This window comes from Hyperolius riggenbachi, chromosome 10 (genome assembly GCF_040937935.1).
Source record: "Hyperolius riggenbachi isolate aHypRig1 chromosome 10, aHypRig1.pri, whole genome shotgun sequence".
NCBI classification, from domain to species: Eukaryota; Metazoa; Chordata; class Amphibia; order Anura; family Hyperoliidae; genus Hyperolius; species Hyperolius riggenbachi.
In genome coordinates this window covers 48,948,015-49,007,984 of record NC_090655.1, presented here as the reverse complement: position 1 = coordinate 49,007,984, position 59,970 = coordinate 48,948,015, and the positions used below count along the sequence as shown (strand labels likewise).

At 46.7% G+C, this 59,970-nt stretch overlaps 3 protein-coding genes across 4 annotated transcripts in view; 1 reads left to right on the top strand and 2 right to left on the bottom strand.

Moving 5' to 3' along the window:
- Positions 1 to 2,046: 2,046 nt before the first annotated feature.
- Positions 2,047 to 24,715, bottom strand: VAMP1 (vesicle associated membrane protein 1). The gene is made up of 5 exons (XM_068255125.1): positions 24,690 to 24,715; positions 12,116 to 12,227; positions 7,097 to 7,255; positions 4,804 to 4,855; positions 2,047 to 2,954 (listed from the first exon to the last, which is right to left on the bottom strand). Coding segments are annotated over exons 1-5 (342 nt in total). The 5' UTR covers positions 24,692 to 24,715; the 3' UTR covers positions 2,047 to 2,937.
- Positions 24,716 to 36,875: 12,160 nt separating this feature from the next.
- MRPL51 (mitochondrial ribosomal protein L51) lies at positions 36,876 to 48,584 on the bottom strand. Its single transcript, XM_068258504.1, has 4 exons — positions 48,563 to 48,584; positions 46,696 to 46,777; positions 42,366 to 42,470; positions 36,876 to 37,139 (listed from the first exon to the last, which is right to left on the bottom strand). Exons 2-4 carry the CDS (start codon positions 46,775 to 46,777, stop codon positions 36,943 to 36,945), a joined length of 384 nt encoding a protein of 127 aa, XP_068114605.1. The 5' UTR covers positions 48,563 to 48,584; the 3' UTR covers positions 36,876 to 36,942.
- Positions 48,585 to 49,026: 442 nt separating this feature from the next.
- Positions 49,027 to 59,970, top strand: part of LTBR (lymphotoxin beta receptor) — a 390,915-nt gene continuing 379,971 nt past the window's right edge. For both annotated transcript variants that reach the window (XM_068258500.1, XM_068258499.1), the window contains exon 1: positions 49,027 to 49,181. The gene's annotated coding sequence lies outside the window, so the exon portion shown is untranslated. The remainder of the gene's footprint in view (positions 49,182 to 59,970) is intronic.

Genomic DNA, 59,970 nt, shown 5'->3' with positions numbered 1-59,970 from the left:
TAGGTGTCCCCAGTATACGTAGCCAGGAGTATAGGTATTCCCAGTATATGTAGCCAGGTCTGTAGATGTCCCCAGTAAAGCCAGGTCTATAGGTGTCCCCAGTATATGTAGCCAGGTGTATAGGTATTCCCAGTATAGGTCTTAGGTGTCCCCAGTATGTAGCTAGTTCTATAGGTGTCAACCAAGAAGGGAGGAGCGCAGTGAAAGGGAGCGGTGTGCACAGCGTGGGACAGGAGGGAAGTCTCCCCCCCCCCCTTCCCTCACCTTGGGGCCCCCCTTCCTAGCTCTCCCCTCCAGTAACTTGGCGGCTAACAGCAGGCAGCGGGCGGAGACTTACGGCCGTTTCTGCCTCCAGCCGCAAGGGACACTCTGCTTTGTGCGCGGCTAGTCTGGTCTACTGAAGACCAGACCAGCCGCGCACAGAGCAGAGTTTCCCTTGCGGCTGGAGGCAGGAACGGCGGAAAGTCTCCGCCCGCTGCCCGAGTTACCAGAGGGGAGAGCCAGGAAGGGGGCCCCAAGGTGATGGAAGGGGGGTAGGGAACGTCCCCCCTTCTCCGCCACTGTACATACCGCTCCCTTTCACTGCGCTCCTCCCCTCCTGCATAGGGTGCTCTGGCGCCCCCCCCCTGACCACGGGCCCTCGGTCCGTGCCCGAATGGTCAGTCCGCCCCTGCAAACCACATTAAACATGTGATGGATTCCTTTTCCTCAGGGAAGCTGTCATGACAGTGGATGGAACGAAGGCCCTTAAAAGTGGCTATAGTGGTTTCAACGCGCCTTTGCCCAGATGGATTGTGCAGCCCCATATTTCTGTCAAAACAGGTTCAGTTTAAGCCAAGGGTGTCAAACTCAATTACAAAGTGAGCCGAAATTGTACACTGGGACCTATTGGCGGGCCAACCTCAATGTCTACTGTCCACCTTCCTCCCTTATAAAGTTCTCTCGTGTCAAATGGCCCCCTCCAACTCTTATGTTCTAGGGCTTCACCTCCAGTACAGCTTCCCTGGTGGTCTAGAGTGGGCCAAACATAATGCAAAGTGGGAAAACCACTCGAGGGCCAAATTTAATGGCTCTAAGGGACAGATTTGACATGTATGCTTTATGCTCATGTTTCTTCATCAATTTCCTGCAGCTGATGACAAATACCAGTTGGAGAGAAGCCGGTGCAGAATGATGTCAACAACCAAGGCCCAAAACTACAGAACATTCTTTCTGTCAAACAATGAAATTAAAACAAACACAAAAATGATCTGTTTCTTGCTACCACTTTACTTATTAATTCTGTGTTATGCTGAAAGGTTTAAAAATATACAGTACAGACTCTCCAAAATGTAGAAAAGGCAGCACAGCTAAACAGTGATTTGTGAAAAACCAAAGATTGTTCCAAGTGGCTTCACCCATAATTGGGACATCACAGTGATGGGTGAAGCCAAGCCGCATCTGCAGTGATGAAAAAAACCTGGGCGAAACTATAGTAGAGGATGGAGACTGTGTTATTACACAGAGAGTCATGCCTGAGTGGCAAGGTAATAGCCAGAACCTGGATAGCGGGCACAAAGACAGTAACAGTCAGTACAATGGACTTGCAGAAAATATGCCTTACATAGGAAAAGATTCATATGCTGTAAGATTTGTTCCAGCACCAATGTAGTAAGTAGACGTGCAGAGATCCACTTTGGAGCAACAAGCAGTACCTGATGAAACGTCAAGATCCGCATCGTCAAAGGTATTATCTTTTATTAAAGTGCAAAATTTAAAACATGATAAAAAGAGTGGGTCAAAGGTGACGCACAGGCGTTTCGGACTTCCACAGTCCTTTCTCAAACCTTCATGGACCCATGGGTCCATGAAGGTTTGAGAAAGGACTGTGGAAGTCCGAAACGCCTGTGCGTCACCTTTGACCCACTCTTTTTATCATGTTTTAAATTTTGCACTTTAATAAAAGATAATACCTTTGACGGTGCGGATCTTGACGTTTCATAAGAAAAGAATCAGTAAGTGGGGGGAGGGGGGGACATTTGGCACTATATAATGAAGGCAGCATCAGTGGATGAGGTTGGTGGAGGAGTGGAGGCTGAGACAATTGGTTATGGTTAATGAAAGGTGGGTAATATTGGAATAAAGGTAAAGACAGTGAGTAGGGTTACTTAGAGGGGTGATATACTAATAATGAGACTATTCAACAAGAGTGGAGATGGTGGCATTACATGTGAGGCTGTGTGCCATGTGACAGTGATGATACTGACCAATGGAGACAGAGTCAGTGGGCCAGGTTTGCGGAGAGGAAGAATATAATTTATGGACCTATCCAGTGAAAGTTCAGGCAGTGACGTGAGGTTGGCGGAGATACAGGATATCAAAAGGGTAGGAATACCAAAGAAAGGTTAAATGGGGTCATTACGGAAGGATGGGGGCAATACCTCTCTGATGGGACAGCCCAATGAAAGCGGGAAGACAATGAGGAAAGACGGTCGGGAATATCGGAGTGATTAGACTGCACAATGGAGGTAGCAGCAGTTGGGAAGATTGATGGAGGTTTGGAATTGTACATTGAAGGGAATATCGAATGAAGGTTGTGACAGTGGGGGAGGTTGTCTGAAATATCAGAGTGATGAGATTTCCAGTGAAGGTGCAGACTAAGTGGAAGAATGAGTAAGGATTTGACTATCACACTGATGGAGCTATCCAATGAAAGTGAAGGCCACGGGAGAGGTCATTGAAAGGGTGGAATATCACAGAGATGGAAGATGGAGACAGCAGGGAAAATTGAGGGGGAAGTGGAATATCACAGTGATAATTATATAAATGAAGACAAGAAACATTTTGATAGAGCGACATGACTTCACATTGGTATGAACATCCAGTGACTTTAGAAGGGGGAGAACCTGGCTGCAGGACCACTCCAAATGGCAGGAATGACTCTGGTTACCCTGGGCCTCACGTCAAGCAAACAACTGGAACACAAGAAAAGAATTTGTGTTTAATAGTATCAATGTATATTGTTCAGAAAAGGACAAAACAGAGGTAATTGTACTTTGATAACTTAAAGAAGAACTTTAACCAAAGATTGAACTTCATCATACCAGTCAGTAGCTGATACACCCTTTCCCAGGAGAAATCTTTACCTTATCTCTCTTATGAATCTTTTTTTTGGGGGGGGGGGGGGGGGGGGAGTTTGTATGGCTGATATTGTGGGGAAACCCCTCCCACAGTGTGATGTCATAACCATGGTCCTGACAGTTTCCTCTCTGAACTTTTTTGATTGTGGAAAAATAACTGCTTTTCCCAACTGCCAAGCAAGCAATATCTCCCTCTGTGCATAGAACTCTCAGTAACGAATGGAATGTTCTATACTGATCACCTAGCAGAACTAAAGGTGTCACTAGTGAAACATTTCAGAACGTAAATCAGGGGGTGGAAAGACTTTACAATGGGCAAACGAAACAATTTTATTCATTAGGTTATTTTCACTACATTTCATCTTTAAGTTTTATCTATATATTTAATCTATATGTATTTATCTATATATTTAATATTTTTGATAGAGTGGTGAGGCGGTAAAATCCGTTGTCAGATCACCTCTCACTTCCGTCCCTTTGAAGTAAAAACAGGAAACGTGTGGGTTGGTGGTGGGGAGTTATTAAACTAGTTTAATTAAAGTGTAAGCCTGATATAAAAGGTTATCTATTAAGATTGCAGAGAGGATGCAGTGGTACTTTACTTTCTGCCCCAGACACAGCATCTGCCCTGATGTGGGCACAGTGTTCCAATAAGAAAGAATGGAAGTTGTGATGATGCCATCAGTGCAGGGATCACAGATGAGGCAGGAATTTCTAGATTCACAGACAGCATATTTTGTGAAATATCACAATTCCATCACTAGGGCACATCAGAGATGTCATCCTACATACTAATCAGGGGCATAACAATGGACCCTGCAAGGGATGCAGCCACAGGGGGGCCTAGAAGCCACAGGGGGCCCTGTCCTGAGAGTCGACAACTAAGGGCAAGTAGAGAAAAATCTTTCTGCTCTCTGCGCAGTTGTTCTAATGACTGCATCTGCTCAGCCACTGATAAGGAATCATACAATATTTGCAGACAAAGATTTGTAGATAGGCCCTATTCAGTGTTCAGCAGACTTTTTCTGTACAGCACCCTTCCCTCTATCCCTCCCCAAGTGCTGTGTACTGTAGTGATGCTGGATGAGTCTGCAGAGCCCCGCCGCCAGCCTCTTCACCCCTTCCCAAGTGCTGTGTACTGTAGTGATGCTGAGGGAGTCTGCAGAGCCCAGCTCCCAGCCTCTTCACCCCTCCCCAAGTGCTGTGTACTGTAGTGATGCTGAGGGAGTCTGCAGAGACAGTTCTGCTCTTCAGAGGTGGACAGAGTGAGTGTAACAAGCTGAGGCTGGGAGCACACTCGTCTGTCTGTTTTCTGTATGTGTAAAAACATGCACGTTTTAGCACAGAAGCTAATGTAATTGATAGAGAAAATGCCTGCAGTACTTAACTGCTGTCAGTTTTTATGTGCATGGGGAAAACACATTTAAGTGTGCACTGAATAACATTGGTTCTCAGTTTACCTGTGCAAAAAGCGCGGGGGAAGGGGGGAATGGGCATCCAAAATTTGGCAGGGGGGCCCAGTGATTTCTAGTTACTCCCCTGATACTAATCGAAGGATGCAAGTATGCATCACTGCTGTGCTCATGCGGTGGGCAGGCTTTGGGCGGTGGGGGCTCTGTGAAGGTTGTAGAGGGCAATTTCTTGGAGAATCGCAGGTTTACTTGTAACTTCTTAAAACACTCACCAACCATGAGAATTGCCATCGTAATGCAGACCAGAAGAACGATAACCAGCATCTGAGAAGAGAGTTAAAGGAAAAAGTAACAGTCCTATTTTCCAATGCATACAATAATAAGTTTGCTAAATTATGGTGAAATTAAAATGGCGATATTTGCTCATCACTACAAGACAGTCCTGCTACACTTGGGAGTACATAATTGTCCATCTATGGCAACACATCCACCGTATGACAAAGTTATGCAAGTCGGGTTTGCACATTGTGGAAACGAGGGATGGTCAGAAATGCCAGTTTCCGATTCTGCGGAAATTCTGATTTCCTCGAATGCCGATTACTGGTTCCTTGGAATTCTGATTTCCTAGTAGTCCTTTTTTTTAGGTTTTTTTTTTTTTGTATTCTTTGGTTGACCAAATATTTCCAAGTTGTCTTTGCATTCTGCGATTGGTCCAATGTTTTAGAGTTCTGTGATTGGGATAAAATTTGCAGTAATGCAGTTTTTCCGTAGAAATCAGATTTGCATTTTCGGATTTCCGAGGAGTCTTTTTTTGGTCATATTTTGCTTTCCCTGATTGGCCAAATACTTCCTTGTTGACTCTGCATTCTCTGATTGGTCCAATGCTTCTGAGTTCTGTGATTGGGCTACAATTAACGAGTTGCAGTAATGCGGTATTTCCAGAGAAATCCAATTTACGTTTTCCAAGTTCTGATCTGAAATGTGGATTTCCCATCGGACCTACCATTTACCTGAAATAAAGTTTGGGGCCAGACACACACCGCACAGAGATCCTCAGGCCGCAAAGAGGGTCTCCACCAGCCGCAGCCTCCAGCCTGCTCAGGCCAGACACACCACACAGAGATCCTCAGGCCGCTGAGAGGGTCTCCACCAGCCGCAGCCTCCAGCCTGCTCGGCCACCCACGTTGAGGAGCTCCTCTCCTCCGAGCTCTCCAGTTCGCCGCAACCTCAGAGCGCCTCACAGCCTACCCCCATCTGAAACACCCCAGAGCCCCCCTGGCATCACCCCAGGGCCTCCCTGAAACACCCCTGGCTGGCATCACCCCAGGCCCCCTGGAACATCCCTGGCTGGCATCAACCCCGGGGTCACCCCCAGGGCCACCCCTGGAACACCCCTGGCTGGCATCAACCCTAGGGTCACCCCCAGGGCCCCCTGGCCACCCATGCTGCGAAAGACCACTGGGGATCCAGTTCACACTACTGCTGCTCCAGACGGGACAGTTACCACAGCGGTCCGAGCTGACTCCAGATCCTCCACCGCCAAGGGGGCAATGATCACAAAAGATAAGGACTTTTTGCCACCTGCGTGGGGTAAGTCTCACCGGCTTCCCTGCCCTCGACTGGAGGTCCGCTCCTCCTGGGCCACATCGACCCCAGCCACCTCGACGCCTGATCCATCGGACCTGTGTCACTTCCTCACCGGATTCATCTAACGACTGCCCTGCATAAGGGGACTCACTTCTCACTGTCCTTCTCACTTCATCTTTGTTTTCCTTCCTTTCTCTCTCGCATCTCTCTCTCTCCCCCAGGGTTGGACTGAGGGGCATCTGATTCAAGTATCGCTGCAGAAGCGTTTGAGTGCCACATACGGCAGCGGATTACCCCCTCTAGTCCTACTCCTGGGTCCATCTGTAATTTCTTCCATCTAGGCATCTCTCTGCGCTTCTTTTCCTCTGCATTCTGGGGGGCATCCAAACGGCTGCAGAGCTGTTGAGCGCTGCAGAGAAGGTAGCGCTCCACTCACATAGCACTTGGATGTCTCCTCAGGGCCTTCCACTATTTAACTATGTAACTAAGTATTGTCCCATGCACTGTGTACTCACTACTAAATGTAATGTACATTACTGCTTGTGTTTTGCTGTACCATCACCGACCCTGTATGTGCCAAAAATAATTCCGGGTACAACCCCCGTTGTACTTGGCGAAATAAATTATTCTGATTCTGAAATCCGTGGAACCCAAATGAGGATCCCTAGTGGAAATGCAACTGAGACAGCTGGATTGGTGAAATCGTGTGAACAAGTATGGGGTCTGTTCTGCATGTCCATTGGTCTGCTGCTGGGAAGCAGTCTGGAGGAGAACCTTGTATGAACAATCCCTAAGTCGTTGCTGCTGAGATGGACATTCCCCAGCATGCAGCTGTCTACCTGTGCAGTGAAACCAAAGTGGAAGATGCTATATTAGATACCCAGTATTGCCTCACATGGTCATCAGGAAAAAACGATCTGTATTGTTTGTAACCCCAGGACATCTATATCAGGTGGTACATGCTGCTATCACACACACCTTGCTGTTCTTCCACCAGTGCTTCTTATTCAGTTCGGAAGTGTTGGTCTGGAACTGCTTGGCTCCTTCATGAAGCTCCTCTGCTGTGGCTTCAAGCTGTGCAATTTTCCCATTTCTGTCCAAAACTTTATCCACATTGGTGTTCATGATGCTGAGCACCTGTTAGACAGAGCAGGAGGAAATCAGGTAGTCAAAGTTGATGATGGATGATAGATGAAGCTCTTACACAGTGAGGAGAATACTAGAGCTGTAGCGGACTCAAAGCATCAGAGCTGCAGCCACTAGGGCCCACTCAGTAGGCAGTAGCAGTGCTAGGGAGTCTTGCCCAAGCTCTCCTTACTGAATAGGTACTGGCTTACTGAACAGGAAGAGCCGTAATTTGAGGAGTGGGATGAGCAGGTGGTATGGTGAAGAAATGGATTGAGATGGATACAGTGAGGATAGAGATGGTATTGTGGTACAGTGAGGAGAAGGATAGAACTGTAGGAATGGAGATGTGGTTCAGTGAGGAGAGGGAAAGATCTCTGATATACTTGGAAGAGGGATATTGCGAGGAGAGGGATAGAGTGAGAAGAGCTGGGGATGTGTTACAGAAACATGAGAGACATAATTACATTACAGTGAGGAGATGAATGGAGATGTAGTACGGTAGTACGGTCAGGAGAGGGTAAGAGCTATGATACACTAAAGGTGGCCACACACCATACAATTTTTTAAATATCTGTTCAATTTAAGAATTGCAATCAATTTTTCTGACTGATTGTAACATTTCAAAAATCTGACCAATGTACCACACACATATGTTCAATTTTTCCCCAATCATGATAAAAATGATTGGAAACGGACAAAATTGCTAGGGTGTGTATATTAATAAATTGACAATCTAACACACACACCATACAATCTTTAGAAAGATTGAAGAAAAATATCTGGCATTCCGGATCGATAAAAATCGAAGAAACCGGGAAATCCGATCGGATTTTCCAGACGAATGAAAAAAAAGCTTTCGAATTTTTCGGGAGATCCGATCATTTTTATCGAATTGATGTAAAATCGGATCATTTTATTGTATCGTGTGTGGCCACTTCAAAGGAGTTATCAGGCAAAAAAAAATAAATTGTTTCACTTACCTGGGGCTTCTACCAGCCCCATGCAGCCATCCTGTGCCCTCGTAGTCACTCACTGCTGCTCTGGTCCCCCTCCGTCAGCTAGTTTAGTTTTTGCTGACCTCAGGGTCGGCGGGCCACATTGCGTACATTTTTACGCATTCCCGCTGGTGCAGGAACATTAACACCTACATTTTTACGCGTTAGTGGTTCAACGTGTAAATTTTTACGCGTTGAACCACTAACGAGTAAAAATGTATGTGTTAATGTTCCTGCACCAGCGGGAATGCGTAAAAATGTACGCAATGTGGCCCGCCGACCCTGAGGTCAGCAAAAACTAAACTAGCTGACGGAGGGGGACCAGAGCAGCAGTGAGTGACTACGAGGGCACAGGATGGCTGCATGGGGCTGGTAGAAGCCCCAGGTAAGTGAAACATTTTTTTTGTCTGATAACTCCTTTAAGAGGAATGGAACTGTAATACAGTAAGGATAGAAATGGAACAGCAGTATGGCATACCTCCCAACATTTTCAGATACGAAAGAGGGGTACTTAAGCCATGCCCCAGGCACACCCCTAACCACACCTCCAACACACCCCTAGTCGGACATACCATAAATATTTCAGAAGAAAAATGTTATTTTATAATTCAAACCACACTGGTCCTTTCTATCCTGGTTCATTTTCCTTCATATTAACATTTGAAAATAAGACATACCGTATATACTCACACATAGGCTGACCAGTGTAAGCCGAGGTACCCACTTTTCCCTCAGAAACCAGGAAAAGGTGATTGACTCATGTATGAGCCCCCTCCCCAGTATCCAGATCTGCCCCCAGGTACAGTCATTTCTTCTCCCCATAGCCAGATGTGCTCCAAGCATGATACAACTGTGTCTCAAGACGCCACTAAGTGGCATAATAGATATGAGACACAGCGATTGCCACACAGGAAGAACACTCAATGATTGCACCGCTGACATGTTACTTGCACGCTACGCTCCACAAGCCAGGGGACACAGGTAGTCTTGAGCAGTACACTCTGCACACCGTGTTGCAGGGGATGGGGGCAGTGGCGGCGCCACACTGGGGCTTACCCAGGCTTCAGCCCCAGCTGGCGGCTCATTAGCCCCCCTTAAAGCCCCCCCGCCGGCCGCTGCAAGTTCCGAGAACCTCCGACCTTACTGGCTGCACACAAGGAAGGTGCCGAGCCTGGGAGGAGGGCCTGGGCTGGCGCTAGCTGTGTCACTCACCCACCCACCAGAAATCAGTCACCGCCCCCCAGCCCGGGTGCTGGCTCAGCCACGCAGAGCGGTCCGCCCTGCAAGGGTACGTTGTGTGTTGCCATATAAATGTGTGTCACGTGACGACGTCCGGCGTCACGTGACACGTGCAGCGCACTCTCCTCGCCTGCCCGCGCAGCTAGTTGCCGCCATCCGCCGACAGGAGACGGCCAGTCTCCACTCTCCAGCACTCAGTCACACCCAGTGACCCAGGCACCCGCGATGGCCAGCACTGCGCACAGCTAGGACTGGAGGCTGGAGCCGAGCCACTGCCAGTAGCCAGCCCAAAGCTCAGCACAGCAGCCAGCAGGACTCGGAACTCTGACAAGGCAGCTCAAGGTGGGTCATGGGTGGGTGTCCTGTCCTGTCCACTCCAGCCAGCCAACTGCCAAATTTTTTTTTGCACCAGGCAGCCACCCAGGCCTGAGCTGCCCTCCTGAGTCTAAGCTGAGCCCAGCACGGCACCACCCCCATCCACCACGCCTGACCCTGAGCACCCATTTGGGGGGCCCCATCCCACCCACCACCAGCCAGACCTGAGGCCTTCCCACCACCAGCCAGTCCTGAGCTGCCCTGGGGCCCCCAGCCCACCACCTGCCAGGCTTGAGCTGCCCTGAGGTGCCCCAGCCACCACCACCAGCCAGCCCTGAGCTGCCCTGGGGCCCCCAGCCCACCACCACCACCTGCCAGGCCTGAGGTGCCCCAGTCCACCACCACCAGCCAGGCCTGAGCTGCCCTGGGGCCCCCAGCGCACCAGCCAGGTCTGAGCTGCCCAGAGGTGCCCCAGCCCACCACCACCTGTCAGGCCTGAGGTGCCCCAGCCCACCACCACCAGCCAGGCCTGAGGCCTTCCCACCACCAGCCAGGCCTGAGCTGCCCTGGGGCCCCCAGCCCACCACCACCACCTGCCAGGCCTGAGGTGCCCCAGCCCACCACCACCAGCCAGGCCTGAGCTGCCCTGGGGCCTCCAGCCCACCACCACCACCACCTGCCAGGCCTAAGGTGCCCCAGCCCACCACCACCAGTCAGGCCTGAGCTGCCCTGGGGCCCTCAGCCCACCAGCCATGTCTGAGCTGCCCAGAGGTGCCCCAGCCCACCACCACCTGCCAGGCCTGAGCTTCCCTGAGGTGCCCCAGCCCACCACCACCAGCCAGGCCTGAGGTCTCCAGCCCACCACCAGCCAGGCTTAAGCGGCCCTTGGGCCCCCAGCCCACCACCACCAGCCTGACTACATACTGGGGACATCTATACACCTGGCTACCTATACTGGGGACACTGGCTGTCTGTCATTATGTGCATTAACTGGTGAAACGCTGTCTCTCATTACATGCATTTACTGGGGGAACGCTGTCTGTCATTATGTGCATTTACTGGTGAAAGGCTGTCTGTCATTACAAGCATTTTACTGGTGAAAAGCTGTCTCTTATGTGCATTTACTGGTGAAAGGCTGTCTTTAATGTGCATTTACGGGTGAAATGCTGTCTGTCATTATGTGCATTTACTGGTGAAAGGCTGTCTCTCATTACATGCATTTTACTGGTGAAAAGCTGTCTCTTATGTGCATTTACTGGTGAAAGGCTGTCTGTCATTACCTGCATTTACTGTTGAAAAGCTGTCTCTTATGTGCATTTGCTGGTGAAAAGCTGTCTGTCATTATGTGCGTTTACTGGTGAAAGGCTGTCTCTCATTATGTGCATTTACTGGTGAAGGGCTGTCTCTCATTACATGCAATTACTGGGGAAACGCTGTCTGTCATTATGTGGTCTGTCATTATGTGCATTTACTTCATTTTTTTTTTATGTAACATTACATTAGCTGGTACAACTACATTAGTTAGCCCCGCCCACACAATGTTATGACCACGCCCATTCTTTCCAATTCCCCTCCATGAGCCCCGCCTGCCAACCCTTGTGCCCCCTTTGAGCCCCCCCAAAAATCTGAAGCTGGAGCCGCCACTGGATGGGGGGCCGGGACACAGCAGGGAGCCAGCTGGCAACAGCAAGAACACTAGTGAATGATGCTTACACTCCCCTGCCAGTAACAAAAGCTGCTCCACCATCTGTTCTGCTCCACTGACTAACATATAAGATGAGGGGGTAACTTTTCAGCATATTTTTTGTGCTGAAAAATTAGGCTTATATGCAAGTATATAAGGTATATCAATTTAAAGTATGGGTATAAAGTTTAGAGTCAAGTAGACCCATTTTTTCAGTAGAAAAATACATATTTACATAGATCTGTACATGAATTCTGAAAGAGGGACACATGAGGAAGAAAGAGGGACTGGGTACTGGGTTCCAAAAGAGGGACAGTTGGGGGCTATGGAGAGGAGAAAAAAGGAATGGCAGTATGGGGAGGAGAGACATTGAACAGTGGTATGGTGAGGAGAGTCATGGAATGGCGGAATAGTAAGGTGGGAGGTGGAATGGAGGTATGGTGAGGAGAGAAATGGAATTGCAGTATGGTGAGGAGAGAGGTGGAATGACAGTATGGTGAGGAGAAATATTCAGCAGAGTTGCAGTATAATCTAGAAAGCATTCATGTTGCCCTGATGCTTCTATTCCTGCAATCAGAGTTCCTCCTTGCACTGCCAAAAGTCTATCTACATAACAAAATACTGACAAGCAATCACCTCATCGATCTGAGCCTGAGTGCGTTGCAGTCGCCGGTAGCTGGTGGCATCGGGGCCAGCCTCCTTGGGGTCGCTGCCTGCCCCATTGCGGGGAGCAGCTGAGGAAGAGGACCTGTCATGAAGGAAGGGACTGATATCTTTAAGAAAAATAGACAACTCAGATTTAAAGTTACAAGACAAGGCACACCCAGGGATTATAGCACAATACATAAAAAGAACCCATATAAACGTTATACATACATTACAATAATCAGTCAGAAATCAGTTTCTGTTGCTAACCTTCCATGAACAGTTTTTAGGGTGGTAACCCACAGCATTTAAACTCCCTCTAAAACTGCCAGTATATTAAACATGGGGTCCATACACATGGATGCAGGTCTTATTATTATTTAGTATTTATATTGCACCAACATCTTCTGCAGCGCTGTACAGAGTATATTGTCTTGTCACTTCACTGTCCCTCAGAGGCGTTTACAATCCAATTCCTACCATAGCCATATGTCCATAGGGACAATTTATGGGGAAGCCAGTTAACTTATCTGTATGTTTGTGGCATGTGGGAGGAAACTGGAGCGCCCAAATGAAACCCACACACGGGGAGAACATACAAACTCCAAGAAGATAGCGCCTTGGCTGGGATTCGAACCACGGACCCAGTGTTGCAAGGCAAAAGTGCTATCCACTGGACCACTGTGTTGTCCACACACAGCAGTGGGCGGTGTGTGGTTGGCAACAGTTAAGACAAAGGTTTTTTTTTTTTTTTTTTTTTAAAGATTCTTTATTTAACAATTTTTTTAAAGGGATACTGTAGCGGGGTCGGGGGAAAATGAGTTGAACTTACCCGTGGCTTGTAATGGTCCGCCGCAGGCATCCTGTGCCCGCGCAGCCACTCACTGATGCTCCGGCCCCGCCTCCGGTTCACTTCTGTAATTTCTGACTTTAACGTCAGAAAACCCCTGCGCCTGCGTTGCCGTGTCCTTGCTTCCCCTGATGTCACCAGGAGCGTACTGCGCAGGCACAGACCATACTGGGCTTGTGCTATACACTCCTGGTGACATCAGCGGGAACGAGGACACGGCAACGCAGGCGCAGGGGTTTTCTGACTTTAAAGTCGGAAATTCCAGAAGTGAGCCAGAGGCGGGGCCGGAGCATCGGTGAGTGGCTGTGCGGGCACAGGATGTCTGTGGGGGACCATTGCAAGCCACGGGTAAGGTCAACTCATTTTCCCCCGACCCCCCTACAGTATTCCTTTAACCTCCCTGGCGGTAAGCCCGTGCTGAGCACGGTCTATGCCGCCGGGAGGCACCGCTCAGGCATAATTTTTTTTTTGCTGCACGCAGCTAGCACTTTGCTAGCTGCATGCAGTGCCCGATCGCCGCCGCTACCCGCCGATCCGCCGCAATCCGTCGCGCCGCAGACCCCCCCAGACCCCGTGCGCTGCCTGGCCAATCAGTGCCAGGCAGCGCTGTGGGGTGGATCGGAGTCCCCCTTGACGTCACGACGTCGGTGACGTCATCCCGCCCCATCGCCATGTATCCTGCCTCCTGGCTCCTAGAGGATATAGAAGATTTATGGGAGAAGACCAGTATCTTGTGCCATTGCTTATCAGAGAAGGTCAGGTTTAGGTCCCTTTCCCATTTAGCTTTAAGAGTTAAACAGGGTTCTTCACTATCATTCAGTAAGGAGTATACCAAAGAGAGAACACCTCTTATTAGGCCCTCACCCAAGCATGTTTTTTCAAATGTGGAGAGGGGCCTAGAGAACTCCGCCTTTGACCCCTGGGATAAGAGGAAATGTTTAAATTGGAGCAGGCTCCAAAAGTCGAGATTGGTTGTACCGAGGGAAGTCTGGAGCTCCCCGAGACCCACCCACTCTCCACTCGAGATCAAATGCATAGCCCGTAAGGGGGGGGGTCCGTCCTCCAGTCCGGATAGCTGTTCCTGCCCTGTCCTAGAGAGAAGCTAGGGTTGCCTAGTATAGGCAGTAAGGGGGATGGCCAAGGGGAAATAGATGATTTTTCCCTCATCTTGGAGAAGACCCTAAGTGTTTGGATTATCAATGTTGTGGCAGGTGAAGAGATAGGTAAAGAGCGTGTGGACCAAACTAGAAGAGGTAGTTTCCCTCCCATTAACTCCTCCTCAATGCCTACCCATCGTTTATATGATGCATGTCTATGCCAATCTATGACCCTGATAAGGGTCGCTGCCAGGTAATATAATCTGGGGTTTGGAACTGCCATGCCTCCCAGGTCTTTGGGGGCGGTCTGGATAGAATATTTCAACCTAGGCTTACGGCCATTCCAAATAAATTGAGAAAAAACCTGGGTAACTTGTTTAAAGTAAGAGGAGGGGATGAAAATGGGCATTGTCTGGAAGAGATAGAGGAGTCATGGCATAATTGTCATCTTAATAATACAACTCCTGCCAAACCAGGAAACCTGAGGTTTATCCCAGTTCTGCAGGTCTTGCTTGATACGCACTAACGCTGAAGGAAAATTACAGGAGAACACATCTCTGGGATTTGGGGTAATGTGAATGCCAAGGTACTTGAGGGACCTGCTGAGCCATTTAAAAGGGAAGTTGCTCTGCAGAGAAGATCTAAGAGGGCCTGGGAGAAGGACTCCGAAGGGCCTTACCCTCATCGTAGTTGATTGACATTTTAGAAATTTCTCCATATATTTTAAACTCGGCAAGGAGAATGGGCAGTGATATAAGCGGGTTGGGTAGATAAAACTGAAGATCATCCGCATATGCGCCAACTTTAGTAGATGACTTAGGGAGGGATACCCCTTGGATATCTGGATTCGCTCTAATCATGCACAGGAAGGGCTCCCGGGAAAGTGCGAAAATCAGGGGGGACAGGGGGCAACCCTGACGCGTTCCGTTTTGAATAGAGAAGGGATCTGATAAGACCCCATTCGCCTTAACTCTTGCTGAGGGACATGAGTATAACGCCAGGATACGCTGCATCATCTCATCCTCTAAACCGATATACCTAAGAGTTCCTGCAATGAGGTCCCAATCCACCTTATCAAAAGCCTTTTTTCGGCATCAGTAGAAAGTAGTAGAGTTGGTGTGGACTGAGACCTCACCCAGTGTTGGATATTCAGGGTTTTTATGGTATTATCTCTGGCCTCTTGGCCAGGTACGAATCCTACCTGATCCAAGTGGATCAACTTTGGCAGAAGAGGGGCCAACCTATTCGCTAGCATTTTTGAAAAGAGCTTCAAATCAACATTAATTAAAGATATCGGTCTGAAGCTCTTACTGAGGGCGGGATCTTTCCCCTCTTTCAGCAATACCGAGATATGTGATTCGAGCATGTAGGGGGAGAATAGGCTCCTTCCCGAGGATTCCTCAGTGGTAGAATTGAAGGCTTTAAGCATATGAAATGAGACGATAGAGCTATACCTTTTGTAGTACTCTGAGGTGAACCCGTCAGGCCCCCAGGCTTTCCGGATGGAGTCTGGGAGAGGGCTATATGGAGCTCATCCTCCGAGAGGGGCTCCTCTAGTAATTTGATGTCTTCCGGGGTGAGTCTAGGCATCTTAGAGCGGATCAGATATTCAGTGATTTTAGTTTTCCTGTCTTCCCTAGATAATGGGGGTGAGTTGGGATGTAAGTTGTATAATTCAGCATAGAATTCCCTGAAAACCTTGGCGATTTCCTCATATTTATGGTGTAAATTTGAGTGCTTGTCTTTAATTTGTGGGATGTAGTTAGCAGTCTGTTGGGCCTTTCGGGCTATAGCTAGAATGGAGCTACACTTATTGCCAAACTCATAAAAAGTGCGGCGACAGCGTAGAGCTGCGTATTTAGCATTGAAGAACAATAAAGATTTGAGTCGTTCCTCTCCTTGGTTAATGAAGCCAAGGTTGAAGGAGAACCTGTACCTTTATGACTTCGCTCCAGTTCAACAATGTTAGCCAAGACTTCCCCAATTTCCTTATCCCATTCTCTTTTCCGCCTAGCCCCCTCTCTGATAAGCAGTCCCCTGACAAAGCATTTATGAGTTTCCCACACAACCATGGGGGAAGAGTCCTGGGTTGTATTTATCTGAAAAAATTCTTCCATCTCCGATTTAATTTTAGCAAAAACATTTTTGTCCTCAATGAGAGAGTTGTTTAGGCGCCAGGAAGCAGGACCTCGTCTATTCTCCCCCAGATTGAAGCTAACCGTGACAGGGGCATGATCTGAGAGGTGTAAATTGCCAATGGTGGATGCACTAGAAACCGAGAGCAGATTATGTGACACAAATATATAGATTCTTGTATAAGAGTTGTGAGGAAAGGAGTAAAAAGTGTAGTCAATAACCGACGGGTTAGGTAGCCTCCAAGCATCCACCAATTGCATAGATCGAAGTAGTGATTTACACTTACGTAGCAATTTGTAGGAAATCGGGGACTTTTTAGACGAGGAGTTAATCTCCGGGTCCAGAGTGAGGTTAAGGTCGCCACCTAGCATAATGCTGCCCTCTGCAAATGAGCTTACTTTAGCCAAAAAGGATTGCAAGAACTGCACCTGCTGCACATTAGGTGCATAAAACGAGCCAATAGTGACTTTCTGGGTATAAATTGTGCCTTTAACAATGTTAAACCGGTCCTTCGGGTCTTGATATTGATCGATCAATGAGAAGGGGGTATCCCTTGAAAAGAGGATTGCTGTCCCTTTTGTTTTAGAGTCCTGAGGGGAGCTAAAGTCGGAGGTATTATAGTATCTGTTAAATAGTTTTGGAATTGATGGACCCTTAAAATGTGTCGCCTGTAAGCATACTATATTGGCACGTTCTTTATGACATAAGTGCAACAGGGCAAACCTTTTTTTCTGGGACACTTAACCCCTTGGCGTTGAGAGAGAACAATTTAAGTGATTGTTGGAATGGTTGCAAAAAGGGGTGGGCGCCCAGGAAGCAGACACACAATCCTCAGAGAAGTAGTGGGAGATAGAACTATAGTGTGGGATAAGAAAAAGAGAAAGGAGACATACAGAGAGCGTGTAAGAAACCACGCACAGTCCGACAAAAATACATAAACCATAATCATATTACCTAGACAGACCAGTCAGACTCCAGTCTGTAAATGAGATGAAACACTTGACCGAGGGGTTTAGAGATAAACCCTCGTCTCTACTTGGCAAATCACCCAGGGGTAAGGAAGCCCGCAACTGAACAGCAAAAAGGCTCCCCCGCACCCGGGTGACCGCATATCATCTAAATCAGAACCTAAATGAAGACATCAACTTATATTAAGCATTGTGACGTGAGCAACCTTATGACTTTTCAGCAGTTACCCTTTGAAATTATAACATTTAGTAATCCCCATTTACTACCCCCATGTATCCTTTAGTGTCCTAATGAATCTGCAACCCTGGAGACCCCTGTGCATCCATTCAGATCTCGTTGTTCGAGGCGGAGGCCCAAGGCCAGAGCAGATCCAGGAGTGCAAGCCGGTTATTATTACTGGCTTGTGCTTCCACCTCGCAAGGAAACCAGAATGAGAGGAAAAAGAAAGCCAGTCTGATAAGCCAATCCCGCCACATCCAGGACGTCACTTTCATGCCCACCAGCCGCCAACCCGCGCCCCCACGTGTGGAACAAAAGGGGGACACAATACCTTATAGATGCTATCCCCCGCCTCCCCCACCCCCTAAGTCCTCTGCCCGTACCTCCCAAACCAAAGAATTAATCCCCATAGGGGATACAGCAATAATTTATGACATTAAATAAAACATGCAGCAGTCTTAAAGGGATACTGTAGGGGGGTCGGGGGAAAATGAGCTGAACTTACCCGGGGCTTCTAATGGTCCCCCGCAGACATCCTGTGTTGGCGCAGCCACTCACCGATGCTCCGGCCCCACCTCCAGTTCACTTCTGGAATTTCTGACTTTAAAGTCAGAAAACCACTGCACCTGCGTTGCCGTGTCCTCGCTCCCGCTGATGTCACCAGGAGTGTACTGCGCAGACACAGACCATACTGGGCCTGCGCTGTGCGCTCTTGATGACATCAGAGGGATCGAGGACACGGCAACGCAGGCGCAAAGGTTTTCAGACTTTAAAGTCTGAAATTCCAGAAGTGAACAGGAGGCGGGGCTGGAGCATCGGTGAGTGGCTGCGCCAACACAGGATGTCTGCGGGGGACCGTTAGAAGCCCCGGGTAAGTTCAACTCATTTTCCCCCGACCCCCCTACAGTATCCCTTTAAGAAAAGTGCTTCAATGAGCTAACAATCCCTCGCACCGGGTTTAGCAGAGAAAAGCCCCATATGTAATAGTGCGATCCGAAAACATAGGCTCTTGATGGGAGGGAGATGCGGCAGACTATCATCGGATGTAGGTAGGGGAGTCGAGGGGTAGGGGAAACCATGCGAGGAAAATACAAGGCACAGTCGGGGGCCGTAAGCAGCGGGCAGCTACTGTCCAAGCGGGGTAGCCTGTAAACTTGCGAGCATACAGTTCCTCTATGCGACACCATTGTCTGGGTCCAGAACCTTTAAACAACGGACACCTCCAAAGCGAGTGAGCGGCGGATAAAGCATCACTGGGGGCAACATGGGGGAATTTGAACAAACTATATTGAGCAGTACTCATGAGGCTACCCTGTTTAGGCCGCTTTCTTCTGTTTCTGCGGGCGGCCTGAATATGCTGCATCTGGGTCCCATTCCGCTAACTCCACCATGGGCAGCGAGAGCTCCCGTGTAAAGGAAGTAAGATCTCCAGGCTGGCGCAGTACGCTGGCGGTGGAACCCTTCTGGCCCACTAGCTGAAACGGGAAGCCCCATCGATATTTCACCCCGGAGTCCTGCATGGCCTGAAGACAGGGTCGGAGGGCCCGGCATTGGGTAAGCGTAGATGGAGCCAGATCTTGATAAAGCATGACTGTGAAGCCCTCCCAAGTCGGCGAACCTTTATCCCTGGCAGCACGCATGATGTCCTCCTTGTCGGTGTAGTTATGTAGGCGGCATATAACATCACGCGGTTGATCTTGAGGTGAAGGCATAGCCCTGAGGGCTCTGTGCGCTCTATCAAATTTAAGTTTCTGGTCTGCCGGACGGTTAAGTAAGCCATTAAAGAAGTGCGTACAGTGGGCAAGATGGCGTCTGTCTGGATGGATTCGGGTAGGCCGCGGATCCGGATGTTATTCCGGCGGCCTCTGCTCTGCATATCCTCCATCTGTGCCCGGATTATTTGCGTGGACGAGCGGTGTTTCTCACCGTCAGCTTTGAGGGCCGCTATTTCAGTTGTGCGATATCTGCTTCTGCAGTGGACACGCGGTCTGAAAGGCCTGTGATGTCGGAGCGGATCACCACAATCTCTGCCCTCGTGGATGAAACGATCCGCTCCGTCTGCTCATCGAGGTCTTGTTTGGTAGGGAGGTTTCTCAGATACCTCCATATGTCTTCTAGTCCATGTACTGGTGTGGAGCAGACACTGCCATCAGGAGAGGCTTGTGAGGTAGGAGAGGGCGGCTCCGCCATCTTGGAGGCCTCCTTGTCGGGAACAAGTTTCTGAAAATAGCGGGTTACTGGTCGTTGAGAGGGGGTCTAAGGTTGGCGATCCTTAGTTTTACCCTTCCTCTCCCTTTCCATGCCACTTAATCTCCGAGATAATGGGGGTTGATGTCTAAAAGCCAGCTAACGAGACATGCGGGCCCGGGAGCTCAGCAAGCACACATCCTCACTCCTCCATTGCTAGATCCGCCCCCCCTCCCCCCCAAAACAAAGGTTTTTTGAAATGTCTTGATCTGAGTTGAGGCGACTGCACTCATCTAATTTTCCGCAGTCAACTGTCCGGTTATGAGAAGCATTAAATTCCTGATTTTGGTGCCTCAATACCGCAGAAAACAGCTGCAAAGTGGCTACATGTCAGTTTCCAAAGATGTGGTAAAATAGTATTATGGATTGTAACATCCACAGTCCCCTGACAGTAGACTGTGTTGTGAGGACAACTTGCTGACTGCTCTAGCTCTGTGGAGATCCATGATTAGCTAAGCATCCACTGGAGACATCAAAGGAAGAAAAATGCAAGGCCTTTAGTTCATAGAACAGAAGCTGGCTGGATTATTCATGGGGAAAATGTGGACACTGACTGCCTGTAGCAACCTAACAGGAACATGTAGTAAGTATAATCTATGTAGAAGCACGTATATAGTGTGCAGTAGAGGCATATATATAGTGTGTAGTATGTATAGTCTATGTAGAGACACATCTATAGTGTGTAGAAAGTATAGTCTATTTAGAGGCATATCCCTAGTGTGTGGTAAGTATAGTCTATGTAGAGACACATCTATAGTGTGTAGTAAGTATAGTCTGTGTAGAGGCACATCTATAGTGTGTAGTAAGTATAGTCTATGTAGAGTCACACCTATATTGTGTGGTAAGTATAGTCTATGTAGAGGCACATCTATAGTGTGTGGTAAGCATAGTCTATGTAGAGACACATCTATAGTGTGTGGTAAGTATAGTCTATGTAGAGGCACATCTATAGTGTGTGGTAAGTATAGACTATGTAGAGGCACATCTATAGTGTGTAGTAAGTATAGTCTATGTAGAGACACATCTATAGTGTGTGGTAAGTATAGTCTATGAAGAGGCACATCTATAGTGTGTGGTAAGTATAGTCTATGTAGAGACACATCTATAGTGTGTAGTAAGTATAGTCTATGCAAAGGCACATCTATAGTGTGTAGTAAGTATAGTCTATGTAGAGGCACTTCTTTAGTGTGTGGTAAGTATAGTCTATGTAGAGGCACATCTATAGTGTGTAGTAAGTATAGTCTATGTAGAGGCGCATCTATAGTGTGTGGTAAGTATAGTCTATGTAGAGACACATCTATAGTGTGTAGTAAGTATAGTCTGTGTAGAGGCACATCTATAGTGTGTAGTAAGTATAGTCTATGCAAAGGCACATCTATAGTGTGTAGTAAGTATAGTCTATGTAGAGGCACATCTATAGTGTGTAGTAAGTATAGTCTATGTAGAGGCACATCTATAGTGTGTAGTAAGTATAGTCTATGTAGAGGCGCATCTATAGTGTGTAGTAAGTATAGTCTATGTAGAGACACATCTATAGTGTGTAGTAAGTATAGTCTGTGTAGAGGCACATCTATAGTGTGTAGTAAGTATAGTCTATGTAGAGACACATCTATAGTGTGTAGTAAGTATAGTCTATGTAGAGGCACATCTATAGTGTGTAGTAAGTATAGTCTATGTAGAGGCACATCTATAGTGTGTAGTAGGTATAGTCTATGAAGAGGCACATCTATAGTGTGTAGTAAGTATAGTCTATGTAGAGGCACATCTATAGTGTGTAGTAAGTATAGTCTATGTAGAGGCACATCTATAGTGTGTAGTAGGTATAGTCTATGAAGAGGCACATCTATAGTGTGTAGTAAGTATAGTCTATGAAGAGGCACATCTATAGTGTGTAGTAAGTATAGTCTGTGTAGAGGCACATCTATAGTGTGTGGCAAGTATAGTCTATGTAGAGGCACATCTATAGTGTGTAGTAAGTATAGTCTATGTAGAGACACATCTATAGTGTGTAGTAAGTATAGTCTGTGTAGAGGCACATCTATAGTGTGTGGCAAGTATAGTCTATGTAGAGGCACATCTATAGTGTGTAGTAAGTATAGTCTATGTAGAGACACATCTATAGTGTGTAGTAAGTATAGTCTATGTAGAGGCACATCTATAGTGTGTAGTAGGTATAGTCTATGAAGAGGCACATCTATATTGTGTGGCAAGTATAGTCTATGTAGAGGCACATCTATAGTGTGTAGTAAGTATAGTCTATGTAGAGGCATATCTATAGTGTGTAGTAAGTATAGTCTATGTAGAGGCGCATCTATAGTGTGTAGTAAGTATAGTCTATGTAGAGACACATCTATAGTGTGTAGTAAGTATAGTCTGTGTAGAGGCACATCTATAGTGTGTGGTAAGTATAGTCTATGTAGAGGCACATCTATAGTGTGTAGTAAGTATAGTCTATGTAGAGGCATATCTATAGTGTGTAGTAAGTATAGTCTATGTAGAGGCACATCTATAGTGTGTAGTAGGTATAGTCTATGAAGAGGCACATCTATAGTGTGTGGTAAGTATAGTCTATGTAGAGGCGCATCTATAGTGTGTAGTAAGTATAATCTATGTAGAGGCACATCTATAGTGTGTAGTAAGTATAGTCTATGTAGAGGCGAATCTATAGTGTGTAGTAAGTATAGTCTATGTAGAGGCGCATCTATAGTGTGTAGTATGTATAGTCTATGTAGAGGCGAATCTATAGTGTGTAGTAAGTATAGTCTATGAAGAGGCACATCTATAGTGTGTAGTAAGTATAGTATATGTAGAGGCACATCTATAGTGTGTAGTAAGTATAATCTATGTAGAGACACATCTATAGTGTGTAGTAAGTATAGTCTATGTAGAGGCACATCTATAGTGTGTAGTAAGTATAGTCTATGTAGAGGCACATCTATAGTGTGTAGTAAGTATAGTCTATGTAGAGGCACATTTATAGTGTGTAGTAAGTATAGTCTATGTAGGCACATCTATAGTGTGTAGTAAGTATAGTCTATGTAGAAGCGCATCTATAGTGTGTAGTAAGTATAGTCTATGTAGAGGCACATCTATAGTGTGTAGTAAGTAGACCAGTATTGCATTGTTTGGATGCGGGCGTACATTTTAGTCCAGGGGGGGCGGTGTGCGCCACAGCGATTAACCATTCAATTGTACAGTATTGGGTCAGGGATGCGCAGCCTTTTACCTATATTTTGTATCCACAGTTCTGTAACTACCAGGCTAGCAGCACCCATTGTGCTATCCTGTTTTGCATGGTAAGTATTTAGTTTAGTTTTGCATATGTTTTGCATCTGTCTGATTGCTGAGTGTGTATTTGAGCTATTTAAGCGGTGCATATGAGGTGGTGAGTCATTCAGATGCGGCCCATATTGGTGAGCGCTTGCTTTGTTTCCTGCTGTCTGTATTGAATGTAAGTTACACATTTTAGCATAGCAGCTGCCAGGGTAAAGACATTTGCTTTTAACTTAGGTCAGTTTAGTGTTAGGACATCTGCTCTGGAGATTTACCTCAACGTTGGTGCAGATGTCCAGTATATCTATATTTTTGCATGCAAAACTATGATGGAAGCTAAAATTTCTCCATAGACCAGTATTGCATTGTTTGGATGCGGGCGTACATTTTAGTCCAGGGGGGGCGGTGTGCGCCACAGCGATTAACCATTCAATTGTACAGTATTGGGTCAGGGATGCGCAGCCTTTTACCTATATTTTGTAGTAAGTATAGTCTATGTAGAGGCACATCTATAGTGTGTAGTAAGTATAGTCTATGTAGAGGCATATCTATAGTGTGTAGTAAGTATAGTCTATGTAGAGGCACATCTATAGTGTGTAGTAAGTATAGTCTATGTAGAGGCACATCTATAGTGTGTAGTAAGTATAGTCTATGTAGAAGCGCATCTATAGTGTGTAGTAACTATCGTCTATACAGTATAAAGTGTACAGTTTATGTAAAAGCACATATAAAGTAGTATGCAGCAAATATAGAGTATGTAGATGCATATGTATTGTGTATAGTGATTACAGTAATACTGAAGCATGTATAATAGTATATAATAACATGTATGACCATATAATAGTTTGTATAACATTATGCAGGTATAAATAAATAATAGCTATACAATGCAGCGGCATGCAGTATATGCAATACATATTGCAAATCTATACAAAATGTATACAATACTGTATCTGGATAATGTAACTCTGCACAATGTCTTAATAGTGTAGATCAATACAAATCTATAGCATTTAGAATGACAAAATATCCGTATACTACATAGTATGTGTATAATGTTGATCTATACAGTTTATCCATATAGATATTTGGCAATGACTTTATATGATGAAGCAGTGAACAGTCTGCTACAATCCCGAGTTCCATATCATTCTCATAGCCTGGCAGTCGAATACGTTGATGCAGTCCTGTCCCAGCAAATCATGCTGGGGAAAACAGTTAAACAACATGCTAACATAGATGAACTACAAATACCAGCATTTCTTAAAGAGAACATGAATCGAGAAATATACAGATGCCGCCATATTTATTTCCTTTTAAACAATACCAGTTTCCTGGCAGCTCTGTTGATCTGTTTGGCTGCAGTAGTGTCTGAATCACACTAGAAACAAGCATGCAGCAAATCTAGTCAGATCTCACAATAATGTCAGGAACACCTGATCTGCTGCATGCTTGTTCAGGGGCTATGGCTAAAAGTATTAGAGGCAGAGGATCAGCAGGATAGCCAGGCAACTGGTATTACTTAAAAGGTAATAAATATGGCAGCCTCCATATACCTCTCGATTCTGGTTCCCTACCTTTAGTAACAAGCCAAGGTGTTAGCTGTGACAGAACTATGCAGGCCTAACACAGAAATCTGTGATGTAATAAGTAATGTAAGGCGATCAAACTGTTTCTCTAGTCATGCAGCAACCCCCCCCCCCAGTGATGTCATGCAATGTCATAATGTTATATAGTGATGTCACCGCAAGCCATAGTTGTGTATATAACTCACATATCTCCTCCAGCTGTGTCTGTAGATTTCCTCCATCGGTGCTGCAGCTGCCTATATACAGGCGAGTGACATCATAGAGACAGCCCACGCTGCTGCAGCAGTGACGTCGGCCCAGACACTGCAGAGGGAAAATGCAATTTATTAATGACTGTGACTTCATCACCTGCAGAAAATGACTCAAACACAAGACCGGAGGAAGCAGCAGCAAGGCTGGAAGCTCCTTCCTCAGGATGCATACACATCGACTTCCAGGGATAAACAGCTGATCTAGTCTCTTACTGAAATCACTACAGGTGCCAACGCATAATATCCCAACGCATAAGCTATTTACTTAATGACATTAGATCAGGATGAGTCAGTTGAAGCAAGGAGACTGAGGAAGCATGCAGTGCCAGATCAGGAGCTGTGTGACTGCCAGACACTGGGACGTCAGCTGTGTGGGGCTAAAATGCTCCACTATTTAATTGCCATGCTGTTACACTTTCAGCTATAAGGGCTTGTTCACACTATGGAGTTGATTCACTAAACCGTGATAACTCAAATATCACACATTATGAAAAGATATCACACCTTATTAAAGATATCACACCTTATCAAAGATATCACACCTTATCAAAGTTAACACGCCTTATCAGAGTAGCATAGCAAGGGCTATGAACCCGCAGGGGCTCAGGGCAGGACGGGTGCCATTGCCAATTAGCAGGCATAAGTTCAGAGCTCTCGCTATGCTACTCGGATAAGGTGTGATATCTTTTCATAAGGTGTGACCTTTGATAAGGTGTGATATTTGAGTTGTCACGGTTTAGTGAATCAAGCCCTATGAGCGTTTACGGGTTTTTTTTAAGCTCTGGCGATTTTAGAAATCGCCCCAAAAGCAATTGTGCAATGCTTCCCTATGAGAGTGTTCACATGAAAGAGTTTCGATTTTATTGAAATCGCAAACGCGCTACATGTACCATTTTCTGAGCACTTTGGCTCAATGGAAGGTATAAGGAAATCGCAAAAAGCGCTTTGTACAGCGATTTCCAGAGCGCTTCTATGAATAAGTACATTGTATTTTTTCGTTTCCGGGTACAAGAGTTCACTTCCTGACTGATGTCAGGAAGTGAAAAACATCATCGCTAAGCAAAAGCGCTTTGTAAAGCGCATTTCTAAGCGCAGGGAAAAGTACTTTAAAAAAAGCTCAATAAATCGATCAGAGCTTGTGATTTATAATGTGAACAAGACAGGCCCTTTACTGCATTGCCTTACCTTATTTTACCGCAAGGAACCACAAAAGCAATGAAAGCGTATGGAGACTTTCACACTTAGGGGTTCGTTCATTAAAATGACACTGAAGCAAAAAAAAAAACCCTTATGATATAATGAATTGTATGTGTAGTACGGATAAGTAATAGAACATTAGAAGCAAAGAAAAAAGTCACATATTTTAATTTTCAGTTATATAGCTTTTTTTATTTTTAATAAATTCTAATATTTGCAGCTTTCAAACAACACTGCATTAATGATGAAACAGAGCAGAGCTAATGCCCCTTTAAACTTCCCTGCAGTAAAATCTTATCTGAAGTTGTCTTTCAGGGCTGCTGCACACCAGAGCGGTTCTGGAGTGTTTTTAAAAACGCTTGGAGGGAAAACCGCTTGGCTAATGAAAGTGAATGGGATGGTGCACACCTGAGCGGGTCATTTTTTCCCGAAACGCAAACTCGAATCCTGCAGCATGTTTGCAGTTTTCTGAGGCGATTCTAACTCAGTGTTAAGTATAGGAAAGTGGAAAACCACTCACAGCGGTTTTCCAAGCGTTTTTGTTACAGTAGATGTTCAGTTACGCTGTACTGTAACAAAATATAAAATCTGCTACACAAAAATGCTCCCAAAAATGCTAGGCATGTTTAGAAAATCGCTCTAAACATGCCTAGAATCGCTTGGAAAAAACGCTTCAAAGCGGTTTTTGGTGTGCACTGGCCCTCACTGTTTCTTGGATGTATAAAGTGCTTCAGAAAATAGCACTGTAGCCAATCAAAGTTTGGTCTGAGAGCTCAGAGAAGCTCTTTTCCATATAGAATAAGCAAAGTTTCTCAATTATTCTTGTACTGGAAACAATATGAGACTCATATCTTTGCTACTAATGCTCTATTTCTTAGCTGAACTACACATGCAAGTCATTATAGAAGTTTATTTTCACTTTAGATTTCCTTTAACCACTTAGGACCACAGGCTTTACCCCTCCCCCATCCCCCCTCCCCCCAGTGACCAGTGGTTTTTTTTTTTTTTTTTACAAATTAGGCCACTGCAGCTTTAAGGGCTTGCTGCAGGGCTGTACAACTCAGCACACAAGTGATCCCCCCCTTTTCTGCCCACCAACAGATCATTCTGTTGGTGGGCACTGATCGCTGCTGACGTTTGTTTATTTTTGTTTTTTAATACATTTGTAACAAATTTTTTTTAGAGCCTATGAGAGCCGATCGCGCCTGATACTCTGTAGGGGGCAGCCGAGTGACACGGCTGTCCCCAGTACAGTGCTGCCTTAGATAATAGACAGCCAAGCAGTCTCCTAGTGGCAATTCTCCTGCAAAACACGCCCCCAGGACTTCACACCAATTGGCGTGGAGTGGTCGGCAAGTAGCTAAGTAGCGCTGCTAAAGCAGTACAACTTAAATTGAGCAGCGCAAGTTAAAAATACCCAAACGGAAGCTATGCGCAGTAGTGCTGCGTAGCGTGCACTCCTAAATTACGTGCGTTCCCTTTAAAAGTACCGGCCACTGTTAACTTGAGATATGAGGTTGCTTTATACATCTCCTTGATTGGGCCACAATGCTGTCTGTCACGCAGTACATACAACGTAGGGCCTTTCTGCAAGCCCGCCTGAAAAACCTTTGGCACCAATTAGCAGCATTGTACTAGCATACTGGCAGTTCTGGATTGGGCAATGGTCCTGTCACTTACATGTACAGTGCTGCTATTGGCACTGAAGGTGGTTCAGGTGGTTAATTTTTAACTTGTGCTAATGAATCAACCCCTTAATGCGGTCTGTTGCAGTGAGCTGGAAGTATCCGGGCTGACGCAAGGGCAGCAGAGCCTTACAGCAAGCACCGCACAGTGCTTGGGGTAATGCAAGTCTATGGGCGATGCACGTAGTGTAACCGATGAAGCACAGTGCATTCCTTGCCCAGCAGAGAGTACGTTTACTGAACAGGGATTCTACTGGTGCAGATCACCAGCAAGTGCTGCAAAACCGCTCCCAGTGGGTCCAAAGCCTTAGGGTCCTTTCACATAGTGCATGTTGCGTTACCATCGCAATGCAACAGTGGCAAAGACTATGCAGTACAATGAAAGTATGATGCACTAGCATTGTAAACACACATTGCCTAGTGAATGCACAGCATGTTACTCCGACTGGACCTACCACAACGCACCCTATGTGAATGTAGCACAGAAATATTAATGCATCGGCTTGGGATGTGATGATATTGTCACACACCTCTCCACCCCCCTGGTCTGCCACGGAATAGTAAAATCAAATTATCTCCCAATCACGTATGTTATATGACTACATACATGCTATGGGGTCACCAGACACAGGCACCTCGGCAGCGGTGGAGAGAAGACATGGGTAGAGCGTGCCGATGGATAGATGAGCCTACATTCTGCATGGCCAGGTAGAACACATTTTAGATGTGGGGAGACCGGCTGTGGATCCATCAGTCACCCCAGAATCAAACAGCGCTACCGCCACACACCTGACCAGCGAGATCTTACTGGTCTATGCATTTGATCTGGCATACGCGTAGGCACACGCAAACTTATCTGCTAAATTATTTTTTAAACGCTCCCATTGACCTGCATTAAAATTGCTGTAAAATCGTAGTGATTGCAATTTTTTGAAAAATCCTAATTGCGTCGGTTTACCACAATTTTAATGCAAGTCAATGGGAGTGTTTTTATAAAAATGCTCAGACAGTGCTTATGGTCAGAAAAGCGCTCACAGAGTGTCTCAGGCCTTATCCTGATTTTTTTCCTGATCTGGTAAGCCTTACTACTCTTTGGTATTGACCTCAGCTTGGAGATTGGATATCCTGTCTGCCACCTGCCCCGATCTTGGTCTGTAATTGTACTCCGCCTGCACTGAGCTCAGCCTGAACCTCTGCCACCTTCCTCTTGACTTGGACAATCCCAGGAATTAACCTCCTCCACATTGTAGTGAAGCCTGTTCTCTAAACCACAGTTGGGGTTCTTACTGTCTGCAACCTGGGTGGCACTAGGCAGTCAATCCAACGACCCTTGTGGGATGCTCTGGTGAAGACACATAGCCACCTAGACTCTGCACTTGGGAAGCACTAACCACAGTAGGGAGGTCAACGGATGGCCATTACTTCCATTAGAGAATGGAATCCAGAGAGTGCTGAGACATCGGTCTGGGAGTGGAGAAAACGTGTTTACTGCTGTCCTGTTTTACTCAGACAGCAGTGTGGAAGGTTGAATGGCTTGTTGGCGCAGAGAGCACGTTGCACTGCCATGGGAGGGGTACTGCTACACATGTATCAGTGATTATAACAGGCCTATTGTGTCTGTAATGTTGGGCAACCTACACACAGGGTATTCAGCTCAATTTTTCCAGGGTTATAGACACAGTGGAGGCAGTGCCCTAAGTATGCACTATTTAGAACTGTGTACTCAATGATGGGAATCATTGCTTCTGTGCTGCAGTGTTGCATTACGATATCAAAGGGATTTTCACTTACCTGGGGCTTCTTCCAGCCCCCTGTAATCTGTCAGCTTCCTCCCCTACTTGTTCTGATTAGTTGTGCTGCCAGCGATCTAGCTGGGTTGCGGGGCACACTGTGCATGTGCTGTCCTGGGCTGCACACCTCTTCCACCACACTCCTAACTGTGGGAGAATGATTGGGGAGGCACGCAGCCGGGACCATGCATCTGCAGTAGTCCGCGACAGAGCGGAGTCTCAGACTTCACTAAGGCTGACAGCGGCACAACAGAGCCGACTAGGAAAGCAATGAGTGACTGGCTAAAGCCCCAGGTGAGTAAAAATCTTTTTGTCCGGTTCATCTCAGGTACACTTTAATTATAACTGAAATAATAGTATGATTGGTGTGACATACATTGAGAAGCAGAAAACCAACTGATTTAAAGAGAACTTGAACTGAAAATAAAGTCAAAATAACCATACACAGGTCATACTTACCTCCCATGTAGTCTACTACTCAATCTTTTTCTCCTCACCTGCGTCCTATTTGTCCACTGTGATCAATGGAATTCTCTGTCCTCCATTTTGAAAATGGCCATTACCCCATAACAGCTTCCTGGCCAGCACACTGTTACACTGTAATATCACCCACTTGAGCCATAGGGAAACATGGACATTACCTTGCACATTCAGTTGTAACTGACAGTTGCTGATATATAACTAACAGCAACAGATATATTTCAGTTCTGACAAAATATTGTCAGAACTGGAAGGGATCACTGTAAGCAGAGCAGTGGCTAATCAGCACGGAGAAGCGGCGATCAGAGTGCACACGCAGCTAGCAAAGTGCTGTGTGTTGAAAAAAAAGAAATTATGCAAATCGGCCCAGCAGGGCCTGAGAAATCCTCCTGCGCGGCATAGCCAGTGCTCAGCACGGGCTTACCGCCAGGGAGGTTAAGAACTATGAGTATCTGTATAGTACATTTAGGGGAAGCACACCTATTGTAAACGTGTTATTGTACAGTACATGGCACTATTTAATTCAATCTTAAAGACGTGTGTATAAGGCAGCAACAGATTACCACTTTACAGTCAGTCACACATTGTAAAACAAAACATAAACCCATTGATAAAAGGTCAGTGTTTTATTTCCTATGTTAAACACCAAGGATGGTCCGTGAGATGCTTATAATTCTGGGTCCATGATCATTTTATGCAGCTCATAGAGATGGTCAATTAGCTGCTAATAATTGCAATTTGATGCAAAATGTTATGCTAATCTTATGCAAATATATGCAGATTGTAAATGGACCAAAAATTGGTCCAGTTACAAGTGGCAAAGGTTCTTTGGAGATCGCCATACAATCAACACATTGATAAAGCACAGATTCACAACACTTTCTAAATATGGCAATTAGGGATGCTCATCCGGAGTCTGGTTATCCGGGTAACCCGGATATCCAAACTTTTTTTATGTTATCCGATTCGGATTTAAAAAAAAAAAATCCTGATAGCTATCTGCGGATATCCTCCTCCTACTCGGATTTGTAGGGTCTCAAAAGCAAGCTCACATACATTGGCCAGGAATCGAACCCAGGTCAACAGCTTGGAAGGCAGCTATGCTCACCACTATACCACCAACACTACATGCTGAATTTGAAGTCTGGAAGATTCCAGGGCAAGGGTGGGAAGGATGAAAAGCTAGGTGGCCATGCAACCATTCCTGCTAACCTAAAGCTTACTTGTGTCTTACAACACATTGGCTTAACCACTTGCCGACCGCACGCTTATACCGTGCGTCGGCAAAGTGGCAGCTGCAGGACCAGCTGCAGGCTGATTAATCAGGAAGCAGCCGCTCGCGCGAGCAGCTGCTTCCTGTCAAATCACGGCGGGGGGCTCCGTGAATAGCCTGCGAGCCGCCGATGGCGGCTCGCAGGCTAAATGTAAACACAAGCGGAAATAATCCGCTTTGTTTACATTGTACGGCACTGCTGCGCAGCAGCGCCGTAAGGCAGATCGGCGATCCCCGGCCAATCAGCGGCCGGGGATTGCCGCCATGTGACAGGGGACGTCCTGTCACTGGCTGCACAGGACGGATAGCGTCCTGTGCAGCCCGGATCACCGGGGAGGGGACAGGTAGGAGAGGGAGGGGGGAATTTCGCCGCGGAGGGGGGCTTTGAGGTGCCCCCCCCCCCCCACCAGCAACACGCAGGCAGAAGAGATCAGACCCCCCCTGCACATCATCCCCATAGGGGGGAAAAAAGGGGGGCAATCTGATCTCTCTGCCTGCACCCTGATTTGTGCTGGGGGCTGTAGAGCCCACCCAGCACAGATCACTAATAACCACGCTGGTCCTTAAGGGGGGGTAAAGGGTGGGTCATCAAGTGGTTAAAGAGAACCCGAGGTGTGTTTAAAGAAATCTGCATACAGAGGCTGGATCTTCCTATACAGCCCAGCCTCTGTTGCTATCCCAAACCCCACTAAGGTCCCCCTGCACTCTGCAATCCCTCATAAATCACAGCCGTGCTGTGAGGCTGTGTTTACATCTGTAGTGTCAGTCTCAGCTGCTCCCCCGCCTCCTGCATAGCTCCGGTCCCTGCCCCCGTCCCTTTCCTCCAATCAGCAGGGAGGGAAGGGATGCTGGCGGGGACTGGAGTTCTGCAGGAGGCAGGGAGAGCAGCAGACTGACACTATAGAGATAAACACAGCCAGCTCTGACAAGCTGTTTGTCAGCAGCGTGGCTGTGCTTTATGAGGGATTGCAGAGTGCAGGGGGACCTTAGGGGGGTTTGGGATATAAACAGAGGCTGGGCTGTATAGGCAGATCCAGCCTCTGTATGCAGATAATATTCTTCAAACCCACCTCGGGTTCTCTTTAAGACTTTACCAAATCCAATGCTCCAATATGGGGAAGCTTCTCTGTTTGCTGGTTTTTTTTTTCTAAGTGTGGTGTCACAGTTCACTAATCTCTTCAACTACAAGAAAAGCCCAGGAGTAGTCTTAGCTACTGTAATATCTATGTTACGGCAGGGCCCTTATTACACTCTCTTATAGGGCTATGGAAACCATTTTGCCCATGCGATAAAGCAAGGTGCAAAAATGAAATCATGCCAAGCAGAGGATGGTTTCGATCCATCAACCTCTGGGTTATGGGCCCAGCACACTTCCACTGCACCACTCTGCTTACATTTGTATACAATCTTCAAGTTTAAGAAGGGTACATTAGTTGAAATAGTTACACTACAATCTATGTTACAGCAAGGCCCTAATGACACTTTCTCTTAACCATTTAAGGACCGCAGTGATTGAAATCTACGCCCTGTTTTGGTGGGCTTTTGGCTGGCAGGGCGTAGATTTCAATCACAGTCCGCAGCATGCATCCGCCGTCTCCGCCGCTACCCGCCGATCGCGCCGCTCAAACCAGACGATTCTCGCCGCATCTCACATGCTCTGCCTATCTCTATGACAGCAGAGTCATGTGAGCCGGTCAGGAGCCGATTTCATTGGCTCCTGGCCCTGTCTTTCAATGTAAGCTGTTCCCATTGGCTTACATTGAAAAACAGGGTCAGGAGCCAATGAAAGCGGCTCCTGACCAGCTCACATGACTCTGCCGTCATAGAGACAGGCAAAGTCTATGTCCTGGGGGTCCCGGCGAGCGGCGATTGCGACGGGTATGTGCTGCGATTCGGCAGGATTCTGTCGGGATTGGACCAGCGGTCTCTGGTCCTTAAGTGCCCAGAGACCGCTGGTCCTTAAGTGGTTAAGAGGCTATGGCCGCCGATTGGCCCATGTGGTAAAGCAAGGTGTAAAAAATAAAGTACACCAAGCAGAGGATGGTTTCGATCCATCAACCTCTGGGTTATGGGCTCAGCACGCTTCCGCTGCTTTGTGAAAATCACCCCCCCCCCCCCCCCTCCAGCAGAGCTAGTACTGGAAGCCTCTTGTATTATTAAGTAATATCCTGCTAAATCTGTAAGCAACATACTGATATCTTCATGAATGTATAGCTTTCTATCAGTGAACAATGTACCCAGAAGCTTCCTGCTATAAATCACCCTTAACAACATTTCCCAACAACCAGGAGAACTCCATGCAGCACATTGATAAGATTCCCAGGGGACAATGAAAATGACCCTATTAGGTCTCGTCCCAATTCTTCAGAAAACATACCCATTAAGTAAATTTTCTGAACCTCTGCTAAATGCACTACGTAAATCCTATTAAAAATAGGATCCGCTTTCACTTGTTAAAAATGTCAACTTTGACATTTATTGCAAATCCTGGCCTGCCGCATTTTTCCAGAACAGAACGTAAAATCCCCGGGTGCACGTACGCAATTATAGCCTGTGAGAATGGACAGTGTCTGTTCTAACTAGGCTGGTCATCAGCTCAGCCCACTTAGAATTGAAGAAGGGAGAAAAGAAATAAAATATCGGTGCTAAACAAAAGGATGGGGGTCCCCACTGGATTGCAAAAGACCAATGGGAATCCTCAGTAAGAGAGAATTCTCACTGGTTCATGGTGGACCAATGAAAATTCTCCCAGTTGCTAGGGAGAACTTGTCTATTGTAATTTAAAGGGGTGTGAGGTTTGGAACAGAGCAGAGGAGTCAGCAGTGCTGGATACTGGGGACACAAGAGTATAGCGATTGAATACAGTGATCAAAGCAAATGGACAGAGCAGATGCAAAATGGATGCCATGCAGTTTTGCATCCACACCAAGTGGAAAAATGTGTTCCTAGAACTTGTTATAGTGCGGTTAAAGCATACCTGAACTGACCTGTGACATGACCAGATAAACATGGGTACATATAGTACTACTCCTAATAACTTGTCTGATGTTCCTTTTAGTTTTTTTTTTAAAGGAAACCTACATTTAAAAACAAAATTGTCCACTTACCTGGTGCTTCTTCCAGCCCCCTGAAGTCTTCCTGGACACTTGCCGTGAACCAGCACTCCGCCATTTCTCCGTTATCCCCTTCAAACACTGGATTCGTGGCCCCCTGCTGTGCACCTCCTCCAACACGCTCCCATAGCTGGGGACGATTTGCACTTGCAAGCAAAAATTGCTACCGCACATGCTCAGAACGCTCCCAGCCCAGCCACAGGAGCGCGATAAAGGATGTGCGCGGCCAGGCGACTTGTCAGTCCGCCGGATTACGGAGGAGGGGGATAGTGGAGGACCGGCTGAGCGCAGAATCGCGACGAGAGCACAAGAGGACTTCAGGGGGCTCGAAGAAGCCCCAGGTAAGTGTGTATGTATGTATGTATGTATGTATGTATGTATGTATGTATGTATGTATGCATGCATATATGTATATATGTATATATGTATGTATGTATGTATGTATGTATGTATATATGTATATATGTATATATGTATGTATGTATGTATGTATGTATGTATGTATGTATGTATGTATGTATGTATGTATGTATGTATGTATGTATGTATGTATGTATGTATGTATGTATGTATGTATGTATGTATGTATGTATGTATGTATGTATGTATGTATGTATGTATGTATGTATGTATGTATGTATGTATGTATATGTATATGTATATGTATATGTATATGTATATGTATATGTATATATATATATATATATATATATATATATATATATATATATATATATATATATATATATATATATATATATATATATATATATATATATATATATATATATATATATATATTTTTACGCTTAAAGGGACACTTAAGTCAAACAAAAAAAAATGAGTTTTACTCACCTGGGGCTTCCAATAGCCCCCCTGCAGCCACTTCCTGTTTCGGTGACAGGAGCTGACAGGCTGGGGACGTGAGTGATTCTTCACGTTCCTGGCCACAATAGCGTCATCTATGCTGCTATAGCATATATCATATAGCAGCATAGAGGGTGCTAATGTGTCTGGGAACGCAAAGACTCACTCGCGTCCCCAGCCTGTCACCGAAACAGGAAGTGGCTGCCGGCGGGGCCAGGAGGATCGGAGGGAGACAGCGAGGGTACCGGACAGCTGCAGGGGGCTATTGGAAGCCCTAGGTGAGTAAAACTCTTTTTTTTGTTTGACTTAAGTGTCCCTTTAAGGTTAAATTTAACATCAGACTGTCATGGTTGCCATTTAGAATTCAGTCTGAAAATAAAACATGAGTCTGATCTATGTTACTAATCAATAAACCATTTACTAGTACTTTTTTTAAAATGCACAGTTGTAGCGCTCTGCTTAAAATTAATTTTAGAGTAAGGCTGCAAAGTACAAGGGGTTAACACTCCCGTCCCCTTCGAAAAACAACAAAACTAGTAACAATGAATACTTGCGCCAAAACTGCAGTAAATAACTGAAGTATTTAATAGTAGTTCAAATTATTAAAAACACACAATAAAACAGTATTCTGTTTACTGGTTACTGATAAAAAGCAAAGTCAGCACTTGCATGTGATCACAGCAACATTCACTCCTCACACATTCCAAGCGCTTCCTCTCTAGCTCCCATGCAATATCAATAAAACCACGTATACTTTATCCCTCTCTACTTTTTGCAACCCTCCTATTGGCAGGATTAAAGGATAGTCTTTAGTATTCATCTTCTGTCAAAGAGACATCAAATGTTGCTTTCATATAGATTCAAGACAACTCACTTAGTCCAGGAGGGGGGAGAGGGGTTCCGGACTTGCTATCACCATTGACACTCCACTCTTCCCACCAACAGTTAGTAGTGGGCTTCCTATGTCTGCACTCCGTCCGTGCAATGTACGGACGGAGTGCAGACATAGGAAGCCCACTACTAACTGTTGGTGGTAAGAGTGGAGTGTCAATGGTGATAGCAAGTCCGGAACCCCTCTCCCCCCTCCTGGACTAAGTGAGTTGTCTTGAATCTATATGAAAGCAACATTTGATGTCTCTTTGACAGAAGAGGAATACTAAAGACTATCCTTTAATCCTGCCAATAGGAGGGTTGCAAAAAGTAGAGAGGGATAAAGTATACGTGGTTTTATTGATATTGCATGGGAGCTAGAGAGGAAGCGCTTGGAATGTGTGAGGAGTGAATGTTGCTGTGATCACATGCAAGTGCTGACTTTGCTTTTTATCAGTAACCAGTAAACAGAATACTGTTTTATTGTGTGTTTTTAATAATTTGAACTACTATTAAATACTTCAGTTATTTACTGCAGTTTTGACCCATTTACTAGTACTACATACACAATTATTCAGCTCATACGTTTACTTTCAGTATATGGTTTCATTGAATCTACTATAGCAGAGGGGAAATGCTGACAGCAGCTCCACTTTACATTGAAAGGCACTTTTATATGTCCGTTATAAATCTATGCAGCAGAAATCAGTGAACTGGAAATTGGCAGACCTACATCACTATACTCCCAATACAGAGTCTGACTTCTCTCCCATTCAGCCATACTTCTTAGCGACCAATGTGTGGAGCCATTCTGGACGGCTCATAAAAAGGCGAGAACTCATTGGTGGTATAAAACATGACATTTTATTTTTCGATATAAATAAGGACGTAGCGCTCAGTGCCTGGAGTTGCTCAGCGGTGCTTGCCGTAGCGGTTAAACCTCTTATAGAGGTAGCGAATCCTCTTTTCTAGCTTCAGCCTGTCTTCATAGAACATTCGGCTTCCCACCATCATCTTCTTCCTCAGGCATCTCTGCAGCTCGTTCCCCTTATAGCCTCGCAGCCACGATGGGCCGATAATAAGCTCCTTGGGGTGGGCTTTAAAATCCCCTGCAACAGGCAGAAAGACAGTAAGTGGGCGATGAACTCAACAAAGAGGCAAATTCTACACAGCAGCCAGGATCATTTCATGACTGACAAAGGCAAGAAAATGCACTAAGTAAGAGCATATTTTAAAAGGCAACTGAGCACAGGAATTTGCCCCGCCCCCCATAAGGGCATACACACTATGAGCGCTTGCGGGCTATTTTTAAAGCGCTGGCGATTTTAGTAATCACCCCAAAAGGACTGGTGCAATGATTCCCTATGAGAGTGTTCACATGTGCGCTTTTCGATTTTTGCACATATGGCTGCAAAAGCTTTAGATAGCATTAGGCTAGCTAGTAAATGTGTCCGTCACTCCCCAATCCAGCCAGTTTATACATTACCCAGCCTGGATCCAGCGATCGGCGCAGCCTCCCCGCACAGCTCCGGTCTTCACTATGGGGAGGATCGCACATGGCGTCACCGACGTCATGCACAAACCCGTTCCTCCCCATAGAAAGACCGAAGCTGTGCTGGAAGGCTGCGCAATCGTTGGATCCAAGCTGGGTAATGTATAAACGGGGGGAATCAGGGGGGAACCGCAGGCGATCGGAGGGTGCCGGACACCATTACTAACTAGCCTAGTGCTAGCTAAAGCTTTTACAGCCATGTGTGCAAATTAATTCTGGGGGACTCCTAAGGACAGAGAGCGGTATGGCCGACACTGTGTCGGGCATACCGCTAAGGAGGTTAACAGAATGGCGTCACAGCAATGCAGAGTATGCTGAATACTGTAAGAGACTAACACAACCTCTATTCAAATCTACCGACTCTTCAACATTATGATTTGCATATGTCAACAACATCTCATAAATCAAAGCATTGCAATCCGCATAATACATAAAAGTCCTATACAGTAGGCATGACAGTACCTAAAGTGCCCACTTGTCCACTGTGCCAGCAGAGCCCTTAGCCATGCGACACGCATGCAGATTACTTGTGCCCATGTTCCCCATCAGCCGGCACAAAACATCATAGGCAAAGGCAATCTGTCGCTTGGCTAAGGGCTCTACTGGCACAGTGGACAAGAGGGCACTTCAGGTACTGTCATGCCTACTGTTTATGTTTTGGGGAGCAAGGAAGAAGAAAAGTATCATTTAGGAATAGTGAATGAACAGAGTGCTGAAAACCCCAAACGTACTGTTGCAAAGCTAATACTGGAACCAGCGCTTTAGGCCTCATTTGCACTGGAGTGTTTCACTAGTGATTTCAGCAGCGCTGATGATCGCTAGAGTTTTGAAAAGCACTACTGCAATGTAAAGTGTATGGCAGAGTTCTCACTGTAGTGATTGCCAGTGATTTGCTAAAATAGCAAACAAAGTGCATGGAGCATTTTTTAGAGATTCTAAACACAATATGCAATTGCTCCAAAATCGCTTTTTCATACAGTGGAAAAAAAAAAAAAAAAAAAAAAAGATTTGCAAAATGCTAGCGATTTTGCAATTCCCAGGGTGAATGCGCTCTTACCATGTTTCAATGGCACAAAATTCTAAAACATGCGACCATCCCACCCACATGTCACTGGCAGCTGAGGACACTGATAAGTTAGGGCCTTCATCGTTGCATATCAGTTTATTTGTAATGTTTTTTTTAAAGTGAACCTGATGTGTCATGATGAAGTTCATGTTATCAGCGATGTGGGCCAAAATTTTAATACAAACAAAATGGCCTACATGCTGGAAGGCTTCTAAACATGAAAAAGTTTAGAGAGTCTCATGGGATATAGGGCGAGAGGAAGAAAGTCTCAAGCCCCAAGACTTGGGAAAAGTGCCACCGCTAATGCAATTTTTTTAATGAAGACAGTTAAAGGACAACAGAATCGAGAGGGATATGGAGGCTGCCATATTTATTTCCTTTTAAAGCAATACCAGTTTCCTGGCTGTCCTGCTGATCCTCTGCCTCTAATACTTTTAGCCATAGACCATCGCTGGGCAAACTACGGCTTGCGTACGCAGTTACTACAGCCCACCGACAGGCGGCCGGATTCCTCTCTGCAGAGTTGTGAGCAGCTGGTTATGGGGAACTTAAACTCACCTGATCGCCGATTCCAGTGTTGCGACTCCATGGCAACAGGGCACCAAATCACACCACGTCAGGACGTGCCAACGTATTCAGGAATGCGGTCTTTAGGATGCGACCCGGGCCGCGCAAACTGGCCATAGACCCTGAACAAGCATGCAGCAGATCAAGCGTTTGACATTGTCAGATCTGACAAGATTAGCTGCATGCTTGTTTCTGGTGCTATTTATAAACAACTGAAGCCAAATATATCAGCAGGACCGCCAGGCAACTGGTATTGTTTCAAAGGAAATAAATATGGCACCCTCCATATCCCTCTCACTTCAGTTGTCCTTTAAAGAGAATCTGTATTGTTAAAATCGCACAAAAGTAAACATACCAGTGCGTTAGGGGACATCTCCTATTACCCTCTGTCACAATTTTGCCGCTCCTCGCCGCATTAAAAGTGGTTAAAACAGTTTTAAAAAGTTTGTTTATAAACAAAATGGCCACCAAAACAGGAAGTAGGTTGATGTACAGTATGTCCACACATAGAAAATACATCCATACACAAGCAGGCTGTATACACCCTTCCTTTTGAATCTCAAGAGATCATTTGTGTGTTTCTTTCCCCCTGCAGCTATCTTCCACTGAAGTGTCAGGCTGTTTCTTCCTGCAGAGTGCAGACAGCTCTGCCTGTATGTAATTCCTCAGTATGTGAAAGCCCAGCCAGCTCAGAGGAGGATTTATCCAGCTTGTAAAAGATAAGAGAGAAGAGAGAAGCTGCCCTAATCTAAATAATACACAGGCAGTGTGCAGAGAGGGGCCTGGAGGGGGGAGATGCATCACAGAACCACAACACTGAAGAACTTGGCAGCCTTCCAGACACAGGCTGACAAGTCTAACAAGAGAGAGATAAGTTGATTTCTTACAGAGATGGTGATAGTAGAACGCGCTGCAGTAAGCCAGAACACATTAGAATAGCTTTTGGAACTTGTAGGATGATAAAAAACAGGATGCAATTTTTGTTACGGAGTCTCTTTAAGTGGCTAATGCTGGATCAGCTGAGGAGAACACACACACAAAAAGACATATAAGTGAGATATGCCTCATTTGATTTCCATAGGTTAAAATTTTTTGCATTTGTAAAAACACAAGCAACAGAAAATGTTAGTAACAAATTTTCCTAAGTGACAAGACACAGAACATTTATATTGCGCTTTTCTCCTGGCGGACTCAAAGTGTCAGAGCTGCAGCCACCAGGACATGCTCTAAAGCAGTGGTCCTCAAACTAAGGCCCGTGGGCCGAATGCGGGCCTTTTCACTGGCCCTCACTGAGGCTTTTTCACTGGCCCTCCACTCACAACCTGTATAACTTACAGATGCTGTCCAATGCAACTTAAAATATTTGTGGCTCACATATAGAATAGCAGTGCTGGCACCACCCATCCACATACTGTAGAATCTAGCAAGCAGTCATTCGCTGGCTTCCAATCCAATTCTGCATCAGGTGATACTGCTGTCCAATTGGACGACAGGTTGTCCCCTGGGTATGCTTCATTGTTTGGTGCAAAGTTTTTTTTTTTTTTTTTTCTTCACTATCTGCACATGCTGTGTTGGGGGCATAATTTCTGCTTTGGTTAAAGGGGAGCTGAAGAGAGGTATATGGAGGCTGCCATGTTTATTTCCTTTTAAGCAATACCAGTTGCCTGGCAGCCCTGCTGATCCTCTTCCTCTAATACTATTAGCCATAGCCCCTGAACAAGCATGCAGATCAGGTGTTTCAGACTTTAAAGTCAGATCTGACAAGACTAGCTGCATGCTTGTTTCTGGTGTTATTCAGATACTACTGCAGAGAAATAGACCAGCAGGGCTGCCAGGCAACTGGTATTGATTAAAAGGAAATAAATATGGCAGCCTCCGTATACCTCTTACTTCAGTTCCCCTTTAAAGGAGTCATTAAGCAAGTAATGCTACCCAGAGTAATACTTACCTGGGGCTTCCTCCAGCCCCTGGCAGCCGCTATGTCCCTTGCTGCAGCTCCACTCTACGCCACTGGCTCATGGTCCCCGACGGTGACTCGCCAGGTGTCCTCTACTGAGCCTGCGCAAGCGCTGCTGTCAGTCACCTCCACATGGTCTGAAACGTACTGCGCAGGTGCAAAACTACTGACATAGTCGCTCATGCAGTAGAGGACGACCAGGCAAGGTTGGCCTCTGCACCGTTGGGGAACGGGAGCTAGTGGCAGAGAGTGGAGCTGCGGTGAGGGACATATCGGATGCCAGGGGCTAAAGAAAGCCACAGGTGAGTAGTACTCTGGGTAGCATTACTTGCTTGATGACTGCTTTAAAGAGAGTCTGAAGCGAGAATAGATCTCGCTTCAGACCTCATAGCTAGCAGGGGCATGCGTGCCCTGCTAAAACGCCGCTATAGCGCGGCTTAACGGGGGTCCCTGTCCCCCCAAACCCCCTCCGTGCAGCGGGGGAGCGCTTCCTGGTTGGGGCAGGGCTAACCGCCGCAGCCCTGCCCCATGCGCGTCTGTCAGACGCGTATCTCCGCCTCTCCCCCGCCCCTCTCAGTCTTCCTTCACTGAGAGGGGCGGGGGAGAGGCGGCGATGCGCGTCTGATAGACGCGCTGGGAGGCAGGGCTGCAGCCGTTAGCCCTGCCTCCAGGAAGAGGGGAAAAGCGACCAAGTCTGCGACCAAGGTTTGCGGGGGGTGGGTTGGGGGTGAAGGGACCCCCGTTAAGCCGCGGGATAGCGGCGTTTTAGCAGGGGCACACGTGCCCCTGCTATATATAAGACCTGAAGCGAGATTTAGTCTCGCTTCAGTGTCTCTTTAAATGGGAGACAAAAAGGCTGCATGTGTTAACAGGCAATAGTTTACACTACCTAGGTTTAATGTAATGTTTTCTACATCATATTATGTATACTCCGGCCCCCATTAGTTTGAAGTATGTTGACTCAGCCCTTGACCAAAAAAATTTGGGGTCCCCTGCGCTAAAGGCAGTAAGGAAGTAGGCCCAAGGTCTCCTTACTGAGCAGATGCTGGCTTACCGAACAGGAAGAGCCGAGATTTGAACCCTGGTCTCCTGTGTTAGAGGCAGAACCCTTAACCAGTACACTATCCAGCACTGTAGGCAGAGGCCTCAGAGTAAGGTTAGGAAGAACTGGGAGCGAGGAACAAATGACTCACCTAAAATGCCGATGTTATCATACACCCCAAACAGGGCTCTCTTCTCATTCCAGCGGTCAACGATTTTGGGCTGTGGCATAAAATTCCGCACCATATTGCAGCAACCTGGAGAACCAACAGGAGATGAGAGACTGCAGGTAAAGCTCATCAAACTTTCCAAAAATATAGTGATTTGACCCAAAAACACCAAATCTTCCCAACGATGACTAATGGTCCTGGCATACCGGAGAGTGTTTTGTGGGTCATTTTCGTAAAAAAAAAAACCAAACGCTTCCACTGATTTGGCAGACAAATGACAGCGCTCAAGGCTGCACCTGAAATGAAAACCAACAGAGGCATGCAGAGCCCCACTAGGGCTAAATACATGCCTTGAATGCAAAACAGATGCAATTATGTACTAATTCTAATCTAAAAAGTTTTGAATACAGATTGAATCAATCTGTATTCAAAACTTTTTAAGCCCCATCTACACGATACGATTCTTTGTGAGATTCAATTTCGATTCTATTTACGATCCGATTAAATCCGACGTGTCCGATCGGGATTCGATTCAATTCAATTTGCCATTGTTTTGAATCTAATAGAATCCCGATCGGACATGTTGGATTTAATCGGATCGTAAATAGAATCGTAATTATAAAGTTATGAATGTTGTCCAGTTTCTGGAGCTCTGCACATCTATGCAAATAGATCATTCGGGAACAACCTCTGTCTGAATGCGCTGGCATGTCTCCACTGATTTGCATAAAAAAAAAAAAAAAAAAAGCTATCGCTGCCATTTCGCCACAATTTTAAGTAAGCAAGTCAATGGATTTTTTTTTGTTTTTGTTTACGAAAACAATCCTCAAAAATGCTCTCCGGTGTGCCACGGCCCAAAAGAGTATGAACAGGGAAGGAGAAGCACATTTCAGGCACTGCTGCAATTGCTGATGCTTTATTATTTATGAAAACAAGTCAAACAATGTCCTGAATGACCGGTATCCCATACAGTTTCATGCTGGAGGGCGCTTCTCCCGAGACTCGGTAAAGGGCCCCCTGGCAGCCTTACACATGCTTAACACCAGCTTTATCTGAGCCAAATAAGCTTATCTTGGCCTCGTCAGACCACAGGACATGGTTCCAGTAATCCATGTCCTCAGTCTGCTTGTCTTTAGCAAACGGTTTCCAGGCTTTCTTGTGTGTGATCTTTAGAAGAGGCTTCTTTTTGGGACAACAGCCATGCAGGTCAACTTGATGCAGTGTATGGTCTGATGGGGGAAGGGGGGGGGGGGGGGGGGTTGTTCATTATAATGCTGCTAAATAACAGTTACCGGCTTTCTGCAGTCATGTGGCAAAATGTTCAAGAAAAAGAGGAGATTAACCTGATGGATGCAGGTTAAATTCCACTAAAATACCTTCCATGGCAGACCTGTGGCTTTTTCAATGTTCCCCAACTAACAGATTTTAGGGAAGTAATGAACAGGCTGTATTTGTATTTGAGATAAGATTTGTTGCAAATAGCACGCCACTTGGAATTGAGCCAAACAAATGCAGCACCTGCCGTGTTTGATTGGCTCAGTTGCACAATGCATGATATTTGCAACAAACTTGGAAAATTATCATCTCATTGATCATCTCTAATCATTATTGTCCCAACATCCTTTACCTCAAGAGAAGTTAGGCCTGTTCCAGCCTCATATCTGAGGCTGCATTTCCACTTGTGCGGTGCGAATCGTCGCGGTAAAAATTTGCATGCGGATGCGAATTTTGCATGCGGGTTCATGCAAATTTTCATGCGAATTCGCATGGATGACGATGTAGGCGAATTTAACCATGGCAGTGCTGGTGTGCTTTTCCATTGATTCTATGAATTCGCATGAAAATTCGCATACCCAAACCTTATGTGAATTTCCTATTAAATACATTGTATGCGATTCGCATAGCGGTATGCGAATTCTGATGGCTTTGCCATGCAAATTTTTTTCTGCACAGAAAAGCGCAAAGGAATCCTGACAAGTGGAAACAGTCCCATTCACTTGTATTGCTATGCGAATTTGCATGCGAAAACCACATGCGAATTCGCGATAGTGGAAATGGGCCCTTAAGGCAGTGGAATTAAGCAGCGGTTAGTCCTAGCTAGCAGTGCACTGTGTGTAATGGTTAGCTGGCAACAGAACTCAAATAGCCTGATTCATTAAGCTGTGTTATAGCAGTGCAAGCTAAATATAGGGCTGCATGCTACGCGTGAATGCACCACGAGATGTGGAGTATCGCAACTGTGACACTTCACTAGCGTGGCCGCGCTAGTGATGTATTGTCATTTTTAGGAGGAGGAAGATAGATACAAATGTTTATTTCATTAGATAATTTTCACCTCGGGTGTCCTTTAAAGGGAACGTGAAGCGAGGGATATGGAGGCTGCCATATTTATTTCCTTTTACATAATACTAGTTGCCTGGCAGTCCTGCTGATTTATTTGAATGCAGTAGTGTCAGAATCACACCAGAAGCAAGCATGCAGCTAATCTTGTTAGATTTGACAAAAATGTAAGAACACCTGATCTGATGCATGCTTGTTTAGGGTCTATGGCTAACAGTATTAGAGGTGCAGGCTGGGTAGCCAGACAACTGGTATCGCTTAACCACCCTGGCGTTCTGATAAGATCGCCAGGGAGGCTGCGGGAGGGTTTTTTTTAAATTAAAAAAAAAACTATTTCATGCAGCCAACTGAAAGTTGGCTGCATGAAAGCCCACTAGATGGCGCTCCGGAGGCGTTCTTCCGATCGCCTCCGGCGCCCAGAATAAACAAGGAAGGCCGCAATGAGCGGCCTTCCTTGTTTTGCTTACACCGTCGCCATAGCGACGAGCGGAGTGACGTCATGGACGTCAGCCGACGTCCTGACGTCAGCCGCCTCCGATCCAGCCCTTAGCACTGGCCGGAACTATTTGTTCCGGCTGCACAGGGCTCAGGCGGCTGGTGGGACCCTCTTTCGCCGCTGCTCGCGGCGAATCGCCGCAGAGCGGCGGCGATCGGGCAGCACACGCGGCTGGCAAAGTGCCGGCTGCGTGTGCTGCTCTTTATTTGGTGCAAATCGGCCCAGCAGGGCCTGAGCGGCAGCCTCCGGCGGTGATGGACGAGCTGAGCTCGTCCATACCGCCAGGATGGTTAAGAGGAAATAAATATGGTACTATCCATATCCCTCTCACTTCAGGTGTCCTTTAACATAAGAGATTCAGATTCCAATTCTGGCATATGCCAATACCTATCACTACAGTAAGGCCCCGTTTACACTGCACGCGTTTCCAGCCGCGTTTTGGAAACGCGTGCAGGTGGCCGACACGCACGACATCAGACATTGCATAGAGTGCAATGTCTGATGTTCACACTGCATGCGTTCCGGACCTGTGTGGTCCGGGAACGCATGCTGCACGCATTTTTTGCAAAAACGCGTGGCTGTCCCATTCACTTTTCAGTGATGGGATCAGCCACGCAACGCATACAAACGCGGATGGCGTGCATTCGTACGCGTTGCGTTTCGCGTGCGTGCCCGTCCGCATTTGTAATGTGAACGGGGCCTAAGACTACACAAAACCTGGGCAGCCTACTGAGTGCGCCCTTTGTGGCTGCAGCTGTCAAGCCTCACAGGAAAATAGCACTTTACGAGTGTTATACATTTACCGTATTTTTTTGGACTATAAGACACCATTTCTCCCCCAAAAGTCGCATTGCACCCACCGCCAAGCATGTATATATACCCTATGCCTGCATGCCACTGAAGCCACCAGCAGACCAGAATCCTTGAATGGGAGAGATGAGGGGAAAGCAGTTTCGCTGTGTCTGTCTTGCGGAGCTATGACGAGTCTGGGTCACGTGAGTGGTGTGATGTGTATGCGACGCTACACAGGGGTAGAGGTTAGACCAGGCATGGGCAAACTTGGCCCTCCAGCTGTTGAGAAACTACAAGTCCCACAATGCATTGCAGGAGTCGGACAGCCACAGTCATGACCCATAAAGGCAAATGCATTGTGCCTTTATGGGTCATATGCAATTAGCATCGGAAAATGCAGCTACCAGTGACGTCTCCTCTCCCTCACTATACCCCTTGTGCCAGGGGAGGGAGAGGAGACATTGCTGATCGTTGCAACAGGGAGACACAAAGAAGGATACAGGAGTACACAAAGGGGCATGGAGAAGGAACACAATAATTGGGGGACTGCATCCACAAAATGCCCCTGAAACATGAAAGTTTATTTTTTCCCTGGTTTTAGTCCTCTAAGTCCAAAAAATCTGTTAATTCCATTGTTCTGTTTGACAACTACAACACCAAATATGCTTCTGGAGGAAACCTTACCAAGGGAGAATGAACGGGAGGCCTGGACCAGACAGGGGCCCACAGACTGACTGGCCACCAACAGTGGAGTTACAGCCCACATCTGCAGAGACAGAAAACATAGACACATAGGCTATCATTCATAAAGCATTTCCGCATGCGGAAATGCTTAATACCGCTGACTTTACCGTACACTCAGCAAAATCCCCATTCATAAAGGCTCTTTCCGCATGAAAAGCTTACATTCCCGTGTAGAGCGAAACATTTCCGCCTTGTGCGGAGTTTTTCTAGATTTATCTAGAAAAAGTTACAAACACGTCCATTCATAAAGATTAGAGCAAGCGGTATGCGGAAGGAAAATACCGCTTGCTCGACAGTAGCGATAGGCGGCCCGGATTACGTGTAAATGAATGGGACGGACCTCCCAAGCAGCATCAGACAGAGGAGCGCACGGAGGGAATCGGGCAGCTTTTATGTTTCCGCATGTCTTCCGCCACGCTACCGCCAGCTTCCTCCAGAAAACCTCCGCACTTGTATCGCAACAGGCAACTTATTTATGAATGACCACCCAGAAGTCTTAAGTACCGGTTGCGGAGAAGAACGGTGTTTTCCCGCACTACCGACTGGTCCTTTATGAATGATAGCCATAGAATGCGGGTTAACAGAATGCTGAATATTATTAATCAAACAATTGCAGTAAAGGTCTGTACACACACATCCAACAAATCTGCCCAACTGTCATCTGATTTTGGTCTGTTGGACAAAAAAAAAAAAAAAGATTGGCTGAACAGGGTGGGTGTAGTTTATTACAACCGATCTGAAACTTAGAATTTGAAGAGCATGCCGTCCACCCAATCCCATTTTGGATTTCCCTATGAGGTTTCCTGCGGGGTCCCCTAAAGTAGACTAGCTCCAAATCTTTTTCAACATTGGCATGCTAACTATCAAATCCCTACACAACCTAGGCCCTGGATACCCGAAGGATTTGTTGCAACTGTGTCACACCTCCCACAGCCTTAGATCAAAACAATCCAATAACTTGACCACCCCCACAGTTCTACTAAAAAAAACCTTTGGAGCAAGAGCATTCTGTCATGCTGCCCCTAATCTGTAGAATGCACTGCCAAACATAATCAAGACAGCTCCAACCCTGGACACCTTTAAGGGCCCGTTTCCACTAGAGCCGTGCGGGGCTGCAAGACATGCCAAGGCACTTCCTGGTCTGCGGGAACGCTGATGAATCCCATAAGCCATGCACGACTATGTGATTCGCAACCTCCTGCACGGAAACTGATGGCAATGTCGGCCGAATCAATAAGGTAAGCGATTCGGCCGGCAGCGCCATTGTGTCCTATGGCAGAGTTTCCCCTGCGGGGAAACTCTGCAGATTGGGCCAGGTTTCTGCTCTGGTGGAAATGGGCCCTAACTCAAAACTGAAAAACCATCAGTTTATTCTGGCACTTATGGTCACATAACTTTTCCCCGTACACGTTACTGTGTACTAATCTGAGCCAAGCTTTTGTGCTTTAGGTTCTAATCGATTTACAAATGTTTTGTTATTTGAAGAAGTCATTATGAATTGTCAGTATCTTGAGGGACCTGAGCGCAATTAACAAGGGTGCTTTCCCTTGCAAAACTCGTATGTCGATATCTCTCGCAAACTTTGCCTCTCGCAAACTTTGCCTTTGGAGCGAGACTAGTGTACAGCAAACCAGATATATAGCAAACCAGTTGCCCAGAGTAGCCAGCATCCCTGTGTCAGGTGACATTAATTGCCCTAAGCAGCACCTTTGGCTAGTAGTTTTCCTTCCAAGCAATCGCGGTGAATTGCTCTACAAGCAACAGCAGCTACATGCTGAGGACCTGACGTTACACCCCGCACACACACCTGTACCGGGCAGACCGGCCTCTCACCTCTCCTCTTGTCAGGTCAGTCACAACCTCCTCCTACAGGACGCCGCCATCTTCCCACAGTATAGCGTGCTCCGCCTTTCCACTGGCATCATGTGACATGCGGCTTGGAAGCAGCCATTTTCTTGTAGCCGACTGTGAATTTTCCGCTGTAGCAGCGTATAGAGAAGTGCTGTACAAGGAAGGTTATTACAGTCGCTTTGTTTCGCGAAGACCCCCTCTATTTTTTCGTACTGCTTCCCAGCCCCCTGCAGGCTACTCATGTATCCAAATCCAAATCCAAAAAAGCTTTATTGGCAGGACCAAATACATTTAGCATTGCCAAAGCAAAACATGTATCATGTATTCCCCCCAACTTTGAAAAAGTGAAGGCGTAAAGCCCTGCCCCTTACATGTCCCTGTCTAGTGTCTAGCGCCTTGTGGTTTCCCGCGCAGGCCAGGCTGTGACGACTGACGAGCTTGTTGTCATCAAGCTGAGCTGTAGCTAGCTCCGCCACCGCCCACCTGGTCTTCTCTCGTCAGGCTGTGAAGTTTGTTTGTAGCGAGTAGAAGGTAGAGTCGGTAGGAAGCAGCTTCTGACATAGGTGATTTGCCATGTGAGTGACAAGAGACCCACGGTCACCCTCAGCCATTTCTGTAATACGCAGTTTGGATTGGAAAAAAAATGTACAACTGAGTGGTATACAATTTGCCTATCTTAATTTAAAAGCTATATACACGTAAATGGGTACTGTCCAGAAAAATAAACAGGACAGAATAACCAGCATCTCAGTATTTATCATTTATGACCCTTTTCCACTGGTCGCAATCCACTTCAAAAAGTAGATTGTAGCACTTATGAGGTGTGATGCGCCTACATAGCGGGTGTGCTGATCCCAATGCGCGGCAATGGAACAGTTTTCATTCCATGCATTGGGTGCGGAGCGATTTGAGAATTTGCAGCATGCTGAAGTTCCACATCGGGAGTTGTGGAAGTGACGCAGACGCCATTGGAATTGATGTGATGCGGCTAGGTAGCCGCACTCGCATCACTTGTCATTGCAAACAAGCCTTACCTTCAAGCCTTACCTTGTAAATCGCAGTGCTCATTTCCCAGTAGTCCACTTTTCCTCCCCAAAAGCAATCGCAGGCTTACGCGCTTCATGTCGCAATCTTGCTCTGTTCCCAACGGCAAGTGGAAATTACTGCTTGCGTAATCGCAACGCAGTGCAATTGCAAGCCCAATTAGCGGTGGACAAGGGCCCTAAAGCATTCTAGACAAACTAGATTTGGGGTTGTCTCTGCTGCTTTACCGAGTGTACAGGTGGCCCCTAACCTGAAGTGACATTACTACAGTTTTAATACATTCCTTATTAGAGGGAAGGCTCTGTATAGCATAGAACCTTCCTGGTCATTTCGGCACTGTCCTCCACAGGGCTGGTTCTTTGCAGCGAGGTAAACCGCATGCTCAGGGTGGCGGTGCGGCAAACCCAAAAGAGTGTAGTTGCCAACTACACTCTTTTGGGTTTGCCGCACTAGTTGCTGCCAATCTCCCGGCTCTCCTCCACGCAATCGCGTTTCAATTTCCATTATGCGATTGCGATTGAGCTACTATACTCATAGTCCAGCTCAATCGCATACAAAACGCAGCAGGACGACGATTGCGCTTTGACCAAAATCGCATCGCAATCGGATCGCACTAATGGAAATTGCTGCTGCAGTTTCCATTAGTTTAATGTACCTTGCGATTTGCGATCAGAAGCAAATCGCAAATCGCAGGCTAGTGGAAAAAGGCCCTTAGGGCCCTTTTCCACCAGGGCGTTTGCGCTGGCTGAATCGCAAAACCGCAAACCGCTAGCGATTTTACAATCGCTACGGTTTGCTTTTTAACATAGGAATCGCGGTAGGTAATTTCCACTACCGCGATTCGTTTTTTACTTGATCGCGATCGCGTTGCGGAGCGACTTTTGCCGCGATTTTGCTATGCAGTGCATAGCATAGCAAAATCGCGGCCGCGAACGTCGGGGAATCGCCGCTAATTGCGATTCAGCAATCGTTAGCGTTCAGCGTGAACGCTAGCGATTGCTAGTGGAAAAGGGCCCTAAGGGCCCTTTTCCACTAGCAATCACAAACGCCAGCGATTGCGATTGCGATTTTTCATTAATTCTGTTATGCGATTGCGATTTGCGATTTTCATTTGCATTGCATTATCATTGTAAAAATCGCTCCAGCAAGCGATTGCGATTTGCGATTAGCGATTTCCAAATCGAATCACTGTAGTGGAAAATACTTTTCGTGATTTCTATGATAAAGTAACAACCCTAGCGATTTAAAAATCACTAGCGATTTTGCGATTCAGCAATCACAATCGCTCTAGTGGAAAAGGGCCCTTACTCTTTACAGTGTGCGAAGTGTGACAAACAACACACAGCATGTAGGCTGTGCTGTGTGTGAATCTGAGGAGGGGAGACCTGGGTGAGCAGCAGCATCTGTGGCAGTCAATTCCTGTGTGCCTGCTGGTCCTCGTGATCTGCAGGAAACCAGCACTTGTGCCGCCCATCCAATCCCAGTCCATGGAGGGGGGTGGGGGTTTCAAAATGTTTTTGGCGGCAGTCTGGAACTGGCCCTGGCCAGTGTATCTATTTGACTGAATAGATTTTCAAAACTACTAATCCCTGAGGAGTTCCAAGGACAAGCATCCCTACTGCGCAATAGTGGACCAGACTCATGCATGCCCAGTAGGGATGCGTTTGTCCTCACAGCTGCTTTGGGGCACAAATTGTACCAACGAGCTATTTGGTCTAATAGGTAACCTTCCAAGGAGACCTACAAAAAAAAGTTACATACCTAAGAAGAAAGAAGGCTCTGGATGCATTGGATACGTTTTCACTTGGTCTCCTCATGCCGCCTCTGGGCCCCAGGGGCGTAGCTTGGGGGGGGGGGGGCGGGGTAGGACATGTTCCCCCTAGGCGCTGTGTCCCTGAGGGTGCCCAGCCATGACCATGAGATTTATTTTTTTAACTTTCCCAGCCCAGCAGCGCAGAGAAGGGGGAGCGATAGGCACATCGGTGGGGAAGGGGGGACGTCTCCCCTCCCCCCCCTTCCCTCCACCTGGGGCTTCCCCTTCCTCACTTTCCCCTCCGGAACCATGTTTTGTGCGGCTGGCAGCGGCGGGGACTCACCTCTGCCTCGTTCTGACCAGTGGAAGTTCTGCGTGCCGCTGCTCTGGTCTAGACCAAACCAGACTAGCGGCAATGCAAAGCTTCATCTCGCACCGGCCAGAACGAGGCAGAGGTGAGTCCCCGCCACTGCCAGCCGCACAAGACTTAGTTCCGGAGGGGGAAGCGAGGACGGGGGAGTCCCAGGTGAGGACGGGGGGGACGTTCCCCCCCCCCTTCCCGCTGCTGTGCCTAATGCTCCCCCTTCTCTGCGCTGTCACCACTCCTGCTGGGTGGACACCTGGCTACCTATTCTGGGGACATATACACCTGGCTACATATACTGGGGACATCTATACCCCTGGCTACCTATTCTGGGGACATCTATAGACCTGGCTACATATACTGGGGACGCATATACACCTGGCTACATATACTGTGGACATCTATACCCCTGGCTACATTTACTGTGGACATCTATACCCCTGGCTACATATACTGGGGAAACATATACACCTGGCTACATACACTGGGGGCACATATACCCCTGGCTAAATATACTGGGGACTACTATAGACCTGGCTACTTATTCTGGGGACAAATACACCTGGCTACCTATTCTGGGGACATCTATACACCTGGCTACATGTACTGGGGACATCTATACACCTGGCTACCTATTCTGGGGACAACTATAGACCTGGCTGCATATACTGGGGACACATATACACCTGGCTACATATACTGGGGACATCTATACACCTGGCTACCTATTCTGGAGACTACTACAGACCTGGCTACATATACTGGGGACACATATACATCTGGCTACATATACTGGGGACATCTATACACCTGGCTACCTATTCTGGGGACATCTATACACCTGGCTACCTATTCTGGGGACATCTATGCACCTGGCTACCTATTCTGGGGACATCTATGCACCTGGCTACCTATTCTGGGGACATCTATGCACCTGGCTACCTATTCTGGGGACATCTATGCACCTGACTACCTATTCTGGGGACTACTATAGACCTGGCTGCATATACTGGGGCCACATATACACCTGGCTACATATGCTGGGGACATCTATACACTAGATTGTGACCACTTAAATAACGGACCAGCGCCCAATGAGACTAAAAAATACAAATAAACATATGTATCATTAATTACCCAAAATCCTCACATGCACCATGTCAACATCTAACATGATAAACAACAAAGTAAAGGATTGACTCTTGGGCGCATGTGAGAAGCTACAAAAAATACTTTAATGTCTTAGAAATATGGTCTCAATATCAAAAAACAAACACACACATAACTCTACATAATACATACAACATAGATAGCTAAAATAGCCTCCTGACAACACATTCAAGGTTCATGGGGCTGCAGTCCCCAGACCTAAGGGAAATGACCAGTCCTGGCTACAGATATTATGAATGGATTCCAAGTTGCAAAATGGAGGGTGTATTATATTGCAATGCTCCTGACGCAACCATCAAAGTCCCATATGAACAATAATTGGATCCCAGTCTCAGATCCCCGCTGGATAAGTAATGGATATGTGGTAGACAAAATCTACTTTTCACAGAAATGTCCACTCCGGTCCTCAATCACAGGAACTTGTGTGGTTAACCAAAACCTTTGTCATATCAATAACTTGGATCATTCCCAGCATATTAGATGGCAGCATATGGCATAGCAGTCTTCATGCAATAGCAAGCGTAATGGCAGATATAAATGGAAGCCTCAAAACAGGGCAAAGCGTAAAAGCATGCATGCATAGTCAGTTACCCATCCATGACCGTGGTCCGCAGCTGTGCAGGTTGGTAAATGCAGGCAAGGTCCATAGGTAGAGCCAGGGCTGTCCCCCCAGGGAGTCAGGTGAGGCTAGAAGTGATGCCTAATTGCTCGACATGTTTCGCCGATTGATATCGGCCTCATCAGGAACAGGCATCCAGCATGACATTGCGAGTGCACACTAACGTATGCACCCGCAAACTATATGAGCGTGGAGGCCGCCCGACCCGCCCCTCACGCCCGCACCAGGCCGGAAACGCGCCCCATGGCCACGCCCCCCAGCGGCCACCGGCCGACGTGTAGTAGCGTGTCATGCGCTCCACGCCGACACACACGCGGCCGGAAATCCGCGCTCCACAAACCGGAAGCGCGTCATCCCGGCCAGCGAGGGCGACGGCAAGGAGAAGGGGCAGCGTGTTTAGCCAATACGAGCGTGGGGGGCGGGGCCAGCGGCCAAACACACCCATCCCTACCGGTTAGCACCACACACCATTCGGTAAATAAAAAACAAAATTGAACATAAATAATATCAAAAAATCATTACTCTACCGAGTTGTTGATAAGATATACATATATATATATATATATATATATATATATATATATATATATACCTGTGACCAATTCCGGCGGACGGGTCACCCCCGGGAGGGGACAGGCGGGACGATGCCAACACCACCGCCCTATACACCTTGCTACCTATTCTGGGGACATCTATACACCTGTCTACCTATTCTGGGGACATCTATACACCTGGCTACCTATTCTGGGGACTACTATAGACCTGGCTTACCTATACTGGGGACATCTACAGTACAGACCAAAAGTTTCGACACCTTCTCATTCAAAGAGTTTTCTTTATTTTCATGACTATGAACATTGTAGATTCACACTGAAGGCATCCAAACTATGAATTAACACATGTGGAAGTATAGTACATAACCAAAAAGTGTGAAACAACTGAAAATATGTCATATTCTAGGTTCTTCAAAGTAGCCACCTTTTGCTTTGATTACTGCTTTACACACTCTTGGCATTCTCTTGATGAGCTTCAAGAGGTAGTCACCTGAAATGGTTTTCACTTCACAGGTGTGCCCTGTCAGGTTTAATAAGTGGGATTTCTTGCCTTATAAATGGGGTTGGGACCATCAGTTGCGTTGTGGGAAAGTCAGGTGGATACACAGCTGATAGTCCTACTGAATAGACTGTTTGAATTTGTATTATGGCAAGAAAAAAAGCAGCTAAGTAAAGAAAAACGAGTGGCCATCATTACTTTAAGAAATGAAGGTCAGTCAGTCTAAAAAATTGGGAAAACTTTGAAAGTGTCCCCAAGTGCAGTCTCAAAAACCATCAAACGCTACAAAGAAACTGGCTCACATGTGGACCGCCCCAGGAAAGGAAGACCAAGAGTCACCTCTGCTGCAGCGGATAAGTTCATCCGAGTCACCAGCCTCAGAAATCGCAGCTCAGATTAGAGACCAGGTCAATGCCACACAGAGTTCTAGCAGCAGACACATCTCTAGAACAACTGTTAAGAGGAGACTGTGAAACAGGCCTTCATGGTAGAATATCTGCTAGGAAACCACTGCTAAGGACAGGCAACAAGTAGAAGAGACTTGTTTGGGCTAAAGAGCACAAGTAATGGACATTAGACCAGTGGAAATCTGTGCTTTGGTCTGATGAGTCCAAATTTGAGATTTTTGGTTCCAACCACCGTGGCTGTGCAACGCAGAAAAGGTGAACAGATTGTCTCTACTCTACATGCCTGGTTCCCACTGTGAAGCATGGGGGAGGAGGTGTGATGGTGTGGGGGTGCTTTTCTGGTGACACTGTTGAGCATTTATTCAAAATTGAAGGCACACTGAACCAGCATGGCTACCACAGCATCTTGCAGCGGCATGCTATTCCATCCGGTTTGCGTTTAGTTGGACCATCATTTATTTTTCAACAGGACAATGACCCCAAACACACCTCCAGGCTGTGTAAGGGCTATTTGACCATGAAGGAGAGTGATGGGCTGCTGCGCCAGATGACCTGGACTCCACAGTCACCAGACCTGAACCCAATCGAGATGGTTTGGGGTGAGCTGGACCACAGAGTGAAGGCAAAAGGGCCAACAAGTGCTAAGCATCTCTGGGAACTCCTTCAAGACTGTTGGAAGACCATTTCAGGTGACTACCTCTTGAAGCTCATCAAGAGAATGCCAAGAGTGTGCAAATCAGTAATCAAAGCAAAATGTGGCTACTTTGAAGAACCTAGAACAGGCATGGGCAAACTTGGCCATCCAGCTGTTAAGGAACTACAAATCCCACAATGCATTTGCCTTTGAGTCATGACTATGGCTCTTAGACTCCTGCAATGCATTGTGGGACTTGTAGTTCCTCAACAGCTGGAGGGCCAAGTTTGCCCATGCCTGACCTAGAATATGACATATTTTAGTTGTTTCACACTTTTTGGTTATCTACTATACTTTCACATGTGTTAATTCATAGTTTGGATGCCTTCAGTGTGAATCTACAATGTTCATAGTCATGAAAATAAAAAGAACTCTTTGAATGAGGTGTGTCCAAACTTTTGGTCTGTACTGTATACACCTGGCTACCTATTCTGGGGACACCTATACACCTGGCTACCTATTTTGGGGACACCTATAGGCCTGGTTACTTCCTGGCTACCTATTCTGGGGACATCTATACACCTGGCTACCTATTCTGGGGACTACTATAGACCTGGCTACCTATACTAGGTACAGCTATACACCTGGCTACCTATTCTGGGGACTACTATAGACCTGGCTACATATACTGGGACACATATACACCTGGCTACATATATTGGGGACATTTATACACTTGGCTACCTGTTTTGGGGACATTTATACACTTGGCTACCTGTTTTGGGGACATCTATACACCTGGCTACCTATTCTGGGGACATCTATACACCTGGCTACCTATTCTGGGGACATCTATAGACCTGGCTACCTATTTTGGGGACACCTATAGGCCTGGTTACTTCCACCGTGGACACCTATAGACCTGGTTACCTATACTGGGGGCACCTATTTTTGGGGAACTGCTGCCAGATTCACTGTATTTTTGGGGAACAGTTGCCAGATTATATGTATGTTGGGGGAACCACTGCTGCCAGATTGTCTATTCTGGGTGAACCATTGCCATATTATCTGTATTTTGGAGGAACCTAAGCCAAATTACGTGTATTTTTGGTGAAATGCTGTCAGATTACATGTATTTTGGGGGGAAACACTATGGCAGAGCTCACACTTTCCTGTCAGACCTTTTAAACCACTGCTAAGGTCATGTATATTTGGCCCCACTCATTACCACGCCCACATTCTGTTGTGTGGCCACGACCCTTTTTGGTGCAGCACACTACGCTCACTGCAGGTCCCTCCTTAGAAGGCGCATTAATAGTCTTTGTCCCCGGGCGCTGAGAGCTCTAGCTACGCCTCTGCCAGGCCTCCTTCAAATCCCCCCTCCCCCCCCCCCCCCCCCCCCCCGCCGTCTGCATCTCCGAGTCTCTTCCTAAGTACTTCCAAACATAAACTGCTCTGTATGGTGCCACTTGTGTGTCCATGATTTCCATAATTGTGAAAGTCTGCAATTTTACTGCAATTCCCGGAGTGATTGCGACATGAACATCCCTTCAATGTGATAATCCCGGGATTGCTTAAAGGAAACATCCAAGCTAAAAAAAAACCAAACAAACTCCACTTAGCTGGGGCTTCCTCCAGCCCCTGGCAGTCGTTCTGTGCCCTCGCCGCAGCTCCGGTGGCTCCCGGTGTCCTTCGCTGCAGAAGCCAACCTCGCCAGGTCGGCTTCTTGTGCGCTACACGGCGCGGGTCACGTGGTCCGGCCGACGTCATGAAGATTGTACTGAGCAGGCGCAGTATAATCTTGATGACGTAGGCCGGACCACGTGACCCGCGCAGTGGAGCACAGAAGAAGCCGACCCGGAACCCGACCTGGCGAGGTCGGCTTCTGCAGCAGGGAAGACCGGGAGCCACCGGAGCTGCGGCGAGGGCAAAGAACGACTGCCATGGGCTGGAGGAAGCCCCAGGTTTTTTGTTTTTTTTAGCTTGGACCTTCACTTGCACGTGCTGCAGCACGCTGCTAAGTGCAAGCACTGCAGTGGAACCACCCTCATAGGGTTCCACTGCCGGACGCTGCTAAAGCACTGCTAGTGGGAGATAGGAAGCTGAACAAGCTTGTCGAACAGTTAAGTGTCCAGTCTGCTGGCCACATGCGCTATTTGAGTGCAATTTAAAGGACACTTGAGGTGAGAGGGATATGGAGGCTGACATATTTATTTTTGTTTTAACATGCAGATTGCCTGGCTGTCCTACTGAGCCTCTGCCTCTAATACTCCTAGGATTAGCTCCATGCTTGTTTAAGGTGTGTAATTCAGACACTACAGCAGCCAGTAGCCAGTAGTTATTTAAAAACCGCCACTGAAATCTAACTAAATCCCCCCTAACTCCCCCCTCCCTCTCCCCTGCAAAATTCGCGACTTTCTTGGTCGTGGATTTTGCTGCTGTTGGAGGCAGAGTCTGCCGCGTATCCCCGCCTCTCCGCCGCCCCTCTCAGTGAAGGAAGACTGAGAGGGGCGGGGGAGAGGTGGCGATCCGGGCTGATAGACGCGCTGAGAAGGCAGAACTGCGGCTCGTAGCACTGCCCGGATTGCCCCCCTGGGAGTTAGGGGGGATTTAGTTAGATTACAGCAGCAGGGATGCGGTGGTTTAGGTAGGGAAATAAATAAAAACATGATTTTTACGAGACGTCAGTCTCTTTAACGGGGTTCTCATGGGGTGGAGGGGGGTGGCGGGTGTGTGTGGTGTTTGAAAGTAAAAACAGACACCTGGGACTTCTACCGGCCCCCTGCAGCTGTAATGTCCCGTGCCGCCCTCCTCCGATGCTCCGTTCCCCGCCACCGGTCCCGGTCTGATATTCGTCTAAAAAGACGAATAGTGCTCGCTCCTGTGTGCGTCATCGGGAGCTTACTGCGCAGGTGCAATACAACGTTTTCTTGTATGAGCAACCACACGCACGGCCGCACAGCCGCAGTTGGATGAGATGCCACGTTAGACTGGGACCGGTGGTGATCGTTGGAAGACGGTGTAGGACATTGCAGCTGCAGGGGGCCGGTAAAAGCCCCAGGTAAGTGTCTGTTTTTATTTTCAAAACTCCCCCCTCCCCCTCCAGAGAACCTCTTTAAAGGGAAATAGAAACGGCAACCACCATATCACTCTCAGTTCTGGTGTACTTTAAATGCAGCCGAATGGCAGCGGTTTTGAAACTGCGCGTTTCAGTGCTTGACGCACTGTGCTGTTACTCTCTGGCAGAAAACTGCGATCTTGTCTGAGCAGGTCCACTGTCGCACTTAGATATGACTATGGGAGGGTCGTCTGTCGACTGCAAGTATCGAGTGCTTATAAGCTAATGGCTACTGTGGGTCTCAGCTCTAACAGTGATGTCATATAGTGCAGGCTGTTAAGCTGAAAATGGCACAATTACAATCACACAACCACTAACTGACCTACCTGACAAAGTTCAATGTGCTGTCCGCTCAACCTTGGTGTTAAGAACAGAGCTAGGAACCAGGTAACTCTTGCCCCAAGCCATAGATAATTGAAGGATGTGAAGTTCCGCTCGATGTTCCAAAAGTATCAAATTCTTTATTAATTCAGGTCACACACAGAATAAAAGTTCGCTAACATGTTTCAGACACAAATTGGTCCTTAATCATAGCACCAATGATTATGATTAAGGACCAATGTGTGTCTGAAACATGTTAGCGAACTTTTATTCTGTGTGTGACCTGAATTAATAAAGAATTTGATACTTTTGGAAGATCGAGCGGAACTTCACATCCTTCAATTATCTATAACTGACCCACCTGTTTGCACGCCTTTACAAGGATTTGATCTGACCTAGGCTGACCTGTAGCTGCAGATGCTACAAGTGCAATCACAGCAGATAATTCACACACCTCTCAGCAGCTTTTGCTTGCATCTACATTAATATGACCTTGGCTGCCCACTAGCTTCAGAAGCTACAACTGCACCCACACAGCTATTACTGGTAGTTCACAAACTTCTCGGCACCCCTCCCTGTCGATATGATTTCATACAGCCCAAGGTGCCCTTTAGCTTTAGGTACCACAATGACAGTCACACAAGCACTAATTCTCTCACCTCTTGGCACCCCACGCTTTGATCTGATATGGCCAAGGCTGATGTATAGCTGCAGATGCTTCAACTGTAATGACACAGCCACTAATTTACACACCACATAACAAATTTCCCAGGCATCTGATATGACCCAGGCTGCCCTATAGCTGTAATGGCTGCTACAACTGTTCTTACACATCTGTTAATTCACACATTTCTCAGCACCCTTCACCAGGGCCGGCCTTA

Bases quoted from the DNA above. Each gene is read 5' to 3' on its own strand.
- VAMP1 (XM_068255125.1), bottom strand. The intron at 7,256-12,115 runs GTGATTGCTTGT...TCTGTCTAACAG, and splicing joins CTCAGGCTCAGATCGATGAG to GTGCTCAGCATCATGAACAC. The intron at 4,856-7,096 runs GTGTGTGTGATA...CTCTCTTCTCAG, and splicing joins ACTGGTGGAAGAACAGCAAG to ATGCTGGTTATCGTTCTTCT.
- MRPL51 (XM_068258504.1), bottom strand. From the start codon at position 46,777: ATGTGGGCTGTAACTCCACTGTTGGTGGCCAGTCAGTCTGTGGGCCCC. The intron at 42,471-46,695 runs GTAAGGTTTCCT...TTGGTTCTCCAG, and splicing joins CTCCCGTTCATTCTCCCTTG to GTTGCTGCAATATGGTGCGG. The intron at 37,140-42,365 runs GTGAGTCATTTG...TGCCTGTTGCAG, and splicing joins TGATAACATCGGCATTTTAG to GGGATTTTAAAGCCCACCCC.